The sequence below is a fragment of the Copadichromis virginalis genome, linkage group LG23 (genome assembly GCF_057382275.1).
Source record: "Copadichromis virginalis isolate Kocher_CV1m ecotype Utaka linkage group LG23, C_Virginalis_male_GT1.1, whole genome shotgun sequence".
Taxonomy (NCBI): Eukaryota; Metazoa; Chordata; class Actinopteri; order Cichliformes; family Cichlidae; genus Copadichromis; species Copadichromis virginalis.
This window is the reverse complement of record NC_140639.1, coordinates 172277-244365: the sequence shown is the minus strand read 5'-3', so window position 1 is coordinate 244365 and position 72089 is coordinate 172277. Positions and strand designations below refer to the sequence as shown.

Genomic DNA, 72089 nt, shown 5'->3' with positions numbered 1-72089 from the left:
AAATCGTGAGTTTTTTTCAGGTTTAAGGCTGGCAGTTTGCTATCACACACAACACTGAATAATAATTAAATACGTGTTTTTAAATAACACAAAATTCAAGTCGTTCTTTCATAAAAGTCTTTTTTTTGTTGTTTTGCTGTGATAGAGCTCCTGACCCAGGCCAAGCTGGCTCTCTAGGAAGACAAGGAAAAACTCCCAGGTGCCAGATGATGGGAAGAAACCTCGGGAAAGTGTGCACAAATTCCACTTGACAACACAATAAAACGCAACATAGCACAAAAGGTCACGGAGGATCTCATAACAAGGACAGAGCAGGACGAATAGGACAATCACAGGAAAGGAACAAAATCACGAAAAAATTAACGGAAAGGACAAATAAGAAGGGGGTGCCATAACAATAGAAAAATAAGGATGGATAATGGAAAAGACATTACAGAAGGAGGTGCCAGAAAAATAATAAAAACAAAAAAAGCCTAAGCTAACACAGGACAAACATTAAAGATACTGAACAAAAAAACCCCCAATAAAACAGAAATCCCAAGAGTGGGAGGAGACACAGCACACTATAAAAGGAGGGGCAGAGAAGAGTTTCTTCATTTTAATTTGGCCAGCGACGCATGTGCACACCCTGAAGAAGGCACAGCCCAGCCGAAATGTAGCTACAGCCATGCGTCAGCGCTAAAAAGTGTTTTTGCTTGTTGTTTTAGTTTGTTATTTTTGGGGGGGGGGGGGTTTCTTTTGATGTTTTTTTCATTTACATATTGATTTACTGGCCTAAAAATTGGAATATCATAAATTTATAACCTAAAAATTGGATAATTTATGGATAAAAACAGTTTAAAAGCCTAAAAATTGGAATTAAAAATGACACAGACTAAATTCATTGAGAAATCAAATTTTATTAAAACACAGTTAGAAACCTAAAAAAACAGGACAAATAAAACACAACTTTGGTAAAATTAAACATAATTTGGTACTTACCTGAACCTGAAAAAGAAAAGGACGGTACTTACCTCAATTCGGACCTGGGGATTGCCGGATACGGTAGATGGGATGGCGGGTCTCGGGAAGGGTCATGGTGCGGAGCGTGCACCTACTCCTGCCCTCCTTGTGCAGGGAGGAATTTCCATTCCCCTAACCTAACCCACCCTAATAGCGATGGGATTTCCGGCTCTTTTTAGAGATCCGGCTCTTTTGGTTGGGCTCACTAAAAAGAGCCGGCTCTTTCGGCTCCAAACCGGCTCTTCGGGTTGTTTTGTTGCTTTAATTAATTTATTATTAACAATAATATAAAATTATGCACAAAAGGAATTACTAGCGTAAAAAAAAGTGGTTTTATTCATATATGTTTATATATAAATATATGCGGTGGCCCCTAGAGACAAAACACGTACAAACTTCAAAACACATTTCTAGCATGAACTGAACTTCCAAAGCAGAGCTACTAGATCACTTAAATTACACAATTAAAAGCATGTGTGTATTGTTTGTGTATTTATACACACGCACTCATATATATCCAAATAATTAAAAAAAAAAGTTCATTTACCTGTTACTACCACACACCAAATCCGGTCGTTGGTACTTGCTGGCTTGTGTAGCCACTAGGTAACAAAAGCTCAACACTGCGCCCAGCATCCTGGAGCACTTCTGTTGTCTTTTGTACGTGTTTTGAGTTTTTACGTGCTTCAGAGTTTTTACGTGCTTCAGAGTTTTTACGTGTTTTGGAGTTTGTATGTGCTTCAGAGTTCATACGTGATTTGAAGTTTGTATGTGCTTTGTCTGTAGGGGCAACCGTAAATATACTTTTTATTCACTTCACATAAAATGTAATAAATAAATCATATAATACAAAAATCAAATATTCACATTTCAACTTTTAACTATTTAAATTTTCAGCTTTTTCCTTTTACAAATTTAAAGTGAAACAACACAAAACACTGCAAACCACAAAACAATTAAATATAGATTAAAATATGAAAACAAAAAGAAGATGCATATTCTGCTGTCTTTTCTGTGGTTTTCCTGCTCTGTGAATAGAGGGAGACAAGATGAAGTATACTTCTAATGGCCTATTCCAATTGGTGGTAATACATCATAAGAATTGAGGAAAGGTGGTGTTGATGGAGACTCTGGGGAAGGCCTTCGTCTGCCAGGGTGTTTTGGAGCCACTTGAATAAATTTAGTTTGCACTGGAGGTGGACGAGGTTTAATCTGTGGAAAGATCTGAGACGGAGTCGGAGTCTCCCCATAACATCTCCCCATCACGCCTCTATGGACCAACGGTGCGAGCTTTTGTCCTTTCTGTTTTTCTAATTTAAGCTGGAGTTGAACGTCTTTCACTCTAGATTTTAGATGACCTATCTCTTTTTCTTCATTGCCAGCTTTTCTGATCATCTGGTTCACTGGTCCAATGAGCTCCTGTTTTTGTTTGAATAAAGCGTATTCGGAAGACTTTACCATATCATTGTACTGCTTTTTAAATGATTCCAGCTCCCGTGTTTTATCTAGTAAAGCTGCATCTAGATCCTTGCATCTGGTACGTAGACAGTTCAGCTGTTTTTCAAGAAACTCCTTCGTTGTTCCAACAAAGGGGGTGCCTTCCACTCCGTCTACGTATTTCTTTTTCAAGTAGTGGAACATATCCCTAAATTCCACCTTTTCTTTTCCTCTCAAGTGACCTGCATGTGGAAATGCCTTTTCAAAGGACAAAACGCACTGGCACAATTCCTCTTGGAAGTAGCGCTCTTTCTTCTCCAGCCAATTCACTTTGGATATAAATCTTTCCCGTTGCTTTTTTGTGGAGCGCAGTTTCTCTTCCAGCGCCACCTTTTCAGCCAGTGCCTGATTGTGTGCCGCTTTTACTTTGTGCCGGTCCACTGCTGTCTTTCTGTGGTTTTCCTGCTCTGTGCTTAGGGCCTTTTTGACGTCTTCAATTTTCTTTTTCAAAGAATCAACTTCGTCTTCAAGCATAGCCTTCATTTTCTTTTCCAAGGCCAGAGCTCTAATATTACTCTGGCATTTCTGCTTGATCGCCATATTCTGGGCCTTTTGGTCGTCTATCACTTTGCCCATTTGACCTTTCTCCTCTGTTAATTCTTTCATGTTTTTAACCATAAATTCATTTTCGTCTTGTAACTGTGTATTATGCCACAAAACACCGTCAATCCAACACTGCGAGGATTGACGTTCTTCCTCGCGTTCCTTAACCGCATTGACGGTCACACCTCTACTATTTTTTACTGCCGTCTGCAGCTTTTCTATTTTGGAGTCATACATGTTGATCACCTCTTCTAACTTCCTGTCTGCAGCATTTGCTTTGTTTTCCAGTTTTTTAGTATTTTCCTGGTAAAACTGCTGCATCTTATTTTTTTCCTCTTTGTGGCGTTTCAATAATAATTCAACAACTTGGCTGTTGTGAAATTGCTGACGTGCCACCTTTTCTTTCTCTGTTTCCAGCAGTCCTTGCAGGACTTGGACTTCGTCCTCGTGTTTTTCTTTAAGCTCAGCCAGAGTTTTCTCCGTCTCTGCGCGGAACTTTACCAGAGCTTCGTGGTCATCTTTTATCGAGTCCAACCTGTCTGCGATGTTTGTCCTGTCATCCAAGACCGAACCCAGCAGCTTATTATTCTGCAAAAGTTCATTGTTTTCTTTTGTTAGATCCTCGATCCGTTTCTTATTGACTGTATGCAGGTTTTTGAAGTAGTCAAGCTCAGTTTTGAGCTTTTCAACCTCGTCGATCATTGGCTGCAGTCTTTGCTCGAACTGTCTGGCATATGTTTCTTTTTCTTTTTCACTTTTTTTAACCATTGTTTTCGAGAAATTAACATTTCTGTCTTTGTTAGCTTTCGAACTCATTTCTGCTTTTTTATGTGCTGTATCACTCCAACAAAACGATAGCTTAATGAATTCCCTTTGACAGCTGTCCTCTATTTATAGACTTGAACATCAAAGGATGAAAGGACTGTCACTATGACATCACCACGTTCTGTGACGTAACAGGGCTTTGGAGCGTGATGTCACGGGGGTGGGCGTGGAAAGGATTTTGGGGGTCTAAACAAAGCGTGTCTTTTTTTTTTAAAACTTTATTTAACAAACAATGAGTATACAACATACGAACAGATGAAGTATACAACAGAACATGAACACAAAAAGCCAAGGGTGAAAGAAAAAGGTAACAATTATAAGAATACACGCAAAAATTCACATACATATATTGTTGTGAGAGCCTTTTTGTTGGTGCAGTCTGATATTGATTGTATGTGCATGTGCACATCCTTAAAATAATGACAGAAATATGGTGTTTTGTTAGTAAACTTACATTTATGGATAAAAAATTTAGCTAAAAGTATTAAGAAATTTATCATAAAAAACATTTCTCATACTTCTTGGGGAACTTAAAGAAACAGAATAAAACATTTTCCCATCGTAAAGAAAACTCCCTTAAAATATGGACAATAACAAAGCTGCTAAATTCCTTCCAGAATCTCTGTGTAAAAGAACAGTACCAAAAAAGATGTGTCACCGTTTCTGGATGATCCCCACAGAAAGTACAATTAGTATTTATGTCCCTTTTGAATTTGACCATGTAGTGACTGGCTGGATAACATGTATGTCGAATTTTAAAAGAGACTTCTTTCACCTTATTTACAATCAAATATTTATGGGGGACCATCCAGACTGTCTTCCGCTTGATATCTGGAACACTGATTGGAAAATTATATAGTGCAATAAAGTCGTTGTAAGTAAGTAGTTGTCCCTCTTTACTAACCAGCTGAGCCACCAATAGGATCCCATTTTGGAGCCAAGTTTCCAGGAAAAGTGATTTATTTTTCTATAAAATATCTCTGTTGTTCCAGATAAGGTATTTGTGAGGTGAGAAGTTGTGTTTATAAATGAGGGTCCACGCTAAGAGGACCTGCTTATGGAAGGATGAAAGCTTTACAGGGACTTTCTCAACATTGTAATTACAATTTCAAATAAAAGTAAAGCCACCAAAACGAGAGAAAATGTGGTATGGTATAAAGTTCCAGATAGAGGTAGGGTTTTAAGAAAATGTTTGGCCCAATTAATTTTGAAAGTGTTATTTAAAGTAGAAAAGTCTAAGACGTTAAGCCCACCTGATTCGTACTTATTCATCACAACAGTTTTTCTAATATAGTGCGTACGGTTTTTCCATATAAAATTAAAGAGCATACGGTCAATATCTTTACTACTTTTCTTATCCAGATGTAAGGAGAGAGCAGCATATGTTCATCGGGATATCCCTTCAGCTTTAGTAATTAACACTCTACCTTTCAAAGACAAGTCCCTTGTTCCAAGATGGCGCCGCCGCGTATGGATGCCCCGGTGCTTCAGTGCGTTACTTCTGTTTTGTTTTTGTGCATAACTTCTGTGTCTGGGCACTCCTCTGGATATTCTTACACTAGAGAAGAGCTTCTTAACTACAGGACTACAACACCTGTGGATTTACTTCCAATATTTGTCGCATCTGCGGCAGATTTACTGCAGACTCTGATCAGGAAAGTGAGACGCCGAAAGCGAGGAAAGCGAGCCGGCGCACTCGTGCGTCTGAGGAGTGCTGCGAACTGCTCTTCCTGGGATCTTCCTTTCCGACGTACGCTCACTCAGGAATGAGATGGACGAGCTGGCCCTGATGAGAAGCATGAACAGAGACGTTGCCTCCTCCTGTGTCTTGTGTTTTACGGAGTCGTGGCTCTGTGAGGACATCCCGGACAGCGCGCTCAAGCTGGAGGGCTTTCATCTGCTGCGCGCGGACCGGCAGGCCTCTCTCTCTGGTAAGACCACAGGTGGACGTGTCTGCTTCTACATTAATAGTGGCTGGTGCACAGATGTAACAGTGATTGCTCAGCACTGCTCTTCCTCTCTGGAATACCTTTTTATTCACTGCAAACCGTTTTATTCTCCGCGGGAGTTTGCTTCATTCATCTTGGCCGCTGTTTACATCCCGCCAGATGCGGATGCGCAGGCAGCTCAGTGCGCACTCGCGGAGCAGATACTGCACATGGAGCGGACATTCCCGGACTCTCTCATCATTGCTCTTGGGGACTTTTACAACACCCCCCTCCTCACCCCACACAAAAGAGGATTTCACACCACCTCCTCCCACCACAACCCTTCATATTCATGAAGCAGATGCGAGGAAGCAGTTTAAGAGTCTGAATGCTCGGAAAGCTCCCGGCCCAGACGGTGTGTCTCGTCTACTGGACGCAGCCGGAGGGTTCACTTGGTTGTTTGCTCTCAATAGAAGCTGAGCGCGTCTCCGTGTCTGTGCTGGTAAACGATACTGAGTCCCAGTGCTCAGTAAACTGTACACCTGACCGTTATTCTCCCACTGAATCCGGTGTGTCCACGGTCCAACACGTGCTCAACACGATGGTGCTGACCGGTGCCCAAACACACCAGAACACCAAATAAGTAAAATAACACAAACACGAACTTCTCCATGGCTCGTCGGGATGGCAACTGCTCCAAAAGTGACACATGAAATAGGCTGACATTTGAGTTTGACACGGGAGGTGAGGGGGTGTTTTGAATATGCTTGACTCCGTCACGAGGTTGCGCACAGCATCACCGGCAAGGGGGCTTGGTTTGAGAGGTTTTTGGCATCTGTGATGTGATTTACAACCATCCACCCATGTACAGCAAGAAGCCGCACTCACAACCGTGGGCATCAGCAAGTTGGTGAAATTTAAACAAAACAAAACAGCATTCCATCTGAAACTCTCTTATTGTACCCAAAATACAAATTTTAGTGATTACATGTGGCTTCATTAATTATGTTCAAACGGATGAATACATAACGCAAGTAATAACTTTATGATCAGTCAGTGAATGAAGGAGCTCAAGAGTGCAAATATAGTTGCAATAAAGTGACAAATATGCCCTTTTATGTCAAACAAAGACCGAAATAAGTGGCATCAGTGTGAGGATGAGAATGAGCGATCCAACCTCACACTGCAGATATCAGGGCAAAGCACAGTGGGGGGGGGTTGCAGTCTTCTTGGCTGGACCTTCTTCTGCAGTGTGTGATCTTCTAGGAGAGTCTTCATGCAGCATGCCTGCCAGTGTGGTCCACACTGCTTCTCTGTCAGTCTTGGGCACACTGCGTAGGTCTTTAAAACGTGGGTCCAGTGCAGTTGCGATCTGGAGCCATGCATAGTTGGTATGTTCCTGGCGGGAAGCAAGGTCTTCCTTAAACTTCTCTTTAAACCTCACCACATATGCAGGGTCCTCATCAGTTACTTCCATGACACGGCGCAGGTGGCAGAAGGCTGGTAGAACTACAGAGCAGGAGACGTAGGCCTCTCCTCCCAGCAGTTCAGTCACATATCTGCAGTGGAATACACACACACACACACACACACACACACACACACACACACACACACACACACACAGAGAGAGAGAGAGAGATAAGACAGCAAATTAAAAAAAGCTTTTTAATACTAGGTAATATTAATAAAATATTTGATTTCATTTATTTTTTAAATAAGACATTTTCATAATAACAAAACTGATTTAAGATGTATGTTTGATACATTTAATCTAAACCTACAATTATGGTCACAATGACAGGCTCACCTGCAGGGCTCTAGAAGTGTCTCCAGTCTCTGGAGTTTGTCCCACTCTGGAGGCGTCAGGAGGACAAGTTTATGCTTTTGTTTATCCAGAGTCGCGGTTACTGCAGTTTGGTTGCGGATCAAGCGCTTCACCATCTCCAGCGTGGAGTTCCAGCGCGTAGGCACGTCCTGGGCCAACGGCTCCTGCTTGCGCCCCAGTGACACCTGCTCTGCGTTCAGCTCTGCTGTGTTTGCTGGGCTGTGCTTAAAATGGCCAACAATTTTGCGGCATTTGGCCAGCGCAGTGACAAAGCCACTGTCTGCGAGACTCACTGTGATGCATCTCTGTAGAATGTGCGCGGTACACGGCATGTGATTGAATGGCATGATGCGAGCCGCGGCGATCATATTGCGCGCACTGTCCGTGCCTACTGTTGTCACCTTCTCCTCAATTCTCCACCTGCGAGCAACAGTCTGGAACTGCTCTGCACAAGCCTCCGCAAAGTGCCGCTCTTCCGTTTTCATTATAGTCAGCGCAAAGGATGTCAGACCCCAGGCTTCAGTGATTAAATGCGCAGTAACTCCCAGGTAATTGTCATTACTCAATGATGTCCAGTGGTCTCCTGTCAGAGCCACGCATTCTGTGTGAACTAAAGCCTCTTCTTTTTTCTTTTTCTCCGTTTCATACAGTTCGTGGATTCGAATTGTTATTGTGCTTCTCGCTGGGGGCTTGTAGGACGCGTCCTGAGATGCAACCTTTAAAACATCCGCAAAGCCCTTGTCCTCCACAATGCTTAGCGGTCTGCAGTCCTTTGCTATCCATTTGGCTATATTGTCGGTCAGTTTGTCCAAAGAAGACTTACCGAGTGGCCTGCGTTCACTAAGAGTGGTCTGACGCAGGCCGGGTGAAGCTGCTGCCCCGACAAACGCGTGTTTGGCATTAAGGTGGTATTTTAAGGTCGAATTTGAACGGTGAAATTGAAACTCTTTACTACAGTGAGTGCAAATTACAACGCGTTTGTTTATTGTCCCATCTATGTTCTTCTTGTATTTAAATTCCCCATCCAGAAGGCCATCCGCTTCCTGCTTCTCCATTTTCAGTGGCGCGGTAAACAAATCAAGTGGAATTATGGGAGCGACTTATCTGCGTGTTGCGCTAAATAGTTAAATATTCTAACGTAATTAATTCCAAAATTTAATTATCGCAATTAACGCGTTAATTTCGACAGCTATAAATATAATATAATATAATATAATATAATATAATATAATATAATATAATATAATATAATATATCATGTTGCTATTTAATGTTTTTTGTTCGTGTTGCAGCTGCTCTGTGAGCCAAGCTTTCGTTGTCTAAATTCAATGGCAATATATCTCTGCACCACACGATGGCGATAGATTCTCACAGACAGTCTGTGCTCTGCTTCCGCCACCAGTCATCTTTAAATCTTTTTTTTAATTCAATGAAACCTTTATTTAACTGTCCATCTCGCGGCATTACTTAAAAAAAATCATATTTAAATACAAAGAAGATTAAATACATGAACGACAGTAAATTGATAAAATAAGAGCAAATAAATATATTTACAAATGATAGCAACATCAATGGAATAAAAGCATGAACAGCAGCAGAAGGAGAAAGAGGCCTGTATCTACATTATTACTCTGGCAGCTCTCAGTCTCCATACAGACAGGACACGTTGCAGCGTAATTGCAGACAGGTGCGTGGGCCTGAGCTCCGCCCAGGCAGAATGACGAGTGGAAGAAAGCAGCAACACAATAAACATATGTAGCCTTGCGGAGCCGGCCGGGCAGACACCGAGACAGAGTGCAACGATTTTATACGTGACAACATACACAAAAAAACACACACAACAAAAATCAGAATGTGTTTGTGATTTGGATTTTTATTTAAAGGTGAAACCTTTTTTCTTTTCTTGTTTTGCCAGATTAGACATTTTGATTCATTTCATTTAGTTTTTTTGTTTTACTTTGATGCTATAATAGATGTTTTTAAAATGTAGTCATATTTAATACTATATTGCATCATGGCAAAACAACAGTCTCCTCAAGCTGCTTTATACTGTAAGGTAAAAACACTACAGTAAAAGCCAGAAAACCCCAACAATCCAATGATCCCCTTTGAGCAAGCACTGGGCGACAGTGGGGAGGAAAAACTCCCTTTAGGAAGAAACCTCCGGCAGAACCAGGCTCAAGAAGGGGCGGCCATCTGCTGCGACCGGTTGGGGGTGGGTGGGCAATCTCAGTCCACGAGGGCCGGTGTCCCTGCAGGTTTTAGATGTGTCCTCGAACCAACACAGCTGATTTAAACGGCTAAATTAGCTCCTCAACATGTCCTGAAGTTCTCCAGAGGCCTGGTAACGAACTAATCATGTGATTCAGGTGTGTTGAGCCAAGGTGAGATCTAAAACCTGCAGGGACACCGGCCCTCGTGGACTGAGAATGCCCACCCATGATATAGGGAGACAAGATGAAGTATACTTCTAATGGCCTATTTTAGCAGTTAATTTTTAACAATCAACTGGTGGTAATCCATCATCAGAATTGAGGAAAGGTGGTGTTGATGGAGACTCTACAGGAGGATTCACTGGGGAAGCCATACCTGCACTTCTGCCAGGGTGTCTTGGACGTACCTGAATAAATGTAGTTTTCCCTGGAAGTGGACGAGGATTAATCTGAGACGGAGTCTCCTCAGAACATCTCCCCATCATGCTTCTATGGTCCAACGATGCCAGCTTTTGTCCTTTCTGTTTTTCTAATTTAAGCTGGAGTTGAGCGTCTTTCACTCTAGATTTTAGATGACCTATCTCTTTTTCTTCATTGGCAGCCTTTTGGATAATCTGGTTCACTGGTCCAATGAGCTCCTCTCTTTGTCGGAATAAAGCGTACTCGGAAGACTTTACCATGTCATTGTACTGCTTTTTAAATGATTCCAGCTCCCGTGTTTTATCTAGTAAAGCTGCATCTAGATCCTTGCATCTGATACGTAGACAGTTCAGCTGTTTTTCAAGAAACTCCTTCGTTGTTCCAACAAAGGGGGTGCCTTCCACTCCGTCTACGTATTTCTTTTTCAAGTAGTGGAACATATCCCTAAATTCCACCTTTTCTTTTCCTCTCAAGTGACCTTCATGTGGAAATGCCTTTTCAAAGGACAAAACGCACTGGCACAATTCCTCTTGGAAGTAGCGCTCTTTCTTCTCCAGCCAATTCACTTTGGATATAAATCTTTCCCGTTGCTTTTTTGTGGAGCGCAGTTTCTCTTCCAGCGCCACCTTTTCAGCCAGTGCCTGATTGTGTGCCGCTTTTACTTTGTGCCGGTCCACTGCTGTCTTTCTGTGGTTTTCCTGCTCTGTGCTTAGGGCCTTTTTGACGTCTTCAATTTTCTTTTTCAAAGAATCAACTTCGTCTTCAAGCATAGCCTTCATTTTCTTTTCCAAGGCCAGAGCTCTAATATTACTCTGGCATTTCTGCTTGATCGCCATATTCTGGGCCTTTTGGTCGTCTATCACTTTGCCCATTTGACCTTTCTCCTCTGTTAATTCTTTCATGTTTTTAACCATAAATTCATTTTCGTCTTGTAACTGTGTATTATGCCACAAAACACCGTCAATCCAACCCTGCGAGGATTGACGTTCTTCCTCGCGTTCCTTAACCGCATTGACGGTCACACCTCTACTATTTTTTACTGCCGTCTGCAGCTTTTCTATTTTGGAGTCATACATGTTGATCACCTCTTCTAACTTCCTGTCTGCAGCATTTGCTTTGTTTTCCAGTTTTTTAGTATTTTCCTGGTAAAACTGCTGCATCTTATTTTTTTCCTCTTTGTGGCGTTTCAATAATAATTCAACAACTTGGCTGTTGTGAAATTGCTGACGTGCCACCTTTTCTTTCTCTGTTTCCAGCAGTCCTTGCAGGACTTGGACTTCGTCCTCGTGTTTTTCTTTAAGCTCAGCCAGAGTTTTCTCCGTCTCTGCGCGGAACTTTACCAGAGCTTCGTGGTCATCTTTTATCGAGTCCAACCTGTCTGCGATGTTTGTCCTGTCATCCAAGACCGAACCCAGCAGCTTATTATTCTGCAAAAGTTCATTGTTTTCTTTTGTTAGATCCTCGATCCGTTTCTTATTGACTGTATGCAGGTTTTTGAAGTAGTCAAGCTCAGTTTTGAGCTTTTCAACCTCGTCGATCATTGGCTGCAGTCTTTGCTCGAACTGTCTGGCATATGTTTCTTTTTCTTTTTCACTTTTTTTAACCATTGTTTTCGAGAAATTAACATTTCTGTCTTTGTTAGCTTTCGAACTCATTTCTGCTTTTTTATGTGCTGTATCACTCCAACAAAACGATAGCTTAATGAATTCCCTTTGACAGCTGTCCTCTATTTATAGACTTGAACATCAAAGGATGAAAGGACTGTCACTATGACATCACCACGTTCTGTGACGTAACAGGGCTTTGGAGCGTGATGTCACGGGGGTGGGCGTGGAAAGGATTTTGGGGGTCTAAACAAAGCGTGTCTTTTTTTGAAAACTTTATTTAACAAACAATGAGTATACAACATACGAACAGATGAAGTATACAACAGAACATGAACACAAAAAGCCAAGGGTGAAAGAAAAAGGTAACAATTATAAGAATACACGCAAAAATTCACATACATATATTGTTGTGAGAGCCTTTTTGTTGGTGCAGTCTGATATTGATTGTATGTGCATGTGCACATCCTTAAAATAATGACAGAAATATGGTGTTTTGTTAGTAAACTTACATTTATGGATAAAAAATTTAGCTAAAAGTATTAAGAAATTTATCATAAAAAACATTTCTCATACTTCTTGGGGAACTTAAAGAAACAGAATAAAACATTTTCCCATCGTAAAGAAAACTCCCTTAAAATATGGACAATAACAAAGCTGCTAAATTCCTTCCAGAATCTCTGTGTAAAAGAACAGTACCAAAAAAGATGTGTCACCGTTTCTGGATGATCCCCACAGAAAGTACAATTAGTATTTATGTCCCTTTTAAATTTGACCATGTAGTGACTGGCTGGATAACATGTATGTCGAATTTTAAAAGAGACTTCTTTCACCTTATTTACAATCAAATATTTATGGGGGACCATCCAGACTGTCTTCCGCTTGATATCTGGAACACTGATTGGAAAATTATATAGTGCAATAAAGTCGTTGTAAGTAAGTAGTTGTCCCTCTTTACTAACCAGCTGAGCCACCAATAGGATCCCATTTTGGAGCCAAGTTTCCAGGAAAAGTGATTTATTTTTCTATAAAATATCTCTGTTGTTCCAGATAAGGTATTTGTGAGGTGAGAAGTTGTGTTTATAAATGAGGGTCCACGCTAAGAGGACCTGCTTATGGAAGGATGAAAGCTTTACAGGGACTTTCTCAACATTGTAATTACAATTTCAAATAAAAGTAAAGCCACCAAAACGAGAGAAAATGTGGTATGGTATAAAGTTCCAGATAGAGGTAGGGTTTTAAGAAAATGTTTGGCCCAATTAATTTTGAAAGTGTTATTTAAAGTAGAAAAGTCTAAGACGTTAAGCCCACCTGATTCGTACTTATTCATCACAACAGTTTTTCTAATATAGTGCGTACGGTTTTTCCATATAAAATTAAAGAGCATACGGTCAATATCTTTACTACTTTTCTTATCCAGATGTAAGGAGAGAGCAGCATATGTTCATCGGGATATCCCTTCAGCTTTAGTAATTAACACTCTACCTTTCAAAGACAAGTCCCTTGTTCCAAGATGGCGCCGCCGCGTATGGATGCCCCGGTGCTTCAGTGCGTTACTTCTGTTTTGTTTTTGTGCATAACTTCTGTGTCTGGGCACTCCTCTGGATATTCTTACACTAGAGAAGAGCTTCTTAACTACAGGACTACAACACCTGTGGATTTACTTCCAATATTTGTCGCATCTGCGGCAGATTTACTGCAGACTCTGATCAGGAAAGTGAGACGCCGAAAGCGAGGAAAGCGAGCCGGCGCACTCGTGCGTCTGAGGAGACGCGGACTGCGAACTGCTCTTCCTGGGATCTTCCTTTCCGACGTACGCTCACTCAGGAATGAGATGGACGAGCTGGCCCTGATGAGAAGCATGAACAGAGACGTTGCCTCCTCCTGTGTCTTGTGTTTTACGGAGTCGTGGCTCTGTGAGGACATCCCGGACAGCGCGCTCAAGCTGGAGGGCTTTCATCTGCTGCGCGCGGACCGGCAGGCCTCTCTCTCTGGTAAGACCACAGGTGGACGTGTCTGCTTCTACATTAATAGTGGCTGGTGCACAGATGTAACAGTGATTGCTCAGCACTGCTCTTCCTCTCTGGAATACCTTTTTATTCACTGCAAACCGTTTTATTCTCCGCGGGAGTTTGCTTCATTCATCTTGGCCGCTGTTTACATCCCGCCAGATGCGGATGCGCAGGCAGCTCAGTGCGCACTCGCGGAGCAGATACTGCACATGGAGCGGACATTCCCGGACTCTCTCATCATTGCTCTTGGGGACTTTTACAACACCCCCCTCCTCACCCCACACAAAAGAGGATTTCACACCACCTCCTCCCACCACAACCCTTCATATTCATGAAGCAGATGCGAGGAAGCAGTTTAAGAGTCTGAATGCTCGGAAAGCTCCCGGCCCAGACGGTGTGTCTCGTCTACTGGACGCAGCCGGAGGGTTCACTTGGTTGTTTGCTCTCAATAGAAGCTGAGCGCGTCTCCGTGTCTGTGCTGGTAAACGATACTGAGTCCCAGTGCTCAGTAAACTGTACACCTGACCGTTATTCTCCCACTGAATCCGGTGTGTCCACGGTCCAACACGTGCTCAACACGATGGTGCTGACCGGTGCCCAAACACACCAGAACACCAAATAAGTAAAATAACACAAACACGAACTTCTCCATGGCTCGTCGGGATGGCAACTGCTCCAAAAGTGACACATGAAATAGGCTGACATTTGAGTTTGACACGGGAGGTGAGGGGGTGTTTTGAATATGCTTGACTCCGTCACGAGGTTGCGCACAGCATCACCGGCAAGGGGGCTTGGTTTGAGAGGTTTTTGGCATCTGTGATGTGATTTACAACCATCCACCCATGTACAGCAAGAAGCCGCACTCACAACCGTGGGCATCAGCAAGTTGGTGAAATTTAAACAAAACAAAACAGCATTCCATCTGAAACTCTCTTATTGTACCCAAAATACAAATTTTAGTGATTACATGTGGCTTCATTAATTATGTTCAAACGGATGAATACATAACGCAAGTAATAACTTTATGATCAGTCAGTGAATGAAGGAGCTCAAGAGTGCAAATATAGTTGCAATAAAGTGACAAATATGCCCTTTTATGTCAAACAAAGACCGAAATAAGTGGCATCAGTGTGAGGATGAGAATGAGCGATCCAACCTCACACTGCAGATATCAGGGCAAAGCACAGTGGGGGGGGGTTGCAGTCTTCTTGGCTGGACCTTCTTCTGCAGTGTGTGATCTTCTAGGAGAGTCTTCATGCAGCATGCCTGCCAGTGTGGTCCACACTGCTTCTCTGTCAGTCTTGGGCACACTGCGTAGGTCTTTAAAACGTGGGTCCAGTGCAGTTGCGATCTGGAGCCATGCATAGTTGGTATGTTCCTGGCGGGAAGCAAGGTCTTCCTTAAACTTCTCTTTAAACCTCACCACATATGCAGGGTCCTCATCAGTTACTTCCATGACACGGCGCAGGTGGCAGAAGGCTGGTAGAACTACAGAGCAGGAGACGTAGGCCTCTCCTCCCAGCAGTTCAGTCACATATCTGCAGTGGAATACACACACACACACACACACACACACACACACACACACACAGAGATAAGACAGCAAATTAAAAAAAGCTTTTTAATACTAGGTAATATTAATAAAATATTTGATTTCATTTATTTTTTAAATAAGACATTTTCATAATAACAAAACTGATTTAAGATGTATGTTTGATACATTTAATCTAAACCTACAATTATGGTCACAATGACAGGCTCACCTGCAGGGCTCTAGAAGTGTCTCCAGTCTCTGGAGTTTGTCCCACTCTGGAGGCGTCAGGAGGACAAGTTTATGCTTTTGTTTATCCAGAGTCGCGGTTACTGCAGTTTGGTTGCGGATCAAGCGCTTCACCATCTCCAGCGTGGAGTTCCAGCGCGTAGGCACGTCCTGGGCCAACGGCTCCTGCTTGCGCTCCAGTGACACCTGCTCTGCGTTCAGCTCTGCTGTGTTTGCTGGGCTGTGCTTAAAATGGCCAACAATTTTGCGGCATTTGGCCAGCGCAGTGACAAAGCCACTGTCTGCGAGACTCACTGTGATGCATCTCTGTAGAATGTGCGCGGTACACGGCATGTGATTGAATGGCATGATGCGAGCCGCGGCGATCATATTGCGCGCACTGTCCGTGCCTACTGTTGTCACCTTCTCCTCAATTCTCCACCTGCGAGCAACAGTCTGGAACTGCTCTGCACAAGCCTCCGCAAAGTGCCGCTCTTCCGTTTTCATTATAGTCAGCGCAAAGGATGTCAGACCCCAGGCTTCAGTGATTAAATGCGCAGTAACTCCCAGGTAATTGTCATTACTCAATGATGTCCAGTGGTCTCCTGTCAGAGCCACGCATTCTGTGTGAACTAAAGCCTCTTCTTTTTTCTTTTTCTCCGTTTCATACAGTTCGTGGATTCGAATTGTTATTGTGCTTCTCGCTGGGGGCTTGTAGGACGCGTCCTGAGATGCAACCTTTAAAACATCCGCAAAGCCCTTGTCCTCCACAATGCTTAGCGGTCTGCAGTCCTTTGCTATCCATTTGGCTATATTGTCGGTCAGTTTGTCCAAAGAAGACTTACCGAGTGGCCTGCGTTCACTAAGAGTGGTCTGACGCAGGCCGGGTGAAGCTGCTGCCCCGACAAACGCGTGTTTGGCATTAAGGTGGTATTTTAAGGTCGAATTTGAACGGTGAAATTGAAACTCTTTACTACAGTGAGTGCAAATTACAACGCGTTTGTTTATTGTCCCATCTATGTTCTTCTTGTATTTAAATTCCCCATCCAGAAGGCCATCCGCTTCCTGCTTCTCCATTTTCAGTGGCGCGGTAAACAAATCAAGTGGAATTATGGGAGCGACTTATCTGCGTGTTGCGCTAAATAGTTAAATATTCTAACGTAATTAATTCCAAAATTTAATTATCGCAATTAACGCGTTAATTTCGACAGCTATAAATATAATATAATATAATATAATATAATATAATATAATATAATATATCATGTTGCTATTTAATGTTTTTTGTTCTGTTGCAGCTGCTCTGTGAGCCAAGCTTTCGTTGTCTAAATTCAATGGCAATATATCTCTGCACCACACGATGGCGATAGATTCTCACAGACAGTCTGTGCTCTGCTTCCGCCACCAGTCATCTTTAAATCTTTTTTTTAATTCAATGAAACCTTTATTTAACTGTCCATCTCGCGGCATTACTTAAAAAAAATCATATTTAAATACAAAGAAGATTAAATACATGAACGACAGTAAATTGATAAAATAAGAGCAAATAAATATATTTACAAATGATAGCAACATCAATGGAATAAAAGCATGAACAGCAGCAGAAGGAGAAAGAGGCCTGTATCTACATTATTACTCTGGCAGCTCTCAGTCTCCATACAGACAGGACACGTTGCAGCGTAATTGCAGACAGGTGCGTGGGCCTGAGCTCCGCCCAGGCAGAATGACGAGTGGAAGAAAGCAGCAACACAATAAACATATGTAGCCTTGCGGAGCCGGCCGGGCAGACACCGAGACAGAGTGCAACGATTTTATACGTGACAACACACACAAAAAAACACACACAACAAAAATCAGAATGTGTTTGTGATTTGGATTTTTATTTAAAGGTGAAACCTTTTTTCTTTTCTTGTTTTGCCAGATTAGACATTTTGATTCATTTCATTTAGTTTTTTTGTTTTACTTTGATGCTATAATAGATGTTTTTAAAATGTAGTCATATTTAATACTATATTGCATCATGGCAAAAAAACAGTCTCCTCAAGCTGCTTTATACTGTAAGGTGAAAACACTACAGAAAAAGCCAGAAAACCCCAACAATCCAAAGATCCCCTTTGAGCAAGCACTGGGCGACAGTGGGGAGGAAAAACTCCCTTTAGGAAGAAACCTCCAGCAGAACCAGGCTCAAGAAGGGGCGGCCATCTGCTGCGACCGGTTGGGGGTGATGGAAAGAGAATAGAGGGAGACAAGATGAAGTATACTTCTAATGGCCTATTCCAATTGGTGGTAATACATCATAAGAATTGAGGAAAGGTGGTGTTGATGGAGACTCTGGGGAAGGCCTTCGTCTGCCAGGGTGTTTTGGAGCCACTTGAATAAATTTAGTTTGCACTGGAGGTGGACGAGGTTTAATCTGTGGAAAGATCTGAGACGGAGTCGGAGTCTCCCCATAACATCTCCCCATCACGCCTCTATGGACCAACGGTGCGAGCTTTTGTCCTTTCTGTTTTTCTAATTTAAGCTGGAGTTGAACGTCTTTCACTCTAGATTTTAGATGACCTATCTCTTTTTCTTCATTGCCAGCTTTTCTGATCATCTGGTTCACTGGTCCAATGAGCTCCTGTTTTTGTTTGAATAAAGCGTATTCGGAAGACTTTACCATATCATTGTACTGCTTTTTAAATGATTCCAGCTCCCGTGTTTTATCTAGTAAAGCTGCATCTAGATCCTTGCATCTGGTACGTAGACAGTTCAGCTGTTTTTCAAGAAACTCCTTCGTTGTTCCAACAAAGGGGATGCCTTCCACACCGTCTACGTATTTCTTTTTCAAGTTGTGGAATATATCCCTAAATTCCACCTTTTCTTTTTCTCTGAAGTGACCTGCATGTGGAAATGCCTTTTCAAAGGACAAAACGCACTGGTACAATTCCTCTTGGAAGTGGCGCTTTTTCTTTTCCAGGCAATTCGTTTTTTGTGTGAATATTTCTGTTTGCTTTTTTGTGGCGCGCAGTTGCTCTTCCAGTGAGATCTTTTCAGCCAGTGCCTGATTGTGTGCCGTTTTTACTTTATACCTGTCCACTGCTGTCTTTCTGTGGTTTTCCTGCTCTGTGCTTAGGGCCTTTTTAGGTCTTCATTTTTCTTTTTCAAAGAATCAACTTCATCTTCGACCATAGCCTTCATTTTCTTTTCAAAGGCCAGAGCCCTAATATTTCTCTGACATTTCCGTTTGATCTCCATATTCTGGGCCTTTTGGTTGTCTATTACTTTGCCCATTTGATCTTTCTCGTCTGTTAATTCTTTCACGGTTTTATCCATCAATTCATTTTCGTCCTGTAACTTTGTATTACGTGTCAGAAGACCCTCAATCCAACACTGCGAGGATTGATGTTGTTCCTCGCGTTCTTTAACCGCATTGACGGCCACACCTCTACTATTTTTTACTGTTCTCTCAAGCTTTTCTATTTTGGAATCATACATTTCCATGACCTCTTCTAACTTTCTGTCTGCAGCATTGGCTTTGTCTTCGAGTTTTTTTTAGTATTTTCCTCGTAAAATTGCTGCATCTTATTTTTTTCCTCTTTGTGGCGTTTCAATAATAATTCAACAACTTGGCTGTTGTGAAATTCCTGACGTACCACCTTTTCTTTTGCTGTTTCCAGCAGTCCTTGCAGGACTTCGACTTCGTCCTCATCATCTGTGATTAGGTATTGAAACAGCTGTTTACTCCCCAGATGTTTGTGTCCTCAAAGAAATTCCATTTTGATTTATGTGAATGTATTGTGCAGGTACTTTCTCTGCTTCGCCCTCATTGCTTGCTTTATCTGAGAACATAATCTGCCTTCTTTTAGCTTGGGGTAGGCCAACCCCACGACTCTCCACTGCTTCCACAAAGTAACCTCCGATAACCTTTGGGTCACTGTTAGTGTGTGCGGCCCGCAGCCAAATGATGTTGCGTGAGAAACCGTCGATGCATCCATTAATACATATCCCATATGGCTTTAGTTTGTCATAAGAGTCTATGTGCCACACAAAGTTAGGCCCCTGAGCAAAATATTGCCTCCTTCTGAGACGTGTGGTCTGGCGAACCTGGGAACCTAATGGGTCCAGTAAAGAGATGAGGATCCTGACGTCTTCTTTCCTGATCGCAGTGCCGTGTTGTTTGCACTTTGTAAACATCCACCGATAACCGTGATCCTTCCCAGGCCCTTGCAGTTGGTTCACAATAAAATCTATCCCGGCGTCCAGGTCGTACTTACGTCTGTAAAGCGACTTGGCTCTCAATATCCGGTTTAAATGTCTCTCCGTAATGATGGTTCCTTGCATTGCCAGGCTTTTCAAAATGCGTTTGTAGCTCATTCCCAGCCTAAAATAAAACTCAATCAGACTGTCTCTGTCCATGGTGTATAGGTTTAGCTTCTTTTAGCTTGGGGTAGGCCTCAGTTGATGTTTTAAATTAAAACGCTTGAAGACAAAGTGAACTCTGGACAAGCGTGCGGCCTACCTGAAGCCCAGGTGGGCTTGTTGATAATCACATTTTCACACTCATCTCGGGGCACATCCGTGGTGTTCTGGTGCCAGCCTGAAAACGGGTCTCACAGACCCGAACACCATACAAGGGTTAAAACAAAATATTAACCGACAAATAAACCCCAAAATATAAGTAAACTAACAACAAACTTTAACTAATTTAAAAAAAAATAAATAAAGAACAAATAGCTCCAACAATAACAAAAATGTAATGAGTCATAAATCATGTAATACGTAAATCCTTAAGAGCTGACGACAAATCTGTAAAGAAATTCCATTTTGACTTTCATTCTATCGACAATTACTATTGATTGATTTTCATTACAAAAAAGATTTAATAGGTTCCTTTAAATAATAATAATAATAATAATAAAGAAGGAAAGAAGTCAAAAGTTATCTCGATGAATTATCAGATGAGTGCGTCATAAACTTTAACTCACCAAACTAGCAGCATAAATTATGAAACCAGATAAGGTTTTATCAAACTTAATTTAAATCTCTTCTTTCAGCCAATTGGAAACTGTCAATCACATGCTAGCTTTCTAAATTGCCACTCAGCCACCAAAACAAAAATGTTGTAAAAGGGCAGGGAGATGCAGAACTCAAGAGAAAAACTTTATTGCTCTGTTTCTTTTGAAGCTGATATAAAATTGTATCAAAAACTCACACAGATGCAAAAGATTTGGACGTTTTTGGAATTCTAGCAAGTGTGAAATGACTTGCTATTGTTGGGATTTCTGGTTTATATATTGGGGATTTTACCTTGCAATATAAGTCCTTTCATACAACACAATAAAACACAACAGAAATCAGAAGGTTTTTGTGATTTGGATTTTTATTTATTTATTCATTTTTTCTCTTCTTTTTTGGTCAGGTTAGTACGGTGGCCCTCAGAGGCCAAACGGACTGCAACTTTAGAAAACACCAGCGATAAGAAAAATGCTGTTTTGTTTTTCCTATTTCCGTTGTGTTTTGTGTGCTTTTGCAGCATTTTTCTTACTGCTGGTGTCCGTTTGGCCTCTCAGGGCCACCGTAGGGTTAGACATTTTGATTAATTTCATTGAAGTATACTTTAGTTTTATTGTTTTACTTTGATGCTATAATAGATGTTTATAAAATTCAGTTATATTTAAGATTATATAGCATCATGGCAAAACAACAGTCTCCTCAAGCTGCGTTATACTGTAAGGTGAAAACACTACAGAAAAATCCAGAAAACCCCAACAATCCAAAGATCCCCTTTGAGCAAGCACTGGGCGACAGTGGGGAGGAAAAACTCCCTTTAGGAAGAAACCTCCGGCAGAACCAGGCTCAAGAAGGGGCGGCCATCTGCTGCGACCGGTTGGGGGTGATGGAAAAAGAATAGAGGGAGACAAGATGAAGTATACTTCTAATGGCCTATTCCAATTGGTGGTAATACATCATAAGAATTGAGGAAAGGTGGTGTTGATGGAGACTCTGGGGAAGGCCTTCGTCTGCCAGGGTGTTTTGGAGCCACTTGAATAAATTTAGTTTGCACTGGAGGTGGACGAGGTTTAATCTGTGGAAAGATCTGAGACGGAGTCTCCCCATAACATCTCCCCATCACGCCTCTATGGACCAACGGTGCGAGCTTTTGTCCTTTCTGTTTTTCTAATTTAAGCTGGAGTTGAACGTCTTTCACTCTAGATTTTAGATGACCTATCTCTTTTTCTTCATTGCCAGCCTTTCTGATCATCTGGTTCACTGGTCCAATGAGCTCCTGTTTTTGTTTGAATAAAGCGTATTCGGAAGACTTTACCATATCATTGTACTGCTTTTTAAATGATTCCAGCTCCCGTGTTTTATCTAGTAAAGCTGCATCTAGATCCTTGCATCTGGTACGTAGACAGTTCAGCTGTTTTTCAAGAAACTCCTTCGTTGTTCCAACAAAGGGGATGCCTTCCACACCGTCTACGTATTTCTTTTTCAAGTTGAGGAATTTATCCCTAAATTCCACCTTTTCTTTTTCTCTGAAGTGACCTGCATGTGGAAATGCCTTTTCAAAGGACAAAACGCACTGGTACAATTCCTCTTGGAAGTGGCGCTTTTTCTTTTCCAGGCAATTCGTTTTGTGTGTGAATATTTCTGTTTGCTTTTTTGTGGCGCGCAGTTGCTCTTCCAGTGAGATCTTTTCAGCCAGTGCCTGATTGTGTGCCGTTTTTACTTTATGCCTGTCCACTGCTGTCTTTCTGTGTTCTTCCTTCTCTTTACTTAGGGCCTTTTTTATGTCTTCATTTTTCTTTTTCAGAGAATCATTTTCATCTTCGACCCCAGCCTTCATTTTCTTTTCAAAGGCCAGAGCCCTAATATTTCTCTGACATTTTTGTTTCATCTCCATTTGCTGGGCCGTTTTTTCGTTGATGGTCTTCCCCATTTGAGCTTTCTCATCTGTTAAATCTTTCACCGTTTTGCCTATTAATTTGTTTTGGTCCTGCAGCTTTGCATTATGCGTCAAAAGGCCCTCGATCCAAAACTTCGAGGATTTATGTTCCTCCTCACGTTCTTTGACTGCATTGATGCTCACACTTTTACCAATTTCCATTTTCTTCTCAAGCTTTGCAATATATTTATCATAAATGCCTATGACGATTTTTAACTTTGTTTCTGCAGCATATGCTTTGTCTGTGAGTTTTGATGTATTTTCGTCATAAAATTGCTGCATCCGATTTTTCTCCTCTTTGTGGCGTTTCACCAGTAAGTCGACGACTTGGCTGTTGTGAAACTGCTGACGCGCAACTTTTTCTTTTTCCGTTTCCAGCAATGCTTGCAGCACTTCAACATCTTCTTCATGTTTCCTATTAAGTTCAGCCAGTGTTTTCTCCGTCTCTGCGCGGAACTTTATGAGAGCTTCGTTGTCATCTTTTCTCGAGTCCAACCTGTCTGAGATACTGGTCCTGTCGTCCACAACAGAAGACAGCATCTCATTATTCTGCCAAAGTTCTTTGTTTTCTTTAGTTAGATCCTCGATCCGTTTGTTCTTGATTGTGTCCTGTTTTTTGAAGTAGTCAAGCTCAGTTTTAAGCTTTTCAACTTCATCAATCATTGGCTGCAGTCTTTGGTCGAACTGTCTGGCATATGTTTCTTTTTCTTTTTCACTTTTTTTAACCATTGCTTTCAAGAAATTAACATTTCTGTCTTTGTTAGGTTTCGAAGTCATTTCTGCTTTTTTATGTGCTGTATCACTCCAACAAAACGATAGCTCAATGAATTCCCTTTGACAGCTTTCCTCTATTTATAGACTTGAACATCAAAGGATGAAACGACTGTCACTATGACATCACCACGTTCTGTGACGTAATGTCATTAAACGGCACCACGTTCTGTGGTAATAGGGCTTTGGAGCGTGATGTCACGGGGGTGGGCGTGGAAAGGATTTTGGGGGTCTAAACAAAGTGTGTCTTTTTTTTTTTTAAACTTTATTTATCAAACAATGAGTATACAATATACGAACAGATGAAGTATACAAAACAACAGAACATGAACACAAAAAGCCAAGGGTAAAAGAAAAAGGTAACAATTATAAGAATACACGCAAAAATTCACATACATATATTGTTTTGAGAGCCTTTTTGTTGCTGGAGTCTGATATTGATTGTATGTACATTTCCACATCCTTAAAATAATGACAGAAATATGGTGTTTTGTTAGTAAACTTACATTTATGGATCAAAAATTTAGCTAAAAGTATTAAGAAATTTATCATAAAAAAATTTTTCTCATACTTCTTGGGGAACTTAAAGAAACAGAATAAAACATTTTCCCATCGTAAAGAAAACTCCCTTAAAATATGGACAATAACAAACCTGCTAAATTCCTTCCAGAATCTCTGTGTAAAAGAACAGTACCAAAAAAGATGTGTCACAGTTTCTGGATGATCCCCACAGAAAGTACAATTAGTATTTATATCCCTTTTAAATTTGACCATGTAGTGACTGGCTGGATAACATTTATGTAGAATTTTAAAAGAGACTTATTTCACCTTATTTACAATCAAATATTTATGGGGGACCACCCAGACTGTCTTCCACTTGATATCTGGAACATATCGGTTCCAATAAGATGTTATATGTGGGAGAGAGACGATATCTTCTTGGAATAAACTACGTATTCTCTTATTGCTGTTACCAAGTTCCTATGAAAAGCAGATTTTTCCTATTGGTGACTCAGCTGGATCGGGGAGAGTGACTGAGGTAGATATTGAGCTGTCAGTGTTTTTATATAACATTAAAGTCCCTGAGGGTATGGCACCAAGCACCATTGAGAATTCCTGAACACTGATTGGAAAATTATATAGTGCAATAAAGTCGTTGTAAGTAAGTAGTTGTCCCTCTTTATTAACCAGCTGAGCCACCAATAGGATCCCATTTTGGAGCCAAGTTTCCAGGAAAAGTGATTTATTTTTCTATAAAATATCTCTGTTGTTCCAGATAAGGTATTTGTGAGGTGAGAAGTTGTGTTTATAAATGAGGGTCCACGCTAAGAGGACCTGCTTATGGAAGGATGAAAGCTTTACAGGGACTTTCTCACCATTGTAATTACAATTTAAAATAAAATTAAAGCCACCAAAATGAGAGAAAATATAATATGGTATAAAGTTCCAGATAGAGGTAGTTTTTAAGAAAATGTTTGGCCCAATTAATTTTGAAAGTGTTATTTAAAGTAGAAAAGTCTAAGACGTTAAGCCCACCTGATTTGTACTTATTCATCACAACAGTTTTTCTAATATAATGCGTACGGTTTTTCCATATAAAATTAAAGAGCATACGGTCAATATCTTTACTAATTTTCTTATCCAGATGTAAGGAGAGAGCAGCATATGTTAATTGGGATATCCCTTCAGCTTTAGTAATTAACACTCTACCTTTCAAAGACAAGTCCCTTTGCAGCCACTGGTTGAACTTTTTTAGGGTTTTCTGTATAATTGGAGTGAAGTTTGAAGAGCATCTTGATTTTTGGTCTTTGGATATTAACAGTCCCAAGTATGTGACTTCTTGTTTAACAGAGATATTACAGATAGTATTTGCAGGGCAGTCTTTAATTGCTAGTAACTCACACTTTTTTAGATTTAGGCATAAACCAGAGGCCTCAGAGAAATCACTAATCACAGTAAGGGCTGCAGGGATTTGGTTTGCATTCTTCAAGAAGAGTGTGGTGTCATTGGCTAACTGGCTGATGACGAGCTCCTTATCAGCTATGGTGATTCCTTGTACAACACTGTTTGAACTATTAGTTGCAAGAATTTGTGTACAAAGTAAAAATAAATATGGTGAAATAGGACATCCTTGGCGAATAGCACGTTTCAGGTCAAATCTCGGGGTGGAGCCGTTAATTATTTTAATAGAACTATTGCCATTGGCTTATCATTTTAACTGTAACACTGTTCAATCTCAACTTTGCACCTACCGTTTTCATCATTTATGTCACAAGCATTTGTAAGTGCAATTTGTTTGGAGGCACAATCGTCTAATTTTTGTGTGTGTGACAACATTTCTGCATCTCAAGAACGGTTTAGTTTGGACTACTTGCACAATTTTGCGCTTTAAACTGACCTGCAATTTCGTTTGACTAAAAACTTCACAGCAGACATTTGCCCAAATTTCTGGAAGCTTTCTGGGGTGAACACAGCCTCTCATCAGTTTAATATATGAAGTGCCAGATCTTTATTGCATGTCCACATCTCCACTCATGTGACTGAGGCCTGGTATCAGCTTGGCATCCTTTCATCTCTCTAGCCTTTTAGTTAATTATGCCTTACTAAAAACATGTACAACAGAGAGCACAATCTGTGATTAGGTATTGAAACAGCTGTTTACTCCCCAGATGTTTGTGTCCTCAAAGAAATTCCATTTTGATTTATGTGAATGTATTGTGCAGGTACTTTCTCTGCTTCGCCCTCATTGCTTGCTTTATCTGAGAACATAATCTGCCTTCTTTTAGCTTGGGGTAGGCCTCACTTTATGTTTTAAATTAAAAAGCTTGAAGACAAAGTGAACTCTGGACAAGCGTGCGGCCTACCTGAAGCCCAGGTGGGCTTGTTGATAATCACATTTTCACACTCATCTCGGGGCACATCCATGGTGTTCTGGTGCCAGCCTGTCCCCTCTGTTTTTGTGGGGGTTTTCCCCACATACGAAAATGGCCGCTTCTGCCTGGAGGGAGTTTTTTATTTTTGCTTTGCAGCTGCACAGGATCTGTTTTAAACACTTCTATTTTAGGCAATTTTATAATATTTTAGACGACAGCACATAAAACACTGTTTGCTTGGACTGAAAACTGACTCACAAACAGGTTAGAGGCTCCACCCATAGAAGACCTGCAGGGAAAGATTTAATTAAAGATGCATCAACAACTATAACAAAAAAAGAATCCTATTAGACATGATTTTAAAAAAACAAAACAGTTATAGTCCCTGTTTACAACACCACACAGGTTGGAAACTAATTCTTGCAAAAATAATGCTTTCTACACAATTGCCCCAAGGGATCAATAAACTATTCTGATTCTGAAAGTCCAGATCACAATCCACACAACGGTGTATTCTTGGTATCCTTGGGAAATGTGTTGGATAGGTCTCAAATGTGGCCGGAACTCACATCTACATCAGAAGTCACATGAGATGATAAACCGTACCTTGATTTGATTTATAAATCGGAGTGTTATGGTCAGACGAAGCAAAGATTGACCTGTTTGGCCACAATGACAAGAGGTAAGTTCAGGGCAGTAATGTTGAGTCTTTAAAACTTAGTAACAGTGTTAACCAGGGTGGTAGCATCAATAGCTACAAAAAGCATCTGGTTGAAGTACAACTTACTAAAGGACATTTAACCAAATATTACTGGGGGTGTATGTATATATTTGGGCCTATATATACTTTTGACCCTGTGTGGATTAGAGAAAATCCAAAATAAAGAAGTCTTTTTTTAAAAGTCATTAAAGATGTACGCTGTATAATCATCCCTTGAAAAAAACGTTACATTAAAATCGTTTATAATTATATTTATAAAGCACAAATTTTAACTTGCAACAGCCTTAGAGGTACATACGTTTGACCTCGTGTAACCTTGGATTAGAGAAAGTTCAAAACCAGTTCAAACTTGTTTACCTAATTTTTGTTCATTTTAAAGAAATTAAAAATGTGTGCTGTACAATCATTTCACCCAGGACAATTCAAAGAGATCATGAAATTAAAGTCCATAGTGAGTCCCTGTAAACTTCTGACCTCAGCTGTATTTATTCACACTCAGGATGTCTGCATGACTCTGAGTCAACTTCCTGTGTTTGTGATGCAATTTCCATTCTGAACTTCTGAAGGGCAGCACGGTGGCACGGTGGTTAGCACTGTTGCCGCACAGCAAGAATGTCCTGAGTTCAATTCCAACATCAGGCCGGGGTCTTTCTGTGTGGAGTTTGCATGTTCTCCCCGTGTCTGCGTGGGTTCCCTCCGGGTACTCCGGCTTCCTCCCACCGTCCAAAGACATGAAGCTTGTGGGGATAGGTTAATTGGATAACCCAAATTGTCACTAGGTGTGAATGTGCAAATGTATGTGAGTGCGAATGGTTGTTTGTCCTTGTGTGTTAGCCTTGCGACAGACTGGCGACCTGTCCAGGGTGTACCCCGCCTCTCGCCCTATGACAGCTGGGATAGGCTCCAGCACCCCCCGCGACCCTGAAAAGGATAAGCGGAAGTGAATGGATGGATGGATGGACTTCTGAAGAATATGAACCTGACAAATACCCTACAATTTGTAATAAATAATAAAAAATAAAGTAAACTAAGAATTTTTAAATAATTAAAAAGAAAAACTGAAATGAGATGTAGAGCACACTTCTAATGGATCATGTAGCAATGAAGAAGATAGCAGCTGATTAAATAGGCACTAGTGGTTTAAAAAGACCTCTAAATATAAATGTAAAGCATTAATATAGCAAATTATCAAATTATGAGCTTTACGAGAAATAATAGCTTATTTCCTTATTTGTTAATCATTTGAAAGAGCGCATTTTGTTAAGTGCATACTCCAGATCAGACGGTGGCGCTAAAGCGACCAAAAGCTGTTTTTCTAACCGTCAATAAAGACAAAACAGAAGGAAGAAGATCAGCTAAAAGAAGAGGAGACACATTGACACATTACTGCTGCTCTGCTCAGCAGCTCGGCTCAGGTGAGACCTGTAAAAAACAGAACTACAAACCAACACTTGTTAGTATTTGCTAGAGATGCTAGCTGTTGTTAGCTTTAGCCTCAGTAGCCGTTATTTTGACACTGCCTGCGCAGAACAAGCTAGTGCTAAACCCAGTGTGTGCATGTGCAAGGTGTTCACCTGGCATACTGAACTGTACTTTTTAACCATGCGAATATTAATGTGCTAAGTGATGCATGTATTTAGTTAACATTTGCTTAATAAGATTGTCCGAAGTCTGGTGATATCAAGTTATTGGTTGTTGCTAGCAGGTGGGGCTTAAGTGGTTAAGAAGATAAAGGAAGATCCATAACTCCTACTGTTCTTATTACAATGAATTACCATTTAATTCCCCCGCTTTTTTGGCTGTATGTGTGTTTATTATTGTCATGTTGGTAGTTGCATTCAGATGGACTTTAAAGGTACAGTAAATAATTTCTTATAAGGTATTTACTGATTATTTTTTACCTGCAGGTAGCTGGTGATTGCCAAGTAATGGAGCGTGTGATGGGAGGAGGAATGCTACCGGTGGTTTTAACCGGTTTGGGAGTCGTATTGTTGTACCGGATACTTGTACGTCTCAGAAAAGGGGCTTCAGTCCAAGGTGCTGTAGTGGTCATAACTGGGGCCAGCTCTGGACTCGGGAAAGGTCAGCCTCCATTCATTCATTTCAGCTTACATGTGCAAACTCTCTAAACCATACTGCTTTAGTGCTAGTAGGCTTTTATTTAGATAATGTGCAATCTCATTCTTCAGTGTTGTTGTGCAGATGCCAACATGTAGTTGTAGTTCTTTATCAGATTTGGACATTGTACTGCCCGTTGGTTGTCTCGGACCAGTCTGCGTGCGATCAATGGGAAATTAGGATTTAAACATATATACGTATACATGAATCATTTTGTCCCATTTCAGACACCAAACACTCTTTGATAAATTCCTGGTCAGAGAGTGGATTCCTGATTTTTGTAGGAAACCACATTACAAATTTGTCACTTCTATTTTGAACATGAATGCTATTTTTTTACTTTACAAACACATGTTTGTGAGCGAATGCATCTCCTCTGTAAGTGTGCCTGATCTTTTGTTTCTGAGAGTTTCTAGCCCCGAAAGATGTCAGCTGACCTTTAAAAACAGGAAAGATTGATACGGAGTGTAGAGTTTTTAACAGGACGTAGACTTCTCAATATTTAATTACTGAAGTCAGAGGTAAAGCCATGTGTTTAGTTTGTGGAGAGCAGAGTGCTCTGTTTATGGATTACAGATTGAATCCCCTTTGTGAGACTAAACAGAGAGAGAAAAGAGCTGGACTGTTGCTAGCAAATCTGCGAAAAGCAACAGGACTTTTCACTAAGCCTCACACATCCAGGGATGGAGCAGGCAAGACCAGCTTTGTGATTTCAAACAAGCCATCCTCTGAGGAGTTTATCAAAGAGTGCTTGGTGGCTGTGGATGACAGTTGTGATGACCCAGCCCTGTTAATGAATTTTTTACATGGGACAACGAAAAGAGTTTAGCAGCCACAGGCTCAGTAAAAGGGACTACCAAGGTTTGTTTGTTTGTAAACAACTTACACCTGTCAAAATCTGACAGGGAAAAATGTGGGACTTTTAAAGCAGATGCAAGATAAAGTGACTGAAATGAAGCCAGAAGTAAAATTGCTTTTTTTTCCCGCTGAATCGTACAGCAGAAGGTGTTGTGCAAGTCAGTGAACCATGCTGTTGGTGTTGTAACTAAAACCGTTAACTTCAGTTTGTTGCACTGTTGATTCACTGGATGCACTTGTAGAAACTCAAGACGGACTAGATTCCTGTAGCTGAGCAAGAAAAAATAATTAAAAATAGCAATAGCACTTATTTTAAAATAAAGTTAAGTCTTTTAAATTTTGCAAAAATATGGACATTTTGTGCACAATTGTTTTGGGGAATGTTTATTATATCATGATAAAAATGTTAGCAGTTTTCTTCTATGCTTATTTCAGTTTTATAAAGTGCTCCTGGTAAGAATTAAAGAGATACTGAGCAGATTTGAGTTCAGCTTAGTGGTGTGGCTCTCTGCACCCACCCCTGTTTTATGCTCACTAATCTACAACGAGAATTCTGCATTGTAGAGTCTGCGCGGGTCTTCCACGCTGCAGGTGCACGGCTTGTGTGGACGTGACGCAGCTCGCCTGCAGCAGGTGGTCCAAGAACTAACAGCGAGTTCAGCAAACACACAGAAACTGGTATGTATATACACACAAAGGAGTAACACAATAAAGTCTGGTCTGTCTGAACTATAGCTTAGCCTCTAAGGATCCATTTGTAAAGAGTCGTTTTGTTTCGCTTTGGTTATCCACCAGATTCACACTCCCTGTACTGTTGTCTTCGACCTGGCTAAAACAGACACGGTGGAGAGAGCTGCAGAAGAGATCCTGAAATGTTACGGACAAGTGGACATCCTCATTAATAATGCTGGAATCAGTTACCTTGGCAATATACTAGAGACTCACATTTCAGTTCAGCGGGATGTTATGGAGACAAATTACTTCGGGCCCGTTGCTCTTACACAAGGTTTGTTTAATCTTGTTGGTTTCAGCGTACGGGATGTTTTCATTTATTTTGGCTTGTGGTTGAAAGAGCCGAGCTAAATGTGAAGTTAATAAGTCATTTATGTAGAGATTTGGGTGAAGATTATCATGAATATGAGTCAGCCCTCTCTCTTTCATTTCTTTCCTCTCTCCACAGCTCTCCTGCCTTCCATGGTTCGCCGGCACAGCGGCCATATTGTAGTGATTAGCAGCGTCCAGGGGAAGATAGCCATTCCTTACCGGTCAGCCTGTAAGTCGTCTTTGATTAATGCAAACAAACACAACATGAGTTTGCCAGCAGGAGGAGGGTAACTAAAGCAAGCCTCTGATTTGTCTCATGCTGGTCAGATGCTGCGTCCAAGCACGCCACCCAGGCCTACTTCGACTGCTTGCGGGCAGAGATGGAGCGCTACGGGATCCCAGTGACTGTGATCAGCCCCGGGTACATCTGAACCAACCTGTCGATCAATGCTGTCACAGGAGATGGATCCAAGTATGGAGGTGAGGCAGTGAGAGGATGGAACAAAAGAGTAACAGTAGCAAAAGCAGCATTTTTAAGAGTCAGCTGGTAACAGGTGATAAATCTCAGAGTTATTAAGGTGGTGTTGGAATGTGTGTGGATCTTTGATGCCAGCTGGGATTTTGTGTTTTCTTACTGATTTTTTTTTTTGACTACATAAGGAAAAGACTACAAGCCAAATGGATTTTTATAACTAAATAATAAAAGTAAGAAGCAACATAACCAGAGTAATTTATAAGTTATTGTAGGGTCTTTCTTACCTTACATTAAAAAGCACCTCGAGGCAACTGCTGTTGTGATTTGGTACTATATAAATAAAAGTAATTTGAATTAATTGAAGTAATCTGTACTCTCTTGTATCAATGATGCAACATGTCTCTTGTCTTTGCAACTACCGCTCAGTGTTGGACAGAACTACAGCTACGGGCTGGGACCCCAGGGACGTGGCGTGGGAAGTCCTAAAGGCTGTTCGTCAGCAAAGTAAAGACGTGGTTTTGGCCGGCCCTCTGCCCACTGCTGCAGTATACCTCCGCACACTCTGGCCTGCACTTTTCTTCAAGCTCATGTCCTCGCGCGCTCGAAAGGAGCAAAAACCTAAGGATAAGTGATGTTCGAGCTGGTGAGGTCTAGGACCTGAAATAAGCAAGACTTTGGAGGAAATGAGGAGATCTGTTTTATAACATCTGGGACAGAGCTGGAGTGGGTTTTTGTACTATTCATTGTTTAATGTCTAATTTACATGTTGATATTGTCTGTCATGTCTGAGAAACTTTTACCCTTCCCACCCAAAAACAACAAAAATTGTTGGCAAAAGCCTGCAGTATCACATTTTGCAGGCTGGTGAGAAGAGATGGTTTAATTTGAACTCCATAATTTGGGACTCCTGATGCAAACAGAACAGCTTAAATAAACCAAACTGTGGTAAAGGAATCATGTCTGATGTTTTGGCAGAATGTCTACCCACAACTGTGTCACTTACTCTCCTTTAAAATATCTACTGTGGTTACAAAGTCAACGTTTGCCAACAATTTCTCATTGAAAAATGGTGCAGCACCCGACCTGTTTCTGGGTCATATTTTCCATGCAGTATGCAGAGCACATCACTGAAAATGAGTCACTTCAGCACACGTACGTGCAGTCGAGTTTTTGTTTCCGGCTAATATTCTTTGTCACTTTAAAGTGTCGTCTGGATTGGAGCATGATTGTACTTTTATTGGGAGCAGCGAGGAATTCAGTGTGGAGTCTGTGCGGATAAACCACTCATCCATCTCTGGAGAAGCTGACAAACCTGTCAGAAACAAGCCCAAGGCCAAAGACCGAACTTTGTACAAGCTTGCATATGAACTGCTGTGTATCCCCCAAACACAGTGAATACAAGAAAACAGGCAGGTTTTTATAACTATCTTTATGCACAGAATAAAACACCTTTTACAAACTGAAAACAGTATTTTTTTTTCCTCCTTTCTTGGATGTCACCTTAAATTAAAACAGAAAAAACACTTGTCTCAGAAATATTAACAATAAATAGTCCAAATAATGATTTACATTATGTTACAAAAGCGCAGTGAATACTGGAATTTCCATTTGTACAAATACATCCTTCAATAGGATTCCTTATTAAGAATCATCTAGTGTGACAAGATCAAGCGTTTCCAAATGTTCACAAACTAACACCACAGGAGCGCTTACATTTGTTAGATCGTCTTACAATCTCGTTTGTGGAATGACAAAGAGGTCTAACAGTTTACACCAAACGGGTTCACACAGCTGCATAGAGATGATGCTGGTTGATCAAATTAAATGTGAAGGCAATGAGTCTGTACTGCATGAAAAATTCAGAGAAACGATGTCTGCTTCTGTAACATGCAAGAGCCACTCTTTAGTCATAGTGTTTTGTTAGCATCCACTAGTCAGAGGAAAGTAATTTGGGGGCATATAATAAAAAACAAAAATTAAAATAAATGGAGTCAACTATGGCTTTAGTGTTTCATTAAATTAACCGCTCGCTCTTATGGAGTGTATTTCTACTGGGAACTCAATAGTAGCCAGGACATTCATAATTCTAGTTTGTCAAACAAAATGAATGTGTGGCTGCAGCCAGCTCATTTGTTTGAACTAATTAGGACGGCAAGAAAGCAACAGAACTAAGGAAAGTAAATGAGCAACATTGTTAGATTTCCTTGTAATCGATGGCGTCGGCAAGAGAGCGCCCACCTGTTGTGTCAGCGTTACTGAAAACGACAGCAAAAGTAAACAAAGACACGCCCTCCTTGCTGTTGATCTGGAAGCTTCAGGTCTGGATAGGTCACCTTTTAAAACAGCGCAAGCCTGAATGTATGTTAACAGACAGGCACGCATCAGAGTGCTGCCGCTCACGCGCATCTTTTTGAGTTGTTCATCTCCCTTCATTAAAACCTTCCTGTGCAATTCACGCTCACATCTACAATACAGGAGGGAAATTCTCCCTATTGCAGCTTGCGAATGAGGAGCTGGGAAAGCGCCGAGTCAAAGGAAACGTTTTAATGTGAACGTTCCTCAAGGCTTTCATTCAGACGCAACAACCATGAAGAACAGTACATTACGCACATTATGCTGTTTGTGGCTATAAGCACTGTCAGCACAGACTCTTTAAAACATTCTGATTCAGTCTCCAAATACCACACGTGTGAAGAGGGCTTAAATATCTAAAAAGGTATTCCTGTTTATGCAACAAAATCCAATATTTGAACTTGCATCTCTGCACACAAAACTAATGAGAAATGAATGCAACAATAAAATAATTCCAATAACATTTTCAGCATCTGTGGAGCTACCCAAGTGGAGTCAACCAACAAGCTGCCATTTTTTATTTGTATTTGTTTGTTTTTTTTGTTTTGTTTTGTTTGTTTGTTTTTTTTTAAATGTGGGTTTGAGAAATGAAGAACCCGATTCCAAACACGTGTGACTACAACACAATCTGTAACACCTGAACTCATAAGAGATGAGGAACAAAAAGAAAAGAAAAAAGGAGGCCAACAGGAAAAATGAACTTCTACACATCACTTTGTTTTGTTCCACTTTTGCTACTGAACTATGCCAAGTATCTCTTTCTCACCGACATTACTTTTAATAAAAATCACAGTCCAGTGGCTGTTTGCCACCAGCTGATGATCTGAACTGCACATTTTGAGCGGTCAGCCTTACAGCCTTTAATACACACGCACACACAGATACATTCATGCACTCACACACCGAGAGCAGGAAGAGACATGAAAGATCAGATATTTTGTTCGGATATGGCATAGTATTTTCCTGTACATGAGGTTGTATCTTTGTAAACTCATTTGTTTTATCTAAAGTGTTTGTATTTAAAGGGAATTGTTCCTTAGAGAACAGTTCAGTGAAACCAACGCAACTCGCTTTTGAACAATGGTCACGGTTGACCACCTATTATTGCACTTTTACAAACAGGCCATGGATGGCTTTGAGGGGGGATGGGGTTGGCCTTTCTCCCCAGTCTTCTTTCTCCAAACAGGGAGAAGACAGAGAGGAAACCTCTCCTCTCCTCACTTACAGTACCTCTTGTCACCAACAACATGATGCTCTAGGTGAGCAAAGTTCTGCCTTGGTCTCTTTTTAGGAATGGCCTGCTTATCGACAGGTGTGAGAACCAGACGTGGTAAAAGTTGGGGTAATTTGCAGCTGCTGGCTGCAAATCGGTTTTGAATTTCTAGCAGTAGTCACTGCTTCCAAGTGTGGGCCCAGAAGTTTGTGTCTCTCTCTCCTGGAACTGTGGAAATGCCTGGAACTGGCTGTAGATTAGAGGTACAGATGACCATGGCTTGGTGGAGTCTTCCTCAGGGAGGTGGAATGGAGGGCTCAGTTACGGCGAGCTCCTGAGCCAGATCATTGAAGCGAGCGATGTAGTCTATGCTGCTCTCACTCATCATACAAGCAAGCTGAGAATCCATCTGCAAGCAACACCAAAGAGCTTTCAGACTGACAACAAGGGCAAATCCAAGAAGGAGAAAAAACCCCCAAAAAACAAGATTTTTCCAGACATCCCTCGAACAGTTTCATACTTTAGGTCAAGAGTGCAGGGGGGGAAAAGTTCATCACATCAATATCTGTCAATGAAATTAAATTATTTACTGAAAAAGCAGATGTGTTAGTCCAAACACAGGAGGCAACAGTCACCGGGCTCTATTCACCTCCCAGGCAGGTTTGGGCCCCATCCCAGGAAACAGGTTTAAGCTAACAAGTCTGCGTTTGTTAACCCTGAGATGAATCACTTAACACAATCTGAACTAAACCTGCTCACTGGCAGGTTATCTTTAACAAACTTAGAGCTTCTCTCTGCCTCATCCCCTCCTGCCACACCTGAACCAGCTAACTGACACTCCCGATTCATTTCTTCATAAAGTCGCTATCAAAGCACGCAAGAGAGCGAGAGAGAGCACTAAAAATGAAAACGTGTTCACAGACTGAGATTCAGATATTAAATGCTGTCAGCATTTCAAAAGGTATGGTGTCTGAATCTCAGGGTGTGACTCAACAAGTTTTTCATTAAAAATCACCTAAAATTTGGTGGATCAGCCCAGAAGCTGATCTATCCAAAAGGTACCATGTGGTCCCTAACACAACCGGCTCTGGGTCAGAGTCCACTTGCACAGCAGGACAGATCCAAAAGGGGATAAGAACCACATTTTCAGAGTGGATATAAATGCAGGTTATTTTTAAAATGGGAAGTGATGTTTTTACATTTACATTTTAGAGACTAATTAATAACATATAACATGTTGGTTGCTGAGATTCAGACTGTGTTGTGTTTGTGGCAAGTGTTGCTTCTCAGTCACAACTTTCTTTCATTTAATCAACAAGCATTTACTTACCTCTGCCACATCAGGAAGGCCACGGGATTGAATCATGAGAATCATGAGAATTGCAGTCCAGGAGGCTAGGACCGAGTAGAGCTGTGCCACTGGAGGGGCCAGTGGGGGTTAGGGTGGTCCGTCTGCCCTTATCAGGAGAGACCATGCTGGCTGCAAGGAAAATAAGAGCAAAAGACTGAGTAAATGGCCTTTCATCATACAGCTGTGTTAGTAATATTGGGGATTTTACAAACAAATCTTTGTAAATGTTGACTGCACGTGCTGCTGTATGCAGCATTTTTAGTGGGAAGTAATGATAAAAATACATCCACTTAATATTCTGTTCTTCTTGGCCTAAAATGTAACTTCTGGCACACTCTTGAGAAAGGAAGCAAAAAAACTCTTACAAAGGAGGCATCCCAGTGTGGAGTCAGACGAGTCGCTGGGGTACCACTGAGGGTCGTGGCTGGGTGAAGGGATCCAGCCTCTGGATGGGCTGAGCGAGGGAGACGAGGCCAGCAGTTTGGAGCCGTCGCTGTTGCCCAGCTTGGCTGGAGAGAGAGCAGCCTCCTCACCTGCAGTGCAGCAGGCAAACAGAAATGAGATATCAGCGATTAAACTCAGCAGGCTCAGATGTTTAGCTGCTTGGATGTCAACGTGCACTCTTTTCCACAACCTGCAGAGGAATTAATGCTGTGGAGCCACAAAGCTGACCTCAGTGGTAATTACAAAACCTTTCTAACCTACTCTCACTTTCCATTTCACTAAACAAACATCATCAAGCTTTATTTAGCAGTTTCTTGTCAATATGGCTCGGGTAAGACGTCTGCACGTGCACGCACCGTAATGTGTGGAGTTGATGGCAAGCTCGATGATGGAGTCGCTGATCTGCGTTTGAGGTTCTCCGGGGGTTAGAGCCTCTTCAGGAGGGCCTGGGAGTGAGATATCAAGGAGCGAGGCAACGCTCGGGGGAGAGAGGAGTGAGTCTCCCCCGCCGGTGACTCCAGGAGACGGAGGTGGTACGCCATTCTATGGAAAGAGCGATTTAACTTAGCACATCACATTTTTTTAAACCATTTATTCAAGCATAGCTGACAATTTTCTTTACCAAATGGTGATCAGCTACGACTGGAAAACAAATGAGGTTACGCAGACTCACTGCCTTTAACTAAGCCAAGTGTTCCCTCACAAAGGTCCACTGTGAGCAAGGAAACGCTCTGATGGCGATACAAACAGCTTTATTTATCCCATCAGGGCAAACTGTTTGGAGCAGCTTGTTTTTAAACCGTAACAGACAAATAAACAGGTGATCATGAATATGACAACTGTATGCAAGAATAATGTCTACAAAGAAAATCTATAAAAATTACTAAATCATTTGTGAAGTCTTGTACGACAGATGCACAGTAAAAAGAAAAACATTATGCAAAACCTGGCCTACACCGCACAGATAAACAGAAAATCATTAGAGTGAGCAATAACTTTCATTAAAGTAAGATAAATCAAAAACTGACCGTTTTAAATGTAACACTCCAAGATGGTAATGGGCAATAGCATTTATTCTAATGCCACAGGCAAGGAGGAGACATCAAATGAAGGAGGGTTCTAGTCCGTGTGTGTGTGTGTGTGTGTGTGTGTGTGTGTGTGTGTGTGTGTGTGTGTGTGTCTCTGACCTCTGGAACATTTTGCTGGTGGAGTTGAGAGTCTGGCTCAGCATCAGCAATGGGAGTGGTGGCGAGAAGAGCGCTGTTATCCACAGTGGAAGAATCCACCTCCCGACAGGGACTGCCTGGGATGATGCCTGCAGACTTAGCTGCCAGGTCAATGGCACCTGAAAGTATTAACAGTTCAGGCAAACGAGAGATTTGTCATATCACTCCTGATAAGCATCAACAGCAACAGCATGTGAAGAGCAGAGCAGGAAGAAAAAAAAAAAAAAAGGATGGTCCAAGGTCTTCTGGAAAAATGTTTTTGCTTCTGTCGTCTGCACAGAAATACTGTCTGTCACTGACCTTCTCAGAGTTCTAGATTTTGACACAGGAATCTTACACAAATACAACTTGGACCTTAAATATGTTTTTAAGCAATTTTATAAAATATGTCTGTGAAGGTTCTCAGTCATCCAGGTCATCGTAGTCAAAGGAGCTTACAAAGAAAAGCATCTGGACTTCTTTAAGTTACTTGAAGACGTTTCACCTCTCATCCGAGAAGCTTCTTCAGTTCTAAGGTCAAATGGTGGGGAGTCCCAGATTTAAACCTAGTGGGAGTATCCCCCCACAGAGGGACAAAAGGACCCCTGATGATCCTCTAATCGCCTGAGCCAAGGTGTGAAACTGGGTGCTTATAAAAGCAAAGTTGTTGACCCCATAAAAACAACAATATGTAATTTTTTTGCAGTATATTTGGTGTAGAGTTTATCAATATTTCAATAAAACAGAAAAATGTAGTAGATAACAGAAGAAGTCCATACTAGAGAGCTGGCTGGCCCCCGCAGAGCTGGATGTTGCTGGGGTTGTTTTAGTTTGGACAGAGCGAGAGGAAGGAGCTAGTCGGGGATGGATCGGCCGGAAAGATCCAGTTCCTGAAGGAAGAAACAGGAAGTGAGAGAGCAGACAATTACCAGAGGGTCTTGCTGAGAAAGAGAAATCGTTTTTAGCTGTGATTTCATTAATGCATACTGTAAAACTACGCCCTAAACATTTCCAGCCTCAGCTGACGACATATTCTATCGTTCTGTCCTGCCATCTGAGGAGTACCTGTGGCAGAGGAGTTGGAGAGGATGGAGAAGGAGCAGACGTGTTGAGGAGTGTCTCCTGTAGTTCTGGGCAGCAGTGTTCGCTGTGAACGAGAAAGAAGTGGCCAAACAAAAACACACTTAGGAAAACCCGCCTTCCACCCAACCAAGCCCAGAACTGATGAATGGATAATGATCTTGCTCTCACCTGAACTACAAGTGGTTTGCGAAGTTGTCTGTTCCGAGGTTTTCTCTGTCTAGAAAGGAAAAGATCTGACTGCATCTGTGAGAAAAAGAAAAGAAAAAAGCACATATTAATGCTCGTTAATACATGAATTATGTCTCTGTACAGTTGGCATAAACAAAAAATGATGCATTATTCTGGCTTACACTGATCGAGTCGAGCTGCTGTCTGAAGGCTAGCTCTGCCTCTTTGTTAGGGGAGAACATTCGGTTGTGCCGTGAGCTGTTGGGTGGCAGCGTGGTGGGTACTGCGAACACGCTGCTTTCTGATTCGCCAACTGCAGTAGAACCCAGCAGAGAGCGGGTAAGGTTGCGCCCACCTGAACAGGATTGAAACAGATGTGGTGCCACATCAGGAAAGGCAGCTATTTGAAGACAACTTCTAAAGAGGAAGCATCGGTGCTGCATAATTACTTCTCGCTGTTTAATAACTACAGCACTGTAAGTACAGAAAAGACTTTATCACAAAAGCCAGCAGGAGAGAGACATAAATACCTCCAGCACTTGGCAGCTGTAACTTGGGCATGCGCAAAGACGCCTGCGGCCGCCCACAGCTGGGGCTACGGGCGCCTGCAACAGGACCCTTCGCCGGAGGTGTGAGGACCTGGTTTTGCTCCTCCTGATAGGTCTTGAGGGGTGATGTGGCTGTGGAGCACAGCTCTGGAGCCTGAAGGAAAAGACACATGATATGCTCCTATCTCGAAATAGCACTTTCATTGAAAAAGACAAAAAAAAACCAAACAAAAAAAAAAACCTGTGGTGTTCATAGTACATAACCAGTAACATGTTTTTCATCAGCTGGCTTTGTACGGAATATAAACTCTTCACACTGCTGCATCTTAAAAATGTTTAATTTTAAGCCTTAATGCCACTGATAATTACACATTTTTCATCTTTTCAACTTGTAATTTAAACAACACACCAGGCCACAATCTTGGAAGACAGAAAAGGGAAAACTTACCAGAGGTTTGGGGTTGACTTCAGTGGAAACCAGCTTGAGTAAGCAGCGCAAAACTCGATTTGTCCTGTCGGGCTTTGGCTGCACTGAGGCTTGTCCCTCTTCTGAGTTGCTGGGTGGAGCTGTGACCGGCTGCCACTCGTACTCCAGCTGCAGCTTGCCTGGCTTCCCAAACATCAGGTACAGCTCGGCCAGGGTGACGTTCTCTGCGTCACGGGCGCTCCAGCCTTCCTCTCTGATCTGCTCAACGACCCGTTCTTTGGTCGCTGGTGGGGAAGCTTGCGACACGGCTTCGTCTGAGCCAGTCACTGGAGGTTTGACTGAAGGAGGCTGATTTGCCTCCGAGGAAGACGCGCTGGTGCTCTGCTCCTCTTTGTACTGCTCAGCGGAGCCATCGGCACCACTACATGACCTGTCCGTGCTTCTGGTCATGGCTAAACCACCACTGACCTCAACGCCAGTGCAGGCCTTTCCTGGATCAGAAGATCCCATCCCATCTCCCTCTTCTCTGACAGTCAGCTGAGAGGAAACTGGGACACAAGGGGACTGAAGTCTCTTCTCCTCTACCTTTGCAGAACTGTCTGCTGATGGATCAGGGTTGGGGGTTTCAGTTCGACGAGCATCACCCGTTATAGTCAGTGAAGCACCAGCAACAGCAGCGCTTCCCCGCCCAGATTTGCTGCCAGTTCGAGGTTGTGGAGCTGCATGGATGCCCAGGATCTGGGCAGCTGGCAACTCCTTGGCATTAGGTCGGCTCTTGCCACTCTCGATCCAATGGACAGTGCAGGACGCTTTGGAGTGAACCACACGTGCCACCCCAGGCAGTGTAGTCAATGTGCAGCTCTCAGCTGGAAAAAGAAAAAGTTCTTCCTTCTGAGTTATGCTGGGAGAGGCTGTGCTGGTCTGGTTGCCTTCTAGAGCCTCTCTCTCCATGAGACTCTTAAGCTGAGTTTTCAAAGTTAAGGACCAGTTTATATTCGACACAAGCTGGTACAGTGGGGCAAAAAAGTATTTAGTCAGCCACCGATTGTGCAAGTTCCCCCACTTAAAATGATGACAGAGGTCAGTAATTTGCACCAGAGGTACACTTCAACTGTGAGAGACAGAATGTGGAAAAAAAAAAAATCCATGAATTCACATGGTAGGATTTGTAAAGAATTTATTTGTAAATCAGGGTGGAAAATAAGTATTTGGTCACCTCAAACAAGGAAAATCTCTGGCTCTCACAGACCTGTAACGTCTTCTGTAAGACGCTTTTCTGTCCCCCCACTCGTTACCTGTATGAATGGCACCTGTTTGAACTCATCTGTATAAAAGACACCTGTCCACAGCCTCAAACAGTCAGACTCCAAACTCCGCTATGGCCAAGACCAAAGAGCTTTCGAAGGACACCAGGAAAAGTATTGTAGACCTGCACCAGACTGGGAAGAGTGAATCTACAATAGGCAAGCAGCTTGGTGTGAAAAAATCAACTGTGGGAGCAATCATCAGAAAATGGAAGACATACAAGACCACTGATAATCTCCCTCGATCTGGGGCTCCACGCAAGATCTCATCCCGTGGGGTCAAAATGATCATGAGAACGGTGAGCAAAGATCCCAGAACCACACGGGGGGACCTGGTGAATGACCTGCAGAGAGCTGGGACCAAAGTAACAAAGGTCACCATCAGTAACACACTACAACGGCAGGGAATCAAATCCCGCAGTGCCAGACGTGGTCCGCTGCTGAAGCCAGTGCATGTCCAGGCCCGTCTGAAGTTTGCCAGAGAGCACATGGATGATACAGCAGAGGATTGGGAGAATGTCATGTGGTCAGATGAAACCAAAGTAGAACTTTTTGGTATAAACTCAACTCGTCGTGTTTGGAGGAAGAAGAATACTGAGTTGCATCCCAAGAACACCATACCTACTGTGAAGCATGGGGGTGGAAACATCATGCTATGGGGCTGTTTTTCTGCCAAGGGGACAGGACGACTGATCCGTGTTAAGGACAGAATGAATGGGGCCATGTATCGTGAGATTTTGAGCCAAAACCTCCTTCCATCAGTGAGAACTTTGAAGATGAAACGAGGCTGGGTCTTCCAACATGACAATGATCCAAAACACACCGCCCGGGCAACAAAGGAGTGGCTCCGTAAGAAGCATTTGAAAGTCCTGGAGTGGCCTAGCCAGTCTCCAGACCTCAACCCCATAGAAAATCTGTGGCGGGAGTTGAAAGTCCGTGTTGCTCGGCGACAGCCCCAAAACATCACTGCTCTCGAGAAGATCTGCATGGAGGAATGGGCCAAAATACCAGCTACTGTGTGTGCAAACCTGGTAAAGACCTATAGTAAACGTTTGACCTCTGTTATTGCCAACAAAGGTTATGTTACAAAGTATTGAGTTGTATTTTTGTTATTGACCAAATACTTATTTTCCACCCTGATTTACGAATAAATTCTTTACAAATCCTACCATGTGGATTCATGGATTTTTTTTTTTTCCACATTCTGTCTCTCACAGTTGAAGTGTACCTCTGGTACAAATTACTGACCTCTGTCATCATTTTAGGTGGGGGAACTTGCACAATCGGTGGCTGACTAAATACTTTTTTGCCCCACTGTATATGCCCCAGAAAGCAGCATGTTAGAGCAGTACATTTCTAATATGTACACTAGGAATGAAAAACACTCTGAAGAGTTTTGCATACATATTGCACTGTAATGTTTTTTTTAAAAAGGATACAATCCACTGGTCATGATAAGCCCACTTCTGTTTCAGATACTCTATGAGGCTGGAAACTTTCCTGTGGAGCTCCACCACCATCCTGAGAAAACAGAAAAAACATTTGATGTCAACTTTGCAAAATACAACACTACCAGGTCGAATACGTCTGACATAAACTACTTCTACATTTTACACTTAGACTACTGTGGATCAAATTTAATAGAGTTTTCTAAAACCGAAATAATCCTGTGTGGGAAAAATCAAAACGCCAACTACGTGCTCCAAAAATAACTAAAATAAAACAGAAATGTTCATTAATGTATAGTTTTACTATATTTGTTTTGTCACGTTTGCAAACAAATGCATACTGACATTGCTGTAATTCAGCCATTTTCACAAAGTCTTTACCCTTCTTCAACCTACCCATGATAAATAACCCTTATTATCATAATAATTAAACAAAAAAACAAAAAAAACCCCTAACACTGAAACCAGTAAAAACGAAACTGAACCTCAAAAGAAGCAAACCCAGTCTGAACACTAACTGAAAACTGAACTGAGAACAAAAATTAAAAATGAAAGAAATAGAGTTTAAACTTTGAACAGCATCATGTCTGAGGGTGTTTACACTTTTCAAATTTCACGAGTTAGCTTAAAAAAAAAACATATACACACATATTTAATTTGCACAAAAAAAAAAAAAAAAAAAAAAAAAGAGCTGACCCAGAAAACGGTGGAAAACATGCAAACCATCAAACTGAAATAAGCAGTCTGAAGCCAAGAAGAGGTTCTTAAATTAGCTCAGGCTTTGTTGCATCACCATGGCTTGAACTAATAAAATAAATAAATAAAATAATAATAGAAAATGAATTAATGAAGGTATGACATCTCTCCGACTCTTGGATGTTATGCTTTTGAAAATATATTGTGGTTCTTATCCATGTCAGACCTGAGGCGAGGGTTGTGGGCAAGACTCTGAACTCGGGCCCAGGAGTGGTTACTGCGTGGCTGGAGCTCCACTGCCACCTTCAAGGGCAGACGCACCGGCTTCTGGTCCTCTTCATCACTCACTCCTGCAGGACACAAAATTACAGATTCAGCCACTATAAGAAAAGCCCAAAACCTATAAACTCAACTATGCTCTCTCACTTAATCAACCACGACAAAATGAAAAGGCAGCCATCAATCTCGGTGGGATCCATTCACAGATTTACATACAACAATGACAAGAGACAGTCTTTTTCTACCCTTGATGAAAGCAAATATTTTCAGTAAGTGTGATGAGTGGGTGTTATTGAGCAGAGGGGTTGATGACAGCTGGTCAGAACAGTCATCTCCTTCATCCTCCTCACTTTGCACCCAAAGTTACCATGGAAACACCACCAGCCCACTTGATGCCATGGTTTTTGTAAAAAAGCCCCGCCCCCGTGAACCCCCCAGTCTCACCATCAGTGAGGTTTTCAGTGCTTGTTCTGTAACGCGTGTGCTGGGTTTCTGCAGGCTCATACTCACCATCTGGATCACAAAGTTTCTTCAACGCTCGGCACATTGGAGCTTTGATCCGCAGGTTCCTCCCCTTAGAGCGCACGGTGGTGGCCCTGGTGGAACAGAAGAATCTTTATTCATATATGTTGTAAGCTCTAAACCTTGCCGTGCCACAGAGAAAGCATCTGACTACATACTGTCAACTCAGCCCTCAGATTTGTTTTTCATACTAGCAAAGTGCTAATCTGTATCTTTCCAAATGTGATCTAGTGCATCAGTTTAAAGTATCACAATCCCAGATGTGTACGTAAACCCACTAGCCAAAGCTTCTGCCACAGACTTACCCTTGCTGGATGAGTTCGTTCAGCTTTGCCACATTCTTATCATCCATCACTGTCAAAGACAAAACACAAGACAGCTAGTTAAGACATGCTCCTCAGGGGCAACTGCCCCGAGCCACAGGGATCATCTGGAGTTTAATCACATCCCCTGTGTCCACAACCAGCAGAACAAACAGCAAAACACACGCAGTCTACATTGCATCCAAGCGCTTTCACAGCCCTCACTTACATCCTCCAACTTTTTTGCGAAGCTCGGCGTAGCAGATGAGGCCGTACAGTTCTTGAGAAGATTTCTTTAACACCCTGGAGTACACTGAGAAGGAAAGGAAGCACAAGTCACAACACTGGTGGAGGCCTGTGCGTGCTACATAAAGATAACATGAGAGTAACACTGGGTGCTTTTTGTAGGGGAAAAGAGCTCCAGCTTATCTGGTGAACTTCTTTAACATATGTTTTGCTTGCTAAAAAACAAAAATGTCAGTGTGAGTTCTGTTGTAGGAAAAAATAATAATATATGTGGCTGTTTAACAGCATCTCTTCTTTACTTCTCATTCACAGTGTCTGCAGTAAGTAGCATAACTGAAACAACTAAACACAAACCTAAAATAAACCAATTAAGATCAGCCTAAGACATCACCTTGTTGTATGAGTTGTACACATTTTTATGAGGCGTCATTCGATAAAGTCATTACAGTGTACAAACTTCATATTTGGGGATCAAAAATTCCAAGGTGAATTAAGAGAGAGAGAAAAAAAGCAACTCACCGTTAGCGAAGTCGATGTGTTTGGAGATCTTGTGCCAAGTTCGGTAGTAAAAGTGGCGGACCTGTTCCTTGTTCTTCACCATATTTGCTGGCTTGCCTCTCTTCTTGTACTTCATTGCAATGTTGTTCTGGATGGCCTCAAAATCCTTCCCGTGCTGGGAACAAAGGAGGGCAGCCGTGAATCTACGACGTCAAAAGATCTACACATGGTAAACTTTTAACTTGGTAAAAGGTTGTTGCAAGCTTTACCTCATAAAGACCCTCAAAAAAGCTGTTTTTGTCCTCGGCGCTCCAGGATTCCCACTGCCGACGGGCTCTTTTCTGGTTACCAGCTTGTTCTTCCTTCTCTGTAGACCCTTGGCCCTTGGAGGTCTTGGATACTCCCCCCGTGGAGCTGACCACAGGCCCGGTCTGCCCCACCACACCCTGGGAAGAGGAGCCATTCTCTGCCCCTGTTTTAACACAGAAACATTCAGAGGAAAGGCACAACTTAAATATCAGCTCACCACCCTGGCTGTTTTTTATGTCATAACGAAAAAAGGTTGATCTGAGGTGTGTGATTTGCGAGATGTTAAAATACATGCACACAAAGCCACCCACTGCCATTACAGCGCACAGAACCTGCAGAGCTTCCCTCTCTGTGGTTAAGCTCTGGCAAGGAGACAGGAAAAGCAATCAGTCCCTATGGTCAGGTCTACATTACACAGTTCCAAAACCAACTCATGGTGGGCTCCACTGGCCAAGTTTTCTGGCCCAGTACTGTGCACAACACCAGGAGACATTAGCAGGAGCACCCAGAGAGTTGCTGTTGCAGTACTGTGCTACATTATAAAAAAAAATAAATAAAGAAAAAAAAGTGTTGTTTTTTTTGTTTTTTTTTAGCCCAAATGGGTGTTAATTTACAAACACAAGCATGTGACTGGCTCACAGACAATAACCTAGATGTGTCGCCTTCAAAATAGAAGTGCACCGATATAGCATCACATAAAAATAAGTGAGGCTTTCTTAGTCAGACAGTCAAACGTTTGTGCTCAATCTAAATATAGTTTCTGACACAATCAGAGCTTTTCTGTTTCAAACAACAAAAATCCACCAGTCATACCTGTCAAAGGATACACAAGTAAATAATATTGTTTCTGATCTGATCAATGGCTGCTGTTTTGTGGACAAAGCAATTTTAAAAGGAAAAATGTACAAATTAAAATCACAGATGTATAATGTACTGAAATATTTTTCCAAATAAATTCCACTTTTCAATGAGGAACACACAGATTACTGGGTGGCATAGCCTCATTAACAAACTCAAAAACCACCACCACCTTACTAAGTCTCAGCCCCACCCAAAGCTGTCTGTGCCTCCAGAGGGACAGGTAGTGTGGAAACCCAGGAGGTAATGCCTTGTCTGCATAGATAAACTGACACCAACCAGCTCACACTTAGCAAATACAATACTATTAGTGATTGGTAGCCTACAGGGGAATCCTTCATTGTGTTTAAAAGTCATCCTGAAAGCCTTAAGTCATCTCTAGCTTTGATTCATTGTTTAGAAAGTTCCTGATATCAGTCACCCTCTGAGTTACTACAGAGGCTCATTCAGATTATTTGCAAAACCAAAACTGAATAATGGCAAATAAATTACAACCTCTGCTTTACTGGTATTTGTTGTAAAATGGGGGTGATAAAAAAAACAAAACAAAGGTAGCCTAGGCTAAATCTGTGGGTCAATGAAATGATTGGCTGAAAACTGCAACATCATTCTAGTCCAATTTCCTATATAGTCCCAAAAGAAAATAATAAGAAAAAAGACAAAAGAACTGTAAGCAACCCTGTTCAGTAATGTCCCTTTCCTGTCCTGATATCAGGTCCATTTTAAGCCCGTGATTTAAACAGACACAGTTGAAAGGTACAAATGTGCATGACACGAATTCAAACGTGGTGCAGATGTGTGTCACAGGTTGATCTGGCTGTAGGCTGTGGCACTTGGCCAGAGGTGGCGCTGGTTGACTCGACTCCATGTTAGTGCACAAAGTAAACTGCTCGCTGTAGTTGTGAAGCAAAAACGCTGAAATCGGAGAAATAAACCGTGCGAGCGGAACGATAACGACGACAAGAGTCTCCCGATCGTTTACTCTTGCTGTCCTGTGAACAACATCGGCGTGGTGTTAATTGTTTGCTGTTTTCGCGATCGCGTCGCGAATGAGGATATCACCAGATAAACTCGCCACATTTTAAACATTTTGTTGTTCAACAGCATCAAGACTGACGGAGTGTGTTTGAGATAACCTCACAAGTGTCACAGATGACACATTTGGCGTTTTTTTGCTGGTTTGTCGGTAGCAGCTCCTGAAACGCAAGACTGCCACACATCTGTTCGACCAACGCCAGTTGATCTAAACGCCAGTAGATCTGGAACACCGCCAGTCCGAGTGTCAGGTGAACTGAACTTCAGGTAAGAAGTTATGACCTGCAGTCTATCTGGGTCAGATATAAACCAAGTTTAGGTGGAGTTTATTTTCGTTGTGCTGACTTTTTACCCTCAGTTGCAATAACTAGTACTGGTTCTAGCCAGCTTGACAGAGTTTATATACAGCTGGGTGGGTGCTATGACGTTACTGATAGTGAACTTTATTTTATTCATAAGGTTAGTTAGTAGAGTTGCCAACGGCTCTTTAAAAAAATGGAATGGTCCCTCATTCAGAGAAAATATTACACGTTTCGTATTGAGCTGAGAAGGAACACAGTTTGTCCCGGACTTTCGCTATAATGAAAAAAAGACACAAAGCTGGAGTTATTCTGTCGTTACGCTGCACAGCTGCCTCTTCTCCTCTCATCCTCTCCCCTGCCTCTCCTGTTGCTACTTCAATCATGAAACTGATCAATGATCAGCTGATTGGCTTTTCTCCCTTGTTTATTTATCGCCCACTTTGCGCCAGAAAGAGGAAACCAGCAGATGTCGCGCTAAACAACAGCAGCACATTTAAGCTTGATCAGCTGTTGTTAGAATTTATTTGATATTACTTTCTAGTATCAGCTGATGTTTGCTGGAGTCACAGCTGTAAAAGCTGCTGGTCATGATATCGGTTTGGATATGTGGTGAGAGGGAAACATGAAGATGAAACCAGGAGATGTCCTTACTGAATCATCAGAGCTGAACAGGTGATGGAGAAACAGGTTTACCTTTTAGTTCACATGAATGAGTTGAAGGGAAGTTATGAACTGTTTCTGAGACACAAATAACACCAGGATCCTTTTTTATGTAGCTGACAGCTGGCAACTGTGCAGGGGTGGATCTAGGAAAGTTTTGCCAGGGGGCCAGGTAGGGCATTAACAGGGAAAGGTGGGGCACAAAGAAATACTTTTCTTTCTTATTCTCATTTAAAATATCTAGCTTTTATTAAATAATTATCTAAATCTTACAACCAAAGTTTTTATCTGACGTAAAATGTATAGAAATCATACATATACCAACAAGACAGTGTACATCACTGTCACAACAGCATTTGTTTTCAGTCAAAGTCTTTATGGCTTTAATACCTGGTGGGCCGGTCTCTAGTCAAAATGCCTGATTTTCTGTCCCAGTCCAGCCCTGCAGGTTAATACTGGCAGTGTCACCATGCCAGCTGACTGTATTTCATCATCAGCCAGTGTTGTTCTTGATCAATATTACCAAAGTTTACCATAAGGCAGCATAGAAAGTATTTACTTGCTTTCAGGTTTTATTCAAATGTTAGTCTTTTCAGTTGTTTCCCCACTTTTTTCCTGTTTCAAAATCAAACACCAGTTTGTGAGAAGATTATCTTCTTTTTTTTAATAGGCATTGGTTTTGCATTGGCATTGGCTAATTTGTCAATTCTTTGTTACAAATGTTCGTATTTTAATATTCAAAAATGTTTTTGCCCAAAACATATGTGCACTATATGTCAGTAAAAATATTATGCAAATATTGCTGTCCTTGAATGCTGAGTAAACACTGACAAAGCACTGATTGTATCTCTTGTACTTTATCAACGCAGTATCTAAAAACTTTGCACCATAGTGGTTAAAATCTCATTCTAATAAGAATTAAAAGCGCATTCGGTTATTAGGTTTATAGGATTATTGAATTATGGTTAACGGTTGGTAGATTTTTTTTTTAAAAACATTATCTGCCAATTACATCTGCCACCCTTCTCCAAATCTGTGCCCCTACCTGGCCCCCCAACAAAAATTTTCTAGACACGCCACTGGGTCCGGGTGGATCTCCACCAGCAGCTCAGCAGGCGAATCCGAAAACTGACACTGACGGCCAAACTCGCAGCGGTGCTTGGAGTAAGCATAAGTGGACCTGGACCTCACCGGACCTGGAGTACCTGATGATTAAGTGCCGGCCATTCTGGCTACCGAGGGAATTTACAGCAGTGATTATTACGGCTGTTTACATTCCCCCACAAGCCGACACTGACCGAGCACTCAGGGAACTGTACAGCGCGATCAGCAGTGAGGAAACCGCACACCCAGAGGCAGCGTTTATCACAGCCGGAGACTTTAATAAGGGAAACCTGAAGAAAGTCTCACCCAAACTCCACCAACACATCCATTTTAACACTCGTGGAGACCGGCTACTCGACCACTGCTACATCTCTTTCCGGGATGCGTACAAAGCCCTCCCCCGCACCCCATTCGGCCAATCAGATCACCGCTCCATCCTGCTCCTGCCCGCCTACAGGCAGAAGCTGAAACAGGAAGCTCCAACCCGGAGGGCGGTGCTGTTTTGATCACGCGGACTGGGAAATGTTTCACGTGGCTGCTAGGGACATTGACGAGTACACAGACTCAGTCTGCGGATTTATCAGGAAATGCGTGGAAGATGTCGTCCCATCCAGAACAGTTAAATCCTTCCCAAATCAAAAACCCTGGATTAACGGAGATGTTCGCGCGGCACTGGCGGCACGGAGCACCGCCTTTGCCTCCGCGAACACATCGGACTACAAACACGCACATTACCAACTCCGGAAGACTATCTAAGCAGCCAAACGTGAGTACAGGGACAGGGTGGAGCAACAGTTCGACAACCCTCGGAGTATGTGGCAGGGACTAAACACGATCACAGACTTTAGAGGGAAAACCAGCACACCGCAGACCACGGCCTCTCTGTGTGAGGATCTAAACGTATTCTACGCTAGATTCGACACAGCGAACACCATGAGACCGGACAGTGTGCGCACCGCGGATGACGTCAGTGCGCACACTGTGTCTGAGGAGGATGTGCGGAAGTGCTTCAGGAAGGTGAACGCACGCAAAGCTACTGGTCCGGACGGGATTCCCGGCCGCGTCCTCAAGTCATGCGCGGCTCAGCTGGCTGCAGTGTTCACGCACATCTTCAACCTTTCCCTCTCTCTGTCTGTAGTCCCAGCCTGCTTCAAAATGGCCACCGTCGTCCCTGTACCCAAATCCTCCACCATCTCCTCATTGAACGACTGGCGACCTGTAGCCCTGACCCCCATCGTAAGCAAATGCTTCGGTCACTGGACCCTCTACAGTTCGCATACCGCCACAACAGGTCCACTGATGATGCCATAGCCTTGACACTACACACTGCCCTGTCACACCTGGAGAAGAGAGACACGTATGTGAGAATGCTGTTTGTAGATTACAGCTCAGCATTCAATACCATCGTTCCCTCGAAGCTGGACAGGAAACTGCAGGATCTAGGACTGAGCAGCTCCCTCTGCAGCTGGATCCTTAGCTTCCTGTCTGACAGACGCCAAGTGGTCAGACTGGGCAGCATCACCTCATCCCCCATCACACTGAACACTGGTGCCCCACAGGGGTGTGTACTGAGCCCTCTCCTGTACTCACTCTACACCTACGACTGCACAGCCACTAACAACTCCAACATCATTGTGAAGTTTGCGGACGACACTACAGTGGTGGGTCTTATCACCAATGGTGATGAGACGGCTTACAGGGAGGAGGTCAGCGCCCTGACCCACTGGTGTCAAGACAACCATCTCACACTCAACGTCGCAAAGACAAAGGAGCTGATAGTGGACTTCCGGAGGTGCAGAGAAGTACACACCCCCATCACCATCAACGGCGCTGCTGTGGAGAGAGTGAGCAGCTTCCGGTTCCTTGGTGTACATCTGGCTGAGGATCTTACGTGGTCAGTACACACAAACAAAACAGTGAAGAAGGCGCAGCAGCGCCTCTTCTTTCTCAGGAGACTGAAAAGATTCGGCATGAGCCCCCGCATCCTCAGGACCTTCTATCACTGTGCCATTGAGAGCATCCTCACTGGATGCATCACCACCTGGTATGGCAACAGCACCGCCTACAACTGCAAAGCTCTCCAGCGAGTAGTGCGGTGCTCTGAACGGATAATTGGAGGTGAGCTTCCCTCCCTCCAAGACATCTACAGGAAGCGGTGCCTGAGGAAAGCGGGGAGGATCATCAAGGACTCCAGTCACCCCAGCCATAAACTGTTCAGACTGCTTCCATCAGGAAGGAGGTTCTGCAGCATCCGGTCCCGTACCAGCAGACTGAGAGACAGCTTCTTCCATCAGGCCATCAGACTGCTGAACACTTCATAGACACCTCAGCTTCACTACTGGAACTTTAACATTATGCACTCCATACTGTACAGTAACGCCACTGTTTTGCACATGTCTCAACTCTGTATATTTTTATATATTTTATTTATTGTTGACTCTATTTAATTTGTAAAATATGTGTACACACACACACACACACACACACACACACACACACACACACACACACACACGTAGAAAAATATTTAGTATACACATCCAGAAATGCATATACTATTATATATTGTACATATATTTATTAGTTTCAGATGTAGCCATTCTTGTATTTTGCTTGTTTACATTATTGTATTTTGCACAACTCTGTTGCTTGTGAAGCTCGCACACAAGAATTTCACTCACATGTGCTGTACCAATGTACCTGCACATGTGATGTGACAATAAAAGTGATTTGATTTGATTTTGATTTGAAATTATTTTTGGAGTGGCACAAATAATTTGTGTGGCATCAAATTTGATGCAGAACAGCTGATTGTTCTGTAAATAGTTTGAAATGTTTATTTAAAAAAACGCCTTGGCTGCATTTTAAGTAAACAGCTGCAAAAAACTTTGTTTGCATAGATCAGTTACTTTTTTGAAGACGTAATTATATAATTAATTGCCCAACATTGGTCATTATATACTGTATTTTGCAGACAGAGAGTTACAGGACTCTCTCCCAGACCACAGACTCATACTCATAATACAAGTCAGAGCTTTTTTTTTTTTTTTTTAAAAAAGAAAGTTGCGTTTTCAAAATTGGAGTTCAAGTTATTTTTACTTCCAATAGTGTTAACATACTACACAGGTCATGAACAAGATTTTTTTTTGAATTTTTGTTGTAAGTGGGCTAAAGGAGTTAATTAAAAAAAAGTCTAACATAAATTTAAATGTTGTAATTTGATTATTTTAATAAACCATGTAACTTGGATGGATTCAATGCTGACGTGACCACAGTGCACACGCCTGCTGTTGCTCACAGTGGTCCAAGGGACCGCTCAGAGAGTTTGTGTGTTCGCTCAGACACATGAAAAATTAGAGGGAACATTGGACCCAAGCTTCGCCCCCACAACAGGGTCCTCAACCGTCCTGGAAGAAAGTCTAGTGTGGTATTCTACTGATCAACTGAGCATGCCACCTTTCCCAGTTTGTGTCCATAAACCTCTTTGTGTGCTCCCCTGTTGATCTTCTCTCATTCCTACACTGCTCTTTTGATGGTCATGTGATCTGTACACCTAAATACAGCCCAGTTATTGTTGTTGTTCACACCTGACGCCTGGGCTCATAAGTTGTCCTCAATATCTTGCATTTCCATCCCCCGTTTCTGACTCCCTGCCATCTGTCTTCTCCTTGATATTCTTCTATAATGAAACCTGCAATCATTGCAATCACCAATGAGTCAGCTGAATGGCTAGCTTATCACTTTAACTGAAACACTGTTCAGTCTCAACTTTGCAGTTACTATTTTCATCATTTATGTTACAAGCATTTGTAAGTGCAATTTGTTTGGAGGCACAATCGTCTGATTTTTGTGTGTGACAACATTTCTGCATCTCAAGAACGGTTTAGTTTGGACTACTTGCACAATTTTGCGCTTTAAACTGACCTGCAGTTTGGTTTGGCTAAAAACTTCAGAGCAGACATTTGCCCAAATTTCTGGGCGCTTTCTTGGGTCAGCACAGCTTCTCAGTTTAATATATGAAGTGCCAGATCTTTTTGCATGTCCACTTAATTTCAGAATTTAAGAAACAATCCATGTGACTGAGGCCTGGTATCAGCTTGGCATCCTTTCATCTCTCTAGCCTTTTAGTTAATTATGCCTTACTAAAAACGTGTAAAACAGAGAGCACAATCTGTGATTAGGTATTGAAACAGCTGTTTACTCCCCAGATGTTTGTGTCCTCAAAGAAATTCCATTTTGATTTATGTGAATGTATTGTGCAGGTACTTTCTCTGCTTCGCCCTCATTGCTTGCTTTATCTGAGAACATAATCTGCCTTCTTTTAGCTTGGGGTAGGCCTCACTTTATGTTTTAAATTAAAACGCTTGAAGACAAAGTGAACTCTGGACAAGCGTGCGACCTAACTGAAGTCCAGGTGGGCTTGTTGATAATCACATTTTCACACTCATCTCGGGGCAGACCTGTGGTGTTCTGGTGCCAACCTGTCCCCTCCGTTTTTTGAGTGCCCCCCCCCCACATATAAAAAGAGACGGTTTATTTTATAATATTTTAGACAACAGCATATAAAACACCATTTGCTTGCACTTGTGTGTGTGTGTGTGTGTGTGTGTGTGTGTGTGTAAAAACTGAGATGTTCAGAGGTCTTGCTTCATGGTATCGAGCAGCTCACACAAAACAGGGTCTTTGTATTTTAATGTAGGTGCTGATGTAAACCACAATTTTCAGCAAACATCTATCAGGTCATTGCACTTTTCTTTATTTTTAAAGCTTAAGTATGCGTACATGGGATATATTAAAAACTGACAAGCTGTTTGAACATATGATGTGAAATCACTTAATTAACCTGCTGGATTTGCTAAAAGTTAAAATATTTATACTACTTTGGCTAATGGGTTTTGCACATTACTCTTAGCTTAGTAAGTGGCTATTAGTGAGGGTCATGATAATCAATTCAATTGCGTAATGGGCTGACTAAGTATTTCCAGACTAAGAGAAAAAGTCAGTGAACATATCCGTTGGTTTAGGTGTAGGCTTAATCCATTTCTGAGAAAACTGAAGAGCATAAGTGAGGGTTAGTATGTGTTAATGATTTCAGTGTCATGCAGGGGAAAGTAGCATTCAGTGGAAGCTTCTCGGTGATTGTTTTAAATCCAAATATGACCCTTATTTGTGGCGCATGTTAGCATACAGTCAGCTCAGGAGTTAGTATCAGTCATGTGGTTGTCACGAGGTTGCGCACAGCATCACCAGCAAGAGGGCTTGGTTTGAGAGGTTTTTGGCATCTGTGATGTGATTTACAACCATCCACCCATGTACAGTAAGAAGCTGCACTCACAACCGTGGGCATCAGCAAGTTGGTGAAATTTAAACAAAACAGCATTCCATCTGAAACTCTCTTATTGTACCCAAAATACAAATTTTAGTGATTACATGTGGCTTCATTAATTATGTTCAAAAGGATGAATACATAACGCAAGTAATAACTTTATAATCAGTCAGTGAATGAAGGAGCTCAAGAGTGCAAATATAGTTGCAATAAAGTGACAAATATGCCCTTTTATGTCAAACAAAGACCGAAATAAGTGGCATCAGTGTGAGGATGAAAATGAGCGATCCAACCTCACACTGCAGATATCAGGGCAACGCACAGTGGGGGGGCAGGGGAGGGGGGGGTTGCAGTCTGCGCGCACAAGAGGGCTAACAACGCTGTGAGTGACAGAATCCACCCAAACTGAGGAACAGCTTCTTCCCCAGAGCTGAAGCCTGCACTGTTTGCACTATAATATAATATAATATAATATAATATAATATAATATAATATGTTGCTATTTAATGTTTTTTGTTCGTGTTGCAGCTGCTCTGTGAGCCAAGCTTTCGTAGTCTAAATTCAATGGAAATATATCTCTGCACCACACGATGGCGATAGATTCTCACAGTCTGTGCTCTGCTTCCGCCACCAGTCATCTTTAAATCTTTTTTTTATTCAATGAAACCTTTATTTAACTCGCAGCATTACTTTAAAAAAATCATATTTAAATACAAAAAAATAAATAAATACATGAACGACAGTAGTAGAAAATTGATAAAATAACACCAAATAAATATATTTACAAATGATAGCAACATCAATGGAATAAAACCATGAACACCAGCAGAAGGAGAAAGAGGCCTGTATCTACATTATTACTCTGGCAGCTCTCAGTCTCCATACAGACAGGACACGTTGCAGCGTAATTGCAGACAGGTGCGTGGGCCTGAGCTCCGCCCAGGCAGAATGACGAGTGGAAGAAAGCAGCAACACAATAAACATATGTAACCTTGCGGAGCCGGCCGGGCAGACATCGAGACCGTGACAGAGTGCAAAACTTTTATACTTGACAACACACACAAAAACCCCCACACACAACAAAAATCAGAATTTTTGTGATTTGGATTTTTATTTAAAGGTGAAACCTTTTTTCTTTTCTTTTTTTTGCCAGATTAGACATTTTGATTAATTTCATTGAAGTATACTTTAGTTTTTTTGTTTTACTTTGATGCTATAATAGATGTTTTTAAAATTTAGTAATATTTAATACTATATTGCATCATGGCAAAACAACAGTCTCCTCAAGCTGCTTTATACTGTAAGGTGAAAACACTACAGAAAAAGCCAGAAAACCCCAACAATCCAAAGATCCCCTTTGAGCAAGCACTGGGCGACAGTGGGGAGGAAAAACTCCCTTTAGGAAGAAACCTCCGGCAGAACCAGGCTCAAGAAGGGGCGGCCATCTGCTGCGACCGGTTGGGGGTGATGGAAAGAGAATAGAGGGAGACAAGATGAAGTATACTTCTAATGGCCTATTCCAATTGGTGGTAATACATCATAAGAATTGAGGAAAGGTGGTGTTGATGGAGACTCTGGGGAAGGCCTTCGTCTGCCAGGGTGTTTTGGAGCCACTTGAATAAATTTAGTTTGCACTGGAGGTGGACGAGGTTTAATCTGTGGAAAGATCTGAGACGGAGTCGGAGTCTCCCCATAACATCTCCCCATCACGCCTCTATGGACCAACGGTGCGAGCTTTTGTCCTTTCTGTTTTTCTAATTTAAGCTGGAGTTGAACGTCTTTCACTCTAGATTTTAGATGACCCATCTCTTTTTCTTCATTGCCAGCCTTTCTGATCATCTGGTTCACTGGTCCAATGAGCTCCTGTTTTTGTTTGAATAAAGCGTATTCGGAAGACTTTACCATATCATTGTACTGCTTTTTAAATGATTCCAGCTCCCGTGTTTTATCTAGTAAAGCTGCATCTAGATCCTTGCATCTGGTACGTAGACAGTTCAGCTGTTTTTCAAGAAACTCGGTCGTTCCAACAAAGGGGATGCCTTCCACACCGTCTGTCACGGCTGCCGAGGCGAGCCGTGTGGAGTTGGAAAAAGGACCCAAGAGCAAGCAGTGTATGAAAAGATTAGTGGAGTTTATTTACAAGGTGTCAGTGGCAGGAACAGAAAACGAATAATGAGACAAACTAACGGAAACCTAAACTGGGAAAACTAAAGAGCAACTAGAAATCCACAGGACACGGGGAGAAAGGCAGAGAGACGCAGACTGACGGAGGATACAGAGACGCAGAGAGACACAGATGAATGCAGAAAAGCGCGGACTTACATGGAGTAATACAGACGAACCGGCAACAGGCAGGAGAACACACAGGGCTTAAATACACACACCAGTAATCAGGGGATAAGAGACAGGAGGGCAACACAGCTGGGAGAAATCAGAGCTGACGGGACAGGGGAAATGTAAACTGAACACACTCACATCAGACATGAACCTTCAGAATAAAACAGGAAATTAACAGACAGAGAACCAGACAGGACACTGAACTTGACAGGCAGACTCATGAGCAGACACAAAAACACCATGGACAGACAGAGGGAACACAGAGAAGTGGGAGCAGGCAGGCAAAGAACAGAAACCTAACAAATGGCAAAATAACAACAGAATACACACTCGGAATGAACAAAAGCATAAGGAAACACAAAACACTGAGTCCTCAGACTCAGGACCATGACACCGTCTACGTATTTCTTTTTCAAGTTGTGGAATATATCCCTAAATTCCACCTTTTCTTTTTCTCTCAAGTGACCTGCATGTGGAAATGCCTTTTCAAAGGACAAAACGCACTGGTACAATTCCTCTTGGAAGTGGCGCTTTTTCTTTTCCAGGCAATTCGTTTTTTGTGTGAATATTTCTGTTTGCTTTTTTGTGGCGCGCAGTTGCTCTTCCAGTGAGATCTTTTCAGCCAGTGCCTGATTGTGTGCCGTTTTTACTTTATGCCTGTCCACTGCTGTCTTTCTGTGTTCTTCCTTCTCTTTACTTAGTGTCACAGTTCGGCTGTGTGGCAGGCAGGAGAAGGACCCAAACGCAAACTCACAGAGTCAAAAGTTAAACTCAAAAAACACAGCTTTATTGCTGGCGTGGAGTGGGACACGAAAAACAATACAAAATAACCTAAACTGGGAAAAACTAAAGCACAAGGAGCCACAGGGAAAAATCACACAGCTATGATGGAGGACGCAACACTGACAAAGAGAAACATGGGGCTTAAATACACTGAGGGATAACGAGGGGGAATGAGCCACAGGAGGAGAGCACAGCTGAGAGTAATTAAGCAGGACGAGGCAAGGGAAGCAAAACTAGAAACATTAACATAGAACAGACTGTGAAAGTAAAACAGGAAACACACTGACGGAACTCAAGACATGTGGACTTAACAGACTGGGGGAGACAGAACATAGGGATCTGAAACATGGAACAGAAAGGCACAGTAGATCAACATAAACATAACAACGCCACAGGGGAAGAGTAAAACTGAACACGATGAACACAGAAACACCAGACCTCTTCACAATAAAACAGGAAACATAATGAGACGTAGACATGACAACCCAAACTTCACAATGTATATCAAAACGTAAAGGGAAAACAGTTTGATGAGCTGTATAGTGAACTGAAACTGAAACAAAACGAAGCCTATCATTAGGAATAGTGACTTTTTACAACTTCAGTTCTTTTTTCACTCAGTAGGTGGCAGCAAACTACAAACAATGGTTGCATTTTACACTCATCCGTTTTCATTAGAGGCAGAACCCAGAAGCACATCCAGGTTTAGGTCTACTGCTTGGTGCTACACAGAAACAGGCTGAACAGACTGGAACTCACATGAATTTGGACGAATCGAAGTAAGAATGTCACTTCTGCTCAATTGAATTGATTATCATGACCCTCACTAATAGCCACCTTAATAAGTTAAGAGCAATGTGCCAAAGTAGTATAAATATTTTAACTTTTGGAAAATCCAGCAGGTTGATTAAGTGATTTCACATCATGTGTTCAAACGGCTTGTCAGTTTTTAATATATCCCATGTGCGCATACTTAAGCTTTAAAAAAATACAGTCCAATGACCTGATAGATGTTTGCTGAACATTGTGGTTTACATCAGCACTTAAATTAAATCATACAGAACCTGTTTTGTGTGGGCTGTTCGATACCATGAAGCAAGACCTCTGAACATCTCACTTTTTACACACAAACACACACATCCAAGCAAACAGTGTTTTATGTGCTGTGAGATTTATAATATTATTTTATGCCATGTTAGACCCCTAATTAAAGATTGTGAATTATTATGTAGTTTTAGTTTGCATTATTCTCCTGAATTAGGAGAGGGTGATAACTATTGCATTTGTTAAACTGATTTGCATTACACTGCTGATTTATTGTGAATGGATGATATTGTTTCATGATGCATTATACTGCTGAGTTATAAGAAATACTGTTTGCAGAAAAGTCATCGCCTTATTTGTCTGATTAGAAGAGAACGGAACATGCTGGAGTTTTCTGCCCCATCTCAGCAGGAGCAGATAAACAGGGAGCCAAGGTCGTAGCTTAGGCGCCGTGTGAGAGAAAGCATGTGAATGTTTAGGCTTTTATGATAAGGTGGGGGCACCAGAGGCTATAAGAGTTTGATCAATGCTCCACCATTTTGAGATCTGAGGCTGTCTGCATACAGTGTCCATCTCCCACGCGTGTGATCATTAAAATCATCGTTTGACTTAACCCGGCCGGACCAGTGTTGTTATTGTGGTTTTTCCTCTTGTCTCCATCCCCAATTTTTGAACTCGTAACAGTGCTGTCGTCTAAAATATTATAAATTTGCCTAAAATAGAAGTGTTTAAAACTTCTATACAGATCCTGTGCAGCTGCAAAGCAAAAATAAAAAACTCCCTCCAGGCAGAAGCGGCCATTTTCGTATGTGGGGAAGACCCCCACAAAAACAGAGGGGACAGGCTGGCACCAGAACACCACGGATGTGCCCCGAGATGAGTGTGAAAATGTGATTATCAACAAGCCCACCTGGGCTTCAGGTAGGCCACACGCTTGTCCAGAGTTCACTTTGTCTTCAAGCTTTTTAATTTAAAACATAAACTGAGGCCTACCCCAAGCTGAAAGAAGGCAGATTATGTCCTCAGATAAAGCAAGCAATGAGGGCGAAGCAGAGAAAGTACCTGCACAATACATTCACATAAATCTAAATGGAATTTCTTTGAGGACACAAACATCTGGGGAGTAAACAGCTGTTTCAATACCTAATCACAGATGATGAGGACGAAGTCGAAGTCCTGCAAGGACTGCTGGAAACAGCAAAAGAAAAGGTGGTACGTCAGGAATTTCACAACAGCCAAGTTGTTGAATTATTATTGAAACGCCACAAAGAGGAAAAAAATAAGATGCAGCAATTTTACGAGGAAAATACTAAAAAAAACTCGAAGACAAAGCCAATGCTGCAGACAGAAAGTTAGAAGAGGTCATGGAAATGTATGATTCCAAAATAGAAAAGCTTGAGAGAACAGTAAAAAATAGTAGAGGTGTGGCCGTCAATGCGGTTAAAGAACGCGAGGAACAACATCAATCCTCGCAGTGTTGGATTGAGGGTCTTCTGACACGTAATACAAAGTTACAGGACGAAAATGAATTGATGGATAAAACCGTGAAAGAATTAACAGACGAGAAAGATCAAATGGGCAAAGTAATAGACAACCAAAAGGCCCAGAATATGGAGATCAAACGGAAATGTCAGAGAAATATTAGGGCTCTGGCCTTTGAAAAGAAAATGAAGGCTATGGTCGAAGATGAAGTTGATTCTTTGAAAAAGAAAAATGAAGACCTAAAAAAGGCCCTAAGCACAGAGCAGGAAAACCACAGAAAGACAGCAGTGGACAGGTATAAAGTAAAAACGGCACACAATCAGGCACTGGCTGAAAAGATCTCACTGGAAGAGCAACTGCGCGCCACAAAAAAGCAAACAGAAATATTCACACAAAAAACGAATTGCCTGGAAAAGAAAAAGCGCCACTTCCAAGAGGAATTGTACCAGTGCGTTTTGTCCTTTGAAAAGGCATTTCCACATGCAGGTCACTTCAGAGAAAAAGAAAAGGTGGAATTTAGGGATATATTCCACAACTTGAAAAAGAAATACGTAGACGGTGTGGAAGGCATCCCCTTTGTTGGAACAACGAAGGAGTTTCTTGAAAAACAGCTGAACTGTCTACGTATCAGATGCAAGGATCTAGATGCAGCTTTACTAGATAAAACACGGGAGCTGGAATCATTTAAAAAGCAGTACAATGATATGGTAAAGTCTTCCGAATACGCTTTATTCAAACAAAAACAGGAGCTCATTGGACCAGTGAACCAGATGATCAGAAAAGCTGGCAATGAAGAAAAAGAGATAGGTCATCTAAAATCTAGAGTGAAAGACGTTCAACTCCAGCTTAAATTAGAAAAACAGAAAGGACAAAAGCTCGCACCGTTGGTCCATAGAGGCGTGATGGGGAGATGTTATGGGGAGACTCCGACTCCGTCTCAGATCTTTCCACAGATTAAACCTCGTCCACCTCCAGTGCAAACTAAATTTATTCAAGTGGCTCCAAAACACCCTGGCAGACGAAGGCCTTCCCCAGAGTCTCCATCAACACCACCTTTCCTCAATTCTTATGATGTATTACCACCAATTGGAATAGGCCATTAGAAGTATACTTCATCTTGTCTCCCTCTATTCTCTTTCCATCACCCCCAACCGGTCGCAGCAGATGGCCGCCCCTTCTTGAGCCTGGTTCTGCCGGAGGTTTCTTCCTAAAGGGAGTTTTTCCTCCCCACTGTCGCCCAGTGCTTGCTCAAAGGGGATCTTTGGATTGTTGGGGTTTTCTGGCTTTTTCTGTAGTGTTTTCACCTTACAGTATAAAGCAGCTTGAGGAGACTGTTGTTTTGCCATGATGCAATATAGTATTAAATATGACTACATTTTAAAAACATCTATTATAGCATCAAAGTAAAACAAAAAAACTAAATGAAATGAATCAAAATGTCTAATCTGGCAAAACAAGAAAAGAAAAAAGGTTTCACCTTTAAATAAAAATCCAAATCACAAACACATTCTGATTTTTGTTGTGTGTGTTTTTTTGTGTGTGTTGTCACGTATAAAATCTTTGCACTCTGTCTCGGTGTCTGCCCGGCCGGCTCCGCAAGGCTACATATGTTTATTGTGTTGCTGCTTTCTTCCACTCGTCATTCTGCCTGGGCGGAGCTCAGGCCCACGCACCTGTCTGCAATTACGCTGCAACGTGTCCTGTCTGTATGGAGACTGAGAGCTGCCAGAGTAATAATGTAGATACAGGCCTCTTTCTCCTTCTGCTGCTGTTCATGCTTTTATTCCATTGATGTTGCTATCATTTGTAAATATATTTATTTGCTCTTATTTTATCAATTTACTGTCGTTCATGTATTTAATCTTCTTTGTATTTAAATATGATTTTTTTTAAGTAATGCCGCGAGATGGACAGTTAAATAAAGGTTTCATTGAATTAAAAAAAAGATTTAAAGATGACTGGTGGCGGAAGCAGAGCACAGACTGTCTGTGAGAATCTATCGCCATCGTGTGGTGCAGAGATATATTGCCATTGAATTTAGACAACGAAAGCTTGGCTCACAGAGCAGCTGCAACACGAACAAAAAACATTAAATAGCAACATGATATATTATATTATATTATATTATATTATATTATATTATATTATATTATATTATATTATATTTATAGCTGTCGAAATTAACGCGTTAATTGCGATAATTAAATTTTGGAATTAATTACGTTAGAATATTTAACTATTTAGCGCAACACGCAGATAAGTCGCTCCCATAATTCCACTTGATTTGTTTACCGCGCCACTGAAAATGGAGAAGCAGGAAGCGGATGGCCTTCTGGATGGGGAATTTAAATACAAGAAGAACATAGATGGGACAATAAACAAACGCGTTGTAATTTGCACTCACTGTAGTAAAGAGTTTCAATTTCACCGTTCAAATTCGACCTTAAAATACCACCTTAATGCCAAACACGCGTTTGTCGGGGCAGCAGCTTCACCCGGCCTGCGTCAGACCACTCTTAGTGAACGCAGGCCACTCGGTAAGTCTTCTTTGGACAAACTGACCGACAATATAGCCAAATGGATAGCAAAGGACTGCAGACCGCTAAGCATTGTGGAGGACAAGGGCTTTGCGGATGTTTTAAAGGTTGCATCTCAGGACGCGTCCTACAAGCCCCCAGCGAGAAGCACAATAACAATTCGAATCCACGAACTGTATGAAACGGAGAAAAAGAAAAAAGAAGAGGCTTTAGTTCACACAGAATGCGTGGCTCTGACAGGAGACCACTGGACATCATTGAGTAATGACAATTACCTGGGAGTTACTGCGCATTTAATCACTGAAGCCTGGGGTCTGACATCCTTTGCGCTGACTATAATGAAAACGGAAGAGCGGCACTTTGCGGAGGCTTGTGCAGAGCAGTTCCAGACTGTTGCTCGCAGGTGGAGAATTGAGGAGAAGGTGACAACAGTAGGCACGGACAGTGCGCGCAATATGATCGCCGCGGCTCGCATCATGCCATTCAATCACATGCCGTGTACCGCGCACATTCTACAGAGATGCATCACAGTGAGTCTCGCAGACAGTGGCTTTGTCACTGCGCTGGCCAAATGCCGCAAAATTGTTGGCCATTTTAAGCACAGCCCAGCAAACACAGCAGAGCTGAACGCAGAGCAGGTGTCACTGGGGCGCAAGCAGGAGCCGTTGGCCCAGGACGTGCCTACGCGCTGGAACTCCACGCTGGAGATGGTGAAGCGCTTGATCCGCAACCAAACTGCAGTAACCGCGACTCTGGATAAACAAAAGCATAAACTTGTCCTCCTGACGCCTCCAGAGTGGGACAAACTCCAGAGACTGGAGACACTTCTAGAGCCCTGCAGGTGAGCCTGTCATTGTGACCATAATTGTAGGTTTAGATTAAATGTATCAAACATACATCTTAAATCAGTTTTGTTATTATGAAAATGTCTTATTTAAAAAATAAATGAAATCAAATATTTTATTAATATTACCTAGTATTAAAAAGCTTTTTTTAATTTGCTGTCTTATCTGTGTGTGTGTGTGTGTGTAAATGGCCTGCATTTGTATAGCGCTTTTCTAGTCCATAGGACCCCAAAGCGCTTTACACTACATTCAGTCATTCACCCATTCACGCACACATTCACACACTGGCGATGGCAAGCTACATTGTAGCCACAGCTGCCCTGGGGCGCACTGACAGAGGCGAGGCTGCCGGACACAGGCGCCACCGGGCCCTCTGACCACCACCAGTAGGCAAACACGGGGTTAGTATCTTGCCCAAGGATATTTGGCATGCAGCCAGGAGGCAGCCTGGGATCGAACCACCGACCTTCTGATTAGTGGCTGACCTGCTCTGCCACCTGAGCTACAGCCACCCCATGTGTGTATGTGTGTATTCCACTGCAGATATGTGACTGAACTGCTGGGAGGAGAGGCCTACGTCTCCTGCTCTGTAGTTCTACCAGCCTTCTGCCACCTGCGCCGTGTCATGGAAGTAACTGATGAGGACCCTGCATATGTGGTGAGGTTTAAAGAGAAGTTTAAGGAAGACCTTGCTTCCCGCCAGGAACATACCAACTATGCATGGCTCCAGATCGCAACTGCACTGGACCCACGTTTTAAAGACCTACGCAGTGTGCCCAAGACTGACAGAGAAGCAGTGTGGACCACACTGGCAGGCATGCTGCATGAAGACTCTCCTAGAAGATCACACACTGCAGAAGAAGGTCCAGCCAAGAAGACTGCAACCCCCCCCCCACTGTGCTTTGCCCTGATATCTGCAGTGTGAGGTTGGATCGCTCATTCTCATCCTCACACTGATGCCACTTATTTCGGTCTTTGTTTGACATAAAAGGGCATATTTGTCACTTTATTGCAACTATATTTGCACTCTTGAGCTCCTTCATTCACTGACTGATCATAAAGTTATTACTTGCGTTATGTATTCATCCGTTTGAACATAATTAATGAAGCCACATGTAATCACTAAAATTTGTATTTTGGGTACAATAAGAGAGTTTCAGATGGAATGCTGTTTTGTTTTGTTTAAATTTCACCAACTTGCTGATGCCCACGGTTGTGAGTGCGGCTTCTTGCTGTACATGGGTGGATGGTTGTAAATCACATCACAGATGCCAAAAACCTCTCAAACCAAGCCCCCTTGCCGGTGATGCTGTGCGCAACCTCGTGACGGAGTCAAGCATATTCAAAACACCCCCTCACCTCCCGTGTCAAACTCAAATGTCAGCCTATTTCATGTGTCACTTTTGGAGCAGTTGCCATCCCGACGAGCCATGGAGAAGTTCGTGTTTGTGTTATTTTACTTATTTGGTGTTCTGGTGTGTTTGGGCACCGGTCAGCACCATCGTGTTGAGCACGTGTTGGACCGTGGACACACCGGATTCAGTGGGAGAATAACGGTCAGGTGTACAGTTTACTGAGCACTGGGACTCAGTATCGTTTACCAGCACAGACACGGAGACGCGCTCAGCTTCTATTGAGAGCAAACAACCAAGTGAACCCTCCGGCTGCGTCCAGTAGACGAGACACACCGTCTGGGCCGGGAGCTTTCCGAGCATTCAGACTCTTAAACTGCTTCCTCGCATCTGCTTCATGAATATGAAGGGTTGTGGTGGGAGGAGGTGGTGTGAAATCCTCTTTTGTGTGGGGTGAGGAGGGGGGTGTTGTAAAAGTCCCCAAGAGCAATGATGAGAGAGTCCGGGAATGTCCGCTCCATGTGCAGTATCTGCTCCGCGAGTGCGCACTGAGCTGCCTGCGCATCCGCATCTGGCGGGATGTAAACAGCGGCCAAGATGAATGAAGCAAACTCCCGCGGAGAATAAAACGGTTTGCAGTGAATAAAAAGGTATTCCAGAGAGGAAGAGCAGTGCTGAGCAATCACTGTTACATCTGTGCACCAGCCACTATTAATGTAGAAGCAGACACGTCCACCTGTGGTCTTACCAGAGAGAGAGGCCTGCCGGTCCGCGCGCAGCAGATGAAAGCCCTCCAGCTTGAGCGCGCTGTCCGGGATGTCCTCACAGAGCCACGACTCCGTAAAACACAAGACACAGGAGGAGGCAACGTCTCTGTTCATGCTTCTCATCAGGGCCAGCTCGTCCATCTCATTCCTGAGTGAGTGTACGTTGGAAAGGAAGATCCCAGGAAGAGCAGTTCGCAGTCCGCGTCTCCTCAGACGCACGAGTGCGCCGGCTCGCTTTCCTCGCTTTCGGCGTCTCACTTTCCTGATCAGAGTCTGCAGTAAATCTGCCGCAGATGCGACAAATATTGGAAGTAAATCCACAGGTGTTGTAGTCCTGTAGTTAAGAAGCTCTTCTCTAGTGTAAGAATATCCAGAGGAGTGCCCAGACACAGAAGTTATGCACAAAAACAAAACAGAAGTAACGCACTGAAGCACCGGGGCATCCATACGCGGCGGCGCCATCTTGGAACAAGGGACTTGTCTTTGAAAGGTAGAGTGTTAATTACTAAAGCTGAAGGGATATCCCGATGAACATATGCTGCTCTCTCCTTACATCTGGATAAGAAAAGTAGTAAAGATATTGACCGTATGCTCTTTAATTTTATATGGAAAAACCGTACGCACTATATTAGAAAAACTGTTGTGATGAATAAGTACGAATCAGGTGGGCTTAACGTCTTAGACTTTTCTACTTTAAATAACACTTTCAAAATTAATTGGGCCAAACATTTTCTTAAAACCCTACCTCTATCTGGAACTTTATACCATACCACATTTTCTCTCGTTTTGGTGGCTTTACTTTTATTTGAAATTGTAATTACAATGTTGAGAAAGTCCCTGTAAAGCTTTCATCCTTCCATAAGCAGGTCCTCTTAGCGTGGACCCTCATTTATAAACACAACTTCTCACCTCACAAATACCTTATCTGGAACAACAGAGATATTTTATAGAAAAATAAATCACTTTTCCTGGAAACTTGGCTCCAAAATGGGATCCTATTGGTGGCTCAGCTGGTTAGTAAAGAGGGACAACTACTTACTTACAACGACTTTATTGCACTATATAATTTTCCAATCAGTGTTCCAGATATCAAGCGGAAGACAGTCTGGATGGTCCCCCATAAATATTTGATTGTAAATAAGGTGAAAGAAGTCTCTTTTAAAATTCGACATACATGTTATCCAGCCAGTCACTACATGGTCAAATTCAAAAGGGACATAAATACTAATTGTACTTTCTGTGGGGATCATCCAGAAACGGTGACACATCTTTTTTGGTACTGTTCTTTTACACAGAGATTCTGGAAGGAATTTAGCAGCTTTGTTATTGTCCATATTTTAAGGGAGTTTTCTTTACGATGGGAAAATGTTTTATTCTGTTTCTTTAAGTTCCCCAAGAAGTATGAGAAATGTTTTTTATGATAAATTTCTTAATACTTTTAGCTAAATTTTTTATCCATAAATGTAAGTTTACTAACAAAACACCATATTTCTGTCATTATTTTAAGGATGTGCACATGCACATACAATCAATATCAGACTGCACCAACAAAAAGGCTCTCACAACAATATATGTATGTGAATTTTTGCGTGTATTCTTATAATTGTTACCTTTTTCTTTCACCCTTGGCTTTTTGTGTTCATGTTCTGTTGTATACTTCATCTGTTCGTATGTTGTATACTCATTGTTTGTTAAATAAAGTTTTAAAAAAAAAAGACACGCTTTGTTTAGACCCCCAAAATCCTTTCCACGCCCACCCCCGTGACATCACGCTCCAAAGCCCTGTTACGTCACAGAACGTGGTGATGTCATAGTGACAGTCCTTTCATCCTTTGATGTTCAAGTCTATAAATAGAGGACAGCTGTCAAAGGGAATTCATTAAGCTATCGTTTTGTTGGAGTGATACAGCACATAAAAAAGCAGAAATGAGTTCGAAAGCTAACAAAGACAGAAATGTTAATTTCTCGAAAACAATGGTTAAAAAAAGTGAAAAAGAAAAAGAAACATATGCCAGACAGTTCGAGCAAAGACTGCAGCCAATGATCGACGAGGTTGAAAAGCTCAAAACTGAGCTTGACTACTTCAAAAACCTGCATACAGTCAATAAGAAACGGATCGAGGATCTAACAAAAGAAAACAATGAACTTTTGCAGAATAATAAGCTGCTGGGTTCGGTCTTGGATGACAGGACAAACATCGCAGACAGGTTGGACTCGATAAAAGATGACCACGAAGCTCTGGTAAAGTTCCGCGCAGAGACGGAGAAAACTCTGGCTGAGCTTAAAGAAAAACACGAGGACGAAGTCCAAGTCCTGCAAGGACTGCTGGAAACAGAGAAAGAAAAGGTGGCACGTCAGCAATTTCACAACAGCCAAGTTGTTGAATTATTATTGAAACGCCACAAAGAGGAAAAAAATAAGATGCAGCAGTTTTACCAGGAAAATACTAAAAAACTGGAAAACAAAGCAAATGCTGCAGACAGGAAGTTAGAAGAGGTGATCAACATGTATGACTCCAAAATAGAAAAGCTGCAGACGGCAGTAAAAAATAGTAGAGGTGTGACCGTCAATGCGGTTAAGGAACGCGAGGAAGAACGTCAATCCTCGCAGGGTTGGATTGACGGTGTTTTGTGGCATAATACACAGTTACAAGACGAAAATGAATTTATGGTTAAAAACATGAAAGAATTAACAGAGGAGAAAGGTCAAATGGGCAAAGTGATAGACGACCAAAAGGCCCAGAATATGGCGATCAAGCAGAAATGCCAGAGTAATATTAGAGCTCTGGCCTTGGAAAAGAAAATGAAGGCTATGCTTGAAGACGAAGTTGATTCTTTGAAAAAGAAAATTGAAGACGTCAAAAAGGCCCTAAGCACAGAGCAGGAAAACCACAGAAAGACAGCAGTGGACCGGCACAAAGTAAAAGCGGCACACAATCAGGCACTGGCTGAAAAGGTGGCGCTGGAAGAGAAACTGCGCTCCACAAAAAAGCAACGGGAAAGATTTATATCCAAAGTGAATTGGCTGGAGAAGAAAGAGCGCTACTTCCAAGAGGAATTGTGCCAGTGCGTTTTGTCCTTTGAAAAGGCATTTCCACATGAAGGTCACTTGAGAGGAAAAGAAAAGGTGGAATTTAGGGATATGTTCCACTACTTGAAAAATAAATACGTAGACGGAGTGGAAGGCACCCCCTTTGTTGGAACAACGAAGGAGTTTCTTGAAAAACAGCTGAACTGTCTACGTATCAGATGCAAGGATCTAGATGCAGCTTTACTAGATAAAACACGGGAGCTGGAATCATTTAAAAAGCAGTACAATGACATGGTAAAGTCTTCCGAGTACGCTTTATTCCGACAAAGAGAGGAGCTCATTGGACCAGTGAACCAGATTATCCAAAAGGCTGCCAATGAAGAAAAAGAGATAGGTCATCTAAAATCTAGAGTGAAAGACGCTCAACTCCAGCTTAAATTAGAAAAACAGAAAGGACAAAAGCTGGCATCGTTGGACCATAGAAGCATGATGGGGAGATGTTCTGAGGAGACTCCGTCTCAGATTAATCCTCGTCCACTTCCAGGGAAAACTACATTTATTCAGGTACGTCCAAGACACCCTGGCAGAAGTGCAGGTATGGCTTCCCCAGTGAATCCTCCTGTAGAGTCTCCATCAACACCACCTTTCCTCAATTCTGATGATGGATTACCACCAGTTGATTGTTAAAAATTAACTGCTAAAATAGGCCATTAGAAGTATACTTCATCTTGTCTCCCTATATCATGGGTGGGCATTCTCAGTCCACGAGGGCCGGTGTCCCTGCAGGTTTTAGATCTCACCTTGGCTCAACACACCTGAATCACATGATTAGTTCGTTACCAGGCCTCTGGAGAACTTCAGGACATGTTGAGGAGCTAATTTAGCCGTTTAAATCAGCTGTGTTGGTTCGAGGACACATCTAAAACCTGCAGGGACACCGGCCCTCGTGGACTGAGATTGCCCACCCACCCCCAACCGGTCGCAGCAGATGGCCGCCCCTTCTTGAGCCTGGTTCTGCCGGAGGTTTCTTCCTAAAGGGAGTTTTTCCTCCCCACTGTCGCCCAGTGCTTGCTCAAAGGGGATCATTGGATTGTTGGGGTTTTCTGGCTTTTACTGTAGTGTTTTTACCTTACAGTATAAAGCAGCTTGAGGAGACTGTTGTTTTGCCATGATGCAATATAGTATTAAATATGACTACATTTTAAAAACATCTATTATAGCATCAAAGTAAAACAAAAAAACTAAATGAAATGAATCAAAATGTCTAATCTGGCAAAACAAGAAAAGAAAAAAGGTTTCACCTTTAAATAAAAATCCAAATCACAAACACATTCTGATTTTTGTTGTGTGTGTTTTTTTGTGTATGTTGTCACGTATAAAATCGTTGCACTCTGTCTCGGTGTCTGCCCGGCCGGCTCCGCAAGGCTACATATGTTTATTGTGTTGCTGCTTTCTTCCACTCGTCATTCTGCCTGGGCGGAGCTCAGGCCCACGCACCTGTCTGCAATTACGCTGCAACGTGTCCTGTCTGTATGGAGACTGAGAGCTGCCAGAGTAATAATGTAGATACAGGCCTCTTTCTCCTTCTGCTGCTGTTCATGCTTTTATTCCATTGATGTTGCTATCATTTGTAAATATATTTATTTGCTCTTATTTTATCAATTTACTGTCGTTCATGTATTTAATCTTCTTTGTATTTAAATATGATTTTTTTTAAGTAATGCCGCGAGATGGACAGTTAAATAAAGGTTTCATTGAATTAAAAAAAAAGATTTAAAGATGACTGGTGGCGGAAGCAGAGCACAGACTGTCTGTGAGAATCTATCGCCATCGTGTGGTGCAGAGATATATTGCCATTGAATTTAGACAACGAAAGCTTGGCTCACAGAGCAGCTGCAACACGAACAAAAAACATTAAATAGCAACATGATATATTATATTATATTATATTATATTATATTATATTATATTATATTTATAGCTGTCGAAATTAACGCGTTAATTGCGATAATTAAATTTTGGAATTAATTACGTTAGAATATTTAACTATTTAGCGCAACACGCAGATAAGTCGCTCCCATAATTCCACTTGATTTGTTTACCGCGCCACTGAAAATGGAGAAGCAGGAAGCGGATGGCCTTCTGGATGGGGAATTTAAATACAAGAAGAACATAGATGGGACAATAAACAAACGCGTTGTAATTTGCACTCACTGTAGTAAAGAGTTTCAATTTCACCGTTCAAATTCGACCTTAAAATACCACCTTAATGCCAAACACGCGTTTGTCGGGGCAGCAGCTTCACCCGGCCTGCGTCAGACCACTCTTAGTGAACGCAGGCCACTCGGTAAGTCTTCTTTGGACAAACTGACCGACAATATAGCCAAATGGATAGCAAAGGACTGCAGACCGCTAAGCATTGTGGAGGACAAGGGCTTTGCGGATGTTTTAAAGGTTGCATCTCAGGACGCGTCCTACAAGCCCCCAGCGAGAAGCACAATAACAATTCGAATCCACGAACTGTATGAAACGGAGAAAAAGAAAAAAGAAGAGGCTTTAGTTCACACAGAATGCGTGGCTCTGACAGGAGACCACTGGACATCATTGAGTAATGACAATTACCTGGGAGTTACTGCGCATTTAATCACTGAAGCCTGGGGTCTGACATCCTTTGCGCTGACTATAATGAAAACGGAAGAGCGGCACTTTGCGGAGGCTTGTGCAGAGCAGTTCCAGACTGTTGCTCGCAGGTGGAGAATTGAGGAGAAGGTGACAACAGTAGGCACGGACAGTGCGCGCAATATGATCGCCGC

At 42.1% G+C, this 72089-nt stretch overlaps 1 protein-coding gene and 2 pseudogenes across 1 annotated transcript in view; 1 reads left to right on the top strand and 2 right to left on the bottom strand.

The window, feature by feature from the left end:
- LOC146679845 (uncharacterized) overlaps positions 1 to 732 on the bottom strand; it is a 4112-nt gene extending 3380 nt beyond the window's left edge. The window contains exon 1 of the mRNA XM_085448001.1: positions 1 to 732. This exon is cut by the window's left edge and continues 1142 nt beyond it. The gene's annotated coding sequence lies outside the window, so the exon portion shown is untranslated.
- Positions 733 to 28416: 27684 nt separating this feature from the next.
- Positions 28417 to 32373, top strand: LOC146679844 (peroxisomal reductase activating PPAR-gamma-like; annotated as a pseudogene).
- LOC146679843 (protein cramped-like) lies at positions 31949 to 50142 on the bottom strand (annotated as a pseudogene).
- Between the last annotated feature and the right edge of the window lie 21947 nt (positions 50143 to 72089).